The following is a 72,089-nucleotide window of genomic DNA, read 5'->3' as shown; positions in this document are numbered from 1 at the left end:
TACCTGTGCACAAGATTTAGCAACGCACAATTTTATTTTAAACATATGCTCCATACACACTTACAGGCCCAGTGCTATCTTCAACCTTCTCTTTAGGCATCTGCTTCTGTGATGGTAGCAAAGAAATTATCTCCTTTTTCATTTGTTGAAGTAACTTTTTCAGTTCAGCATTTTCAACTAGGAGCTGTTTCTGGCGCTGTTCATACTCATTTAAGAGAGTTTTGAACATTTCTTCTTCATTTCTGGAAAAAAAAACCTCTTAAAGTAACTTAATATGAAATACAGTAGCAAGCAAAAACGAACATTTTACTGGCTAACTCACTTAGCTTCAGTTTTCCCAGTTCTCCAGCCACCTCTCTTGCCATCAATTCTGCCGACATAATTTAAAATATCGATAGCTATAACAAGGAAAAGAATTTTAAAAAGCAATGTCTTAAAGATCTTTAATAAAAATTGACTTGTCACTTGAGGAAGAGCTGAGCCGATTTACTGCTAAATTTGTAATCCAAAATTAAACCAAAATCACATCTCCTCTCTAAATACTTTCATTTCTCGCCTTCTCAGAATCTTCCTCTATCTGTTTCATAGGATCAAACTTTTTTTAGTTTAAACAAAACCAATTTAGAAATATATTTCTACACACAGTGATAGTATGAGTAAATAGATGGATAAATAAGTAAATGTAAAAAGCCAGATCCCATTTTGTTTTAGATGGATTAGGTTTGGAATCAAGCTAACCTACAGCATCTAAGATGAACAATACTATAGGATCTACTCTTGGCTGGAATTTATCATGCATTTTGTTCTGTATATCTATTTGTCCTTAATGATAAATAACTTCTTTGGCACACATTCCCAAAAGTTGTTTCCCATCTTTTATCCACCAGTGTATTTTTGCTACTCTTTGCATGCTTCTACCAGATCACTCAACGTCACATTAAAATATGAAGCAGAAGCGAACATCCGTATCACCATTTTTACCATAATAAATGATTATACCTATTTTTTTATCCTTTTTACTCATCAGGAGTTGATGAAACCGCTCTTTTAGCTTGTTGTGTTCTCGTTCTTTCCTCTTCATATCATGATTATACTGGGATGCTCGACTTGCCACAATATTCTGTAGCTTCTGGGTCTAAAATGCATACATTTAAAGAAAAGTGCATGTTTTAGAAACCTCAAGCAATTCACATTTATATCAGAGGTCTAGCCACAAAAATATCCACTAAGAGATAATAATAATTCTTTAAGAATGTCATCAAGATAGGATAATTTCAGTAACTTCTGTAGGCTGCTTCAGATCAGGAAGCTATTTGTAATTATTGAGAATGCCTCCTTTCTCGTACTTTCAGAAGGATAACTACAAGGATTTTTCTGTTCTTGATTCTTTGAACTGTTGGTCCTGCTCTTTTCCCCAAAATAAAGACACATCAGTCTCAATGCTTCCATCTTGCCAATAACTGAACTCCTAAAGAACAACTATATAAAATTAAACAGGTGCAGGTTTTGCTAAAGGAAGTTGAGCATATATTTTGCCTAGGTAAGTCTGAGGACCATGGAAAGAACACTAGAATTCTTTTTATTTGTATGTTTGCTGCTATCCCTCTGCACTTCCACATAGATATCAGCTGCAACATTTCACAGACTACATTAGAGGCTAATGTCAGGGTTTTTTCCCTCTTGTTCTTGCCCGAACTGAAATAACAGTTTCTTATAGACTTGTGTAAAATCCCCCCAAAAGATGCTTTGAGGAATTTTGTGCAGGAAATAAAGCACTTCGCCTCAATTGTTGATGCTTTGAGGAATTTTGTGCAGGAAATAAAGCACTTCGCCTCAATTGTTGATGCTTTGAGGAATTTTGTGCAGGAAATAAAGCACTTCGCCTCAATTGTTGACGTTCCCTTGCTTTCTAAAGTCGGGGACAGTTTCTGAAACATCTGAGAGTGGCAAAGTACATAGCTGCTTCTCCATTTAACAGAAATATCTTGTCTCCATTCACATATGATGCCATACAACTCTTCTGAAGGTTTTGCACAGCACTGATTCTTGTATTTCTTTGGAAACACGCAAAGGATTAATTCTAGCACAGGAGTCACCAACCCCCGGGGCCATGGCCCACTACCGGGACTTGAGCAGTTTGGAACCAGACTGTGAAAGTGGCTAGTGAACCATGTGTATCCCCACTTGCATAAGCAGCAGGTGAGCACATGTGCTTCAGTTGCATAAGCAGGTGCACAAGTGGAACTCTGCACGCGTGCCCATGCTCACCACTCATGTGGAACCATCCCCTCTTCTCCCCCACCACTTGTCTGCAAAACCAGAAAGGTTGGGGAACTCTGTTCTAGCACAGAGACTGGGCTTACACATGGAGGTAAGCAATGGTTTGTTAAGCAAAGTTCACTAAATATATCATTTATAGTTTCTCAGTATCAGAGAATACAGAGAATATGAATCCGCTGGACAAAATAACTATGTAATCACAATGGGTGCTACAAACTAAAGTTCCATAGGATGACATAGTTCTAAAATGAACGATTAGGAATATTTACAAAACCCACCCAGTCCATCAATAAGTTCAATAATTTTGCCACAGACGTACATGTTAACTAACCTCATCTTTTTCATTCTTTAGTAACTGGTGAAGATTCCTGTTCTTACACTGAAGTTGCCTATCCCTTTCCTGAAGTCCAACAATTTCTCTTCTAGAGGATTCCAGCTGCTCCTAGTAAAAAGCAAAATTGTACCTAAAATTTACTACAGATGAAAAATGTCTTGAGATTTTAAACCAACAGGAAACAAAGGCTTTTCTATTTAAAAAAGATATTAGAGGAAAATTGAAATATATTGTGTACTATATTGAATCACTGTATTGCTTTATAGAATACCTTATGTACACAGGTACTTACGACTAGTCACTTTCAAAGTTATGACAGACCCATCCAAAAGATACTACCACCTGATTCCTGAGAGCTAGGCACACTCCTGTGACCACATTTTGGGTACTTGGCAACCAACCTGCATTTATAGCTGTCTGCAGTGTCCCAGAGTCATGTGATCACAATTTATGTTTTTGCTGAAAACTAGCCTTTCCTTCGGATTTTCAGCAAAAAGACCCCATAGCAAAGAATGTGTTCGCTTTATAACTTTTGCAAAAAAAGGCTGTTTACTAATGACCCGTTTTATAATTGTCACAATATCTGACTCTAATAGACAGGCTCTCCATTATAGTTATAAGTCAAGACTACCCATAACTATTTGGAGTATAAAACTGAAAGTACAGCTTACTCAATGACCACTATTTACTTTAAAATGTTTTTAACTTTTACTGCGGTTTGTTATTTCAGTTAGTTCAATTTGCATGCTGCATTTTCTTAAAGAGCTCAAGACAGCATATAGTACAATGTTCCCTCTAAACCAGTGGTTCTCAACCTTTTTAATGCCGCGACCACCCAACTGGTTGTAAGTCGAGGACTAAACCGGTCGTAAGTCGAGGACTACCCAACCGATCGTAAGTCGAGGACTTTCCCTGCCTGGGAGCGCCGGGCATGCGTGGTTTTGCCCCCTGCGCCGGCCGAGGCATAGCTGGCAAGCGGCAGAGACGGAGCAGGCCGACCACCAGCTGGCCCAGCTCAAGGGAGGTAAGGCACCCGCCGGAAAAGGGGGAAAAAAATGGTGGACAGCCTTGCTTGGCGACCCCCGTGAAATGGTCGATCGACCCCAAATGGGGTCGCGACCCATAGGTTGAGAACCGCTGCTCTAAACCAACATCAAACATCACTGCACAAGATTCAAGCTCCCAAAAAACTGACCCAGAACTTCACAAATGTGAACAGATGGTGGGGGGAGAGGGCAAGTCAATGAGGAAAGGGTCACTGCTGGAACAAGTGGTATTTAGGTTGTCAAAATGCACTGCAACACATCTCCACATTCTGTTAGAATTTAAATCTGAAGTTTTTCTTTTTCACTTGCAAGAGACTAACTCCCAGCTGAACAAGCCCTAGAGGAAGAATCTAATTTTGCCCGCAACTCCAGAAACATGAAGAGTGGAAGTCAATAACTGGGCTAAAGCTGTTCCAGGCAATGTTTCCTTTAAGCCACTTCCTAGCCCAGGGCTGCCGAGGCCAAGCCCAACAGCTGCTTAGAACAGATAATTGCACTAGCAATAGCACTTAGAGTTATATACCACTTCGTAGTGCTTTACAGCCCTCTCTAAGTGGTTTACAGAGTCAGCGTATTGCCCCCAACAATCTGGGTCCTCCTTTTACTGACCTCAGAAGGATGGAAGACTGAGTCAACCTTGAGCCGGTGAGAATCAAACTGCTGGCAGTCGGCAGAATTAGCCTGCAATACTGCATTCTAATCGCTGAGCCACCACAGTTCTTGACTTCCACATCTACTTCTCTGCCTTAGAAGGAACATTGACACCATTCCTTCCTCCCATTCTCCCCCCCCCCCCCAACATCTCTGTGAGATAGACTGGACTGAGCAAGAGTGTTCAGTCTCCCAGTGAGCTTCTATGGTGGTTAGGAGAATGGAATGCATCTCCCTCGTACCAGTCTAACCACTATACCCCATACCATGCTGGCTCTCTTCCAAGTAGAACTACAAGTTGCTTATATTTTTTTCTCTTTAGAAAAAAACAAGGAGCAAGAAAAAACACAATACTAATCAACACAGTGTTCAAAGAAAATCAAATCATCTGGTATTTGTTTTCCGTTCACAAGGCGAAAGAAAAGCAAGGGTCAGAATGCACATTCTGCCTCGTGAAAATTTTCCTCCTATTTCTGGATCTGTGTTGCTATCATAATCAGCAATGTCTACTACCTCTAATCTTTTTTAAAGAAATCATTCCATGGAATTTTGAAAACTAAGAGTTCGACATCTTGACCCTTTCACCTGTTCACAGTTTCTCTTCCTCGAACCCTGTCTATTCACCTTAGGGGATGCATTAGTAATTGGCTGAAATTAAGTTGCAATTAAACTAGCTCATTTAGAGTCAATCTTTGGCTATTAGTAAACCAAAAACTAGCTATTATATATTCATTATTATTATCATAATATATATTATTGAATATTATGCTTAATATTCCTATATTATTATATTAATACCGTATGAACATATATATTAATTTAATACTGTACATTCAATGAAGTGAGGTGGCTCATGTGATTAGGACGCTGGGTTGGAAGTTAGCAAGCTCCAGCTCCATGACGGGCACATGAAAGTAGCTCCCACGGGCAACAGTGATATCACTGGCTAATCCCTTCAACCCGGAAGTTTCTTAAATGGTGCCTCCAACACAAAAGGGATGGGATATATTCAATGTAATTATTCATCCAGAAAAAGAAACCAGGGAACATACACAAATGCAAACTTCAGCATTAAGTAGCAGTTTTGGAAGCACTATAGAATAAGCTATGGGATCGCCAGGAGTCAAACATGACTTGAGGGCCCATAATCAGTCAATATAATAATCGCACAAGTTACATTTTTCTACATATATCTAAGCAAGTGCTTATCAGTCTAGATGCGGTACACACTATTTTCTAAGTTTCTGCATTCATTAAACATTTTATACATCCTAATAAAATCAGACCTTCCCTCCCAAATAATTCTAATTATAGAAGTCAAAAGAGTACAGATAGTTTTTGAGTTATGTCTACACTTGAGACTAGCATTTCTGTTCCTAACAAAGTATTTGTTAAGTTTGTTGTGATCTTTTTATGAACAAAGCAGTTATTAAGTGAATCGTACAGTCATTAAGTAAATCTAGCTTCCCACATGGACTTTGTTAGACGGTAGCTGGGAAGGTCACAGATGACAGTCACATGACCTTAGGATGCTGCAACCATTATAAATGCCTGTTGGCTGCTAAGTACCCAAATTCTGATCATGTGACTATGGGGAAAATGTGACAGTCTTAAGTGTGAAGGTCGGTCACATATCCCTTTTTTCAGTGCCACAGCAATTCAAATCGCCACTAAATAAGTGGCCGTAAGTTGAGGACTACCTGTAAGAACATTTCTCCAACACTGCAAAAAGTTCACAGGCAAGTATTATTTCTGGAATCTTTCTAGAAATAATCTGATTTAAAACATTCAGCTGAGCTGCAGTTTTTAATTGTTGAACATTTTCAAAGACAATGAATGCCCTAGTCTAACTTCTGTGTACAAAAGATTGAATTGCACATGTTATAAAGGGTCAAAGATGATATAGTATTTATGTTCAAATATTTCTTCACAAATTCGATCTGTTAATACCTTTAGAAAATAAGATTAGAGCGTGTCCACATATTAAGAAGGGGTATCGTAACACAGAATGTTACCTTTAATTTAATGTAGCAGTTTTGCAGATGGTCCATATCGCTGCCCAGTTTCAGATGCTGGGTTTCTGTTTCTTCCTGAGCACGTAGACTTTTACGCTGCATCAGCAGGAGCTCATTCATACAGTTTAATACAGAAACTATGCTTACTTCTTTGCCTCTGGAATCAGCATAAAGTGATGGGAAGCCAAGCGTGGTCAATTCCTACCACAACAGATACAGTATTTTGAAATCAGTCTCGGACAGTGGTAAAATCTGAACTCTTATCATCAATTTCTGGGACTGAGGCTGCAAGGGTGGGTAGGAGAGCTTCTTGGTAATAAAATATTTTTTTTACCTTGTTAAGATAGGAGAGGCTTTGTTCAATATTTTCTTCTGTGCAGAGGACACTGAAAAAGCTGTGCATGCTTTTAGACGGAGGCAGTGCTGAGTTTTGCACTTGAGGCACACTTAAGCTTGAGGGAGACATATTTCTGGATGAGGTATACCAAGTAATATTATTATCTGGGGAAGGAAAAAGTCCAAGCAGTCATACACCAATAAAGAAGAGTCATGGCTTAGTGAGCAACAATTTGAGAGCTAGACTTGGCTCTCAAACCTGGCTTGAAGGTATTTTAAATAACCTTTAAGGTAAAAAAAAGGTTATTCAAAATACCTTCAAGCCAAGTTTGAGAGCCAAGTCTACCTCTCAAAGTGTTGCTCACTAGGCCATGATTGTTTAAATTACAGAAACATGAGGGAAGGGCTATATTATTAACATACCAATCTTTACTAAGAAAGCTATTATCGAAACAATTCTACAACCTCTGTGGCAATACTGCTTTGATAGAGAAATCTGCATCTGGTTAAATAACTATACTAGCATTCCAATTCATAGGTCAATGTGCTGTTTCTTCCAGTTATATGCTGTTCCAGATTGTAATACTTTAGCACAACACATGGAAAACATTAGATTCATCACTGGCTAGTAAATGAAAATATATGAAAATTTGTAACAGGCCTGCAAAGGCTGGTTTTACAGCAAAGCGAATTATAAGCCACCATATCATTCTGCATTCCCATTTGAAATGTTACATACGTTACGCACAAATGTCCAGAGTATTAGCTTAGGAATGGCAAAAATATGTGAATGCTATTAAGTCCTTTGCATTAAACCCAGGAGCTATGCGGTCCTTTGGATTCAATTCCAAAAAGATATTTTGGAGTTTAAGATTTAAAGGTGCCCCGTGCAGTTGTGACTAACTCCGATTTTCAGCCAAGGGAATCTGCATTTGTGAGAGATGTTTCCATCATCATGTGACCAACATGAAAATATGGAACACAGTAAACTGCCCAGTGAAATGGTATCTATTTAACTACTTGGATTTGCAGGCTTTCAAACTGCTAGATTGGCAGGAGCTGGGGCGAGTAATGGGAGCTCACCCCGTTGTGAGGCACTCGGGGCTCAAACCCGGCTTTCCAGCTGACAAGCTCAGCATCTTAACCACTAAGACATCACATCCCCTCATTTTGAAGGGCAGGTTGGCATTAACATAGATCAGTCAACAACTTCAAGTAGCTCATGGTTCTCCCGGGATTGTTTGTGACCCCACACACACCCGTTTTCTTCAGCAACTGAATTCATAACACTGCTCAGTCCTATTCTTTGTTTCACCCCATCTGATTCAGATGCCCTGAAAGAATCTGCTTGTGAAGAAGTACCACCCCTTTCGTGAGATAGGGAGCTGGATTGAGGCTCGTAGGCAGTAGTGGTGCTTGTCTTTATCGTCTTTTACTGCGGGCATTTTATTGCATCACTATTGTGAATTGCCAAGAATTTTTGAGTTTGGGGCAGAGTACAAATCAAATAAATAAATACCCTAAAATTTCCACTTATCTCTTGGTTTACCTGAAGACAGCTCTGCCACTGTTACACTGCTCCAATCTCCCATAGCAACTAACACATCTAGGAAGCCTCATTAATCAGCAGAGGACCATTATGATCACTGTGGGTTATGCTTCCTATGTCAGCATCGCCTAAAACAGCAAAAAAAGTTTTAAATTAATGAAACTATTTAAACCAAACCTGAGCACAAGCAGACCTAGAAGACATCCTGCTTGGTTAAAACACACTTTGCCTTTTCAGATTTAACATTTAGATGGTTATCCATCTGACAAAGAATTTGGATTCATACTCCCCAATGTTTACAAATACATAAATAAATTAGGACATTTTGTTCGGATGTGATAAGGCAAATGTGAGTTGGGTTGAATTAACTGGATAACATTTTTGCTGGGCTGCCAAGGATTATGAAGACTGATGTAATGATGTACCAATGTTCCCTGATGTAGGGAAGAAAACTTCAGAGACCTCTACCATAGCAAGAGCCTACTGATCACAGGATACCTAGCCCTGGATTGGATACATTGCCTTCCTGGCAGTGTTTCACAAGAAAGCTTCTGTAAGCAGTATAAGACCTTTTTAAGTTGAAAGTACAACAGTACTTTGTAATTTCATATTGTTCAACTATTGCAGTATCATGCAAGCATAAATATTTATATTAAATATCATAAAAATTTAATCTTGGAGGTACCACCAGATTCTTTGATATTTTACCTCACTTTTTATGCTCATTATACTTAAAGATAGTTTCAAAATATACATGGAGAGAAGAAAAACTGCTACAAATATTTCTGTGGATTATTTTTCTAACAAATTATCAAACTGTGTGTGTGTGTGTGTGTGTGTGTGTGTGTGTGTATGTATATATATATAACCTTGATTTTCAAAGCTGGAAAGAAAAACTTAACCACAGATTCTAAATTAGATTAAATAATGTTGTCCCAATCATTTCTGGTGCCTTAATTCATTCTGCTGCTGTCAAATGAATTTCACATGGAGATGGTTTACAATTCCATGCAGCAGCAATTCCATATGGCAAGAACATCAGGCACAAACTTCAGAACTCACTTCTTCATCTGGTTAAATACTCATCCAGATCAGGCTCAAAAGAACTAATATCACTAACTATAGCACAGCATTTCAATTCTTACATGCCAAAATTTGTTTCATTTTATCTCTGTATCTGTAATATTCTTAATATGATAAATTTCTTACTATCATAATATTTATATGATAAATGTAAGAGGCAGTGCTTGGCCTAGCTATATTAAATCAGTTCTCCATTCTTTGTCAATAGATAATGCAAAATTAATTCTAAGTTAGAAAACACCTGCTTCTCTACAACTGTTTAGTGGTGTCAAAAATTATCTATTCAACATAACTGCTTCATATGTCTTTTATCAATTTTTATACAGATTATAATTATAAAAAATTCTGTACAATCTGAAAAGTTGGTTTAATTACCATCTTGATTATATATTCTGATAGTGTTCCATGCCATTGAAATTTAATATATACGTAAGGCGCACTTTAAACAGCACATTCAGATTACACCATATGGCTGCATCACCAACCAAAAAGGGAGATATTTGTCCAAGATTTATATACACTGTTATCTTTTTGCAATAGAGTTAATCTGCTCTCCAAAAGACAGCAAAGTATTTTACCAATGATGAAACAAGGCATTCAAATAAAAATATCACTAGAAAATTGATACTGGACTCTTTTGTATTCACGTCTAATCTTCATATCTGACTTTAGTGCAAGAATGTCTATTTTACTAGTCTGTCAAAAGGTGCTACATAACAAGAAACATCAACTGCTGCAAGAAAAAGTCTTGCAACAAGAATTTATAGAAGTGTAAATCCTTCGGTAAGCAAGCAATCCACTGTAGAGAATGTTCTAAACCAGGTGGAACAAAATCAGTTTTGTGAATGGGAATTTAAAAGGCCCCAGAAGCCATTCAAGTGTATATAACTTTACATCTAATATTTAAGAATTCTAATATTTTACACTTGCTTTCTAAATATACTAAATAGGATATTTTTCATGCATGCTTAGGTGTAAACTAAGCACAGTGAAGGATGTAGAACACCTGCAAAAACCATTTTTTCCCAAATTGGAGGAAATTAACTTTTCCTAACTTGCGTACTCTAGAATGAATTAGCATGAAGCATCCTCAAAGGACTGCAGAAACATTTTCATTTATTTTCCAATACTGGAAACAATTTCTCCCATGGAGTTAAGAAGAATAGGTTCCCTCCATTAAGAGGCAACATTGCACAAGAAAAACAACAACTGGTTTTAAGAATTTTGCCACTGTTGTAGCAAGTTATTTTCAAAGCAATACGGATAACTTTGTAATAGACATTATACTGGGATGGAACAGCCAAAAATTATAGATGTCTGATGCCATTCCTTTTTGTAATGATTACAAGAAACCTGAACAGTACACTTTGGGGAGAGAGAAAAAAAACTATACTTCCTAACAAACACAATACAAGCTTGAAAAAAAGCAACCTGTAACTTCACTGAATGTCCTCATTAGTCACGAAAAAATAGTTTACTCAGCCTTCCCAAATCTCAGCCTTAGGGCGAATTAAACTGCTGATCTCAACAACGCATATCCGGGAGGCGGCGGATTGGGGAAAAGCTGATATAATACAAAGCAATATTATTATTATTTTTTAAAAAAATCAATTTGAATGGAGCAAATTCCAAACTGTCTATTCTCTGTGCATCAAGCAGAGAATCGATCCGGAGAGAGCACTTGGAAACTGGGCAGCTGGAGCAACTAGCTCTAAAAAGAAACACAACGGTTGGCAAGTGATCAAAGAGAGAAGCAATCTGGAATTAAGGAGAAACTTCCTAAACAGTGAGGACAATTAACCAGTGGGACGGCTTGCCCCCCCGAAATCGTGGGTGCTCCATCGCTGGGGATTTTTAAGAGGAGACTGGACAGTCACTTGTCTGAAATGGTTCTCCTGCTCGAGCAGGGGGCTGGACTAGAAGACCTCCAAGGTCCCTTCCAGCTCTATTCTATTCTATTCTATTCTATTCTATTCTATTCTATTCTATTCTATTCTATTACGTCGTCATCTTCTCAGGCGACTTCAAGTGATAAGGTATCACCCACAGAACATACATCACCAGTTGAGCTTCCGACGCCGCGGCTTATCAAAATCCCACCCCCCCGACCGGCAGGTTCACCGGCTGGTTGCAGGCAGCGGAGCTCCCAGAATGCGCACGCAACGCTCCGACCTGGCCGCGGGTCCCCCACCGCCTGCCTCCAAAGCTTCCCTGCCTTCATGCTCCCTTCACGTGGACCTTTTGCCTTTTGCACCCAGAAATAAATATGTGGGGGGGGAGAAGGAAAGCTGCCTTAAACGGAGAGGAGAACACCCCCTGCAAGGTTGTTTTTTTTTAAAAACAACTTATTCAGACGTAGGAAGCAGGCTGCGGTCCGCACGTGGGTCCCTCTCACCCCTCCCCATTTTGCTCGACTTCAACGCGAACGGCTCTCGCTCGCTCTGCAATACGACTACCCGCTTTCCCAGCCTGCACCAGCCCACCAGCATGCTTTCCCCACGGCGTGCCGCGGCAGCCAGCGGCCCCCCACGCCCTGACGCAAGCGCGCGCGCCCGGCTTCTTCCCTCCCTCCCTCCCTCTCTCTCTCTCTCTCTCTCTCTCTCTCTCCCCCCGCCCGCACCGCACCGCGGCGTGCAGAGCTCAAGCCCAGACCTGCTCCAGGAGAACCGGGAGGGTGGGACATTCCACCGCCTTCTCTCTCGGGGTTGGGCAGCGGCTGCCCGTCCTTTAGTGGACATGCCTCTGGCACTTCCCCACCTGCTGCACAGAAGGGCGGGGCCACCGGGCTCCGTCCGGACAGGCCAGCCGGCTTCGGGTTCCCGACTGCAGCTGCTCGCCCCGCTTCCGCCGCGGCCCCCACTCCGCCAACCGACCTGGCCCCTCCCGCTCGCGGCGTTGGGCGCAAAGCCCGCCTTCTCTTTTCCCCCACGCGGCACCCCGATTGGCCCAGCGGTTGCTAGGAGACCTTTCAACAAGGGGCCTGGGAGACGCTGCAGCTGCTCCCCTTCCCCAGGCAGAAGCGCCCTGGGCGCCTCACCTGTTGCGGGCCCCGCCGTCGTTTAAAGCTCGCTGGAGAGACACCGAAGTAGGACCGCGGTGTCTCAGGGCTTTTGACTGGCCTTGGCTTGTTATCCCCGAGGCAGTGATAAGAGTCGAAATGCTCGGATTTAAGTTGCCCCGGTACTTTCTCTTCTAGGTATTGCTTCCTCCTCTGAAGCTTGTTGCAGAGGTTATTGTTAGGTTTTGCTAAGACTCCTAAGGCGAGGAAGGTTCTTACTAAGAGGATTTGTGAGGGGCGGGGTTAGCTTTAGGAAAAGAGGATTAGAGTGGAGGAGGGAGGTGGTAGCTTTCCGGTTATTAAAAGTTCCCCCAAAGCAGTGTTTCTCAACCTTGACCATTTTAAGGCATGTGGACTTCAACTCCCAGAATTCCTCAGCCAGCGATGCTGGCTGTGGAATTCTGGGAGTTGAAGTCCACATGCCTTAAAATTGTCAAGGTTGAGAAACACTGCCCCAAAGGAAGATGCATATCGTTGGTTTGAAGAAGGGGGGGGGGAAGCCTTAATTTCCCAGGGAGCTTTTAAGAAGTTTTCAGAATTGCATTTTTGACAGTCACTCAGAGCTTAATTTGCTCCATACAGTGTGACTATTTTCCCATCATTTGTGCGTGGCAGTATTTGTCTCCCCTGCAGTGGATTGGGGAAAAAAAGGTGTTAGAAGTAAGTCTTCATCCTGGTTCATCCAAGCCGGGAATAAATAAACAAACATGGCGACTGCTTTGGGAAGAAGGTTACAGTTTATTGCAGAAGACAGATGGTCCTTGCAAGAAGCAGCAGAGGAGAAGAAAGAGAGGGAGCACATGGGCAGAAGGTCTTTTTATACCCTCTAGCCCTGCTTGGAATAGTTTCCTGTTCCTGTGGCATGAACTTTGAGGCTATTTCTGAGTGTTTTTCTAGGCCTTGATATCTGTGGTTTAATCCCATTATCATATCCTGCTTCCCAGGTGATGGGGCTAATGACTCTTAAAAGCTTCTTTTGTCTTGAGATCCCTGGCTCCAAACTTCCTGATGGTTCCACATCTGCATATGTATAAGACTAGCTACTGCTTTGGGCAAAGAGATGAGGCCAGGTTTGGTTTCTGCTTTTCAAAAAATGCTTTTAAATATCCTTTTGGTGAACAATATCTTTCTTTCTGCCTTTTTAATATTTCCTTCTCTGGGTTAACTTCCCACAAAGGTGATACTACTGTTGCCACTTCCTCTCTGCTCCCTGAAAAGATATTTTTACTTCCTAGAAAATATCTTATCTTTCTGTCTCTTACAAATGTGGCAAACTGCCAGGCATATCTAAATTAATTATCCAACTTTATTCCTTAGTCTGTTGCAACTCCTACCATCCCAAAGAGTGGACGTTACTGGCCAGGTGGCCGAGAATTACCAAAGTATATATAGTCAAGGCCATGGTTTTCCCAGTTGCAATGTATGGCTGTGAAAGTTGGACCATAAGAAAAGCTGAGCGCCAAAGAATTGAGGCCTTTGAACTATGGTGCTGGAGAAGACTCCTGCGAGTCCCCCTGGACTGCAAGGCGATCAAACCAGTCAGTCCTAGAGGAGATCGACCCTGACTGCTTTTTGGAAGGCCAGATCCTGAAGTTGAAACTCAAGTACTTTGGCCACCGAATGAGAAGGAAGGACTGGAGAAGAGCCTAATGCTGGGAAAGATTGAGGGCAATAGAAGAAGGGGACGACAGAGAATGAGGTGGCTGGATGGAGTCACTGAAGCAGTAGGCGTGAGCTTAAATGGTAGAGGACAGGAAGGCCTGGAGGAACGTTGTCCGTGGGGTCGCAATGGGTTGGACAAGACTTTGCAACTAACAACATCAAATGTTTCCATAAAATCAGAAAGGAATAGCATAGAAAGTTGTTTATCCATTGATTCTGTGCTCAGAGATGTTTCTATTGGTTTTGGGTTTCATAAAAGCTCAGCATGGTGTTTAATAAGTTTATCAGTTTTTGAGGTTAGGTAGCTTTTCTTAGGCCACAACTAAGCCCAAAATTTCTGTTGCTAAGTGAGCCAGTTGTTAAGTGAGTTTTGCTCCACTTTATGATCTTTCTTGCCACAGGTCTTAAGTGAACCACTGTAATTGTTAAGTTAGTAACAGTTGTTAAATGAATCTGGCTTCCCCATCAGCTTTGCTTGTCAAAAGGTCACAGAAGGTGATCACATGACCCCGGGACACTGCAACAATCATAAATACATGGCAGTTGCGAAGCATCTGAATTTCGATCACTTGACCATGGGGATGCTGCGATAGTCATAAGTGTGAAAAATGATCATGTCATTTTTTTCAGTGTCATTGTAATTCGAGGACTACCTGTACACAATTAGATAATGGCTACAGAGAGTGAACTCACCTTCTGGGCTTCTTTTGTAAACTACACTCCCTTTAAGGTTTTTGCCCCACAGTGTTTGGGGTGTAATGTCTTTTGATTTTCTTCCTCCTTAAATTATTAATTAAAGCATTTTGACATGCAGAATTTGGAGGATCATTACATAGCAATAAAGAAATCCCCTTGATTTTTGCATCCCAGATTTTTCAAGATATGCAAATGAGACAGTAGTAGTTATCACAAACTGCATAAAATTTAGATACCACAATCCAACATAATCCTAATAATTATGATACAGTTTATTACTGAAGAGGATTACTTTTATGAGCATTAATAGATCAGTGAAGGAACACAGAGCCAAATCCTATTCAGTTATAAATCCTTCTCATGTGATCTGTTAAATAACTGCAGCAGATTATAGGGCAGCAGCATTTGTAACTTTTACTTTCAGTACAATTTAATTCTGAGTAAATATTTAATAAAGTCTAAATTGTTGGCTTTGGATATTATAGCACACAATAATGGTAACTTCCCAGTTATTAAATTACAATTTTGCATATTCTTTACTGTTGCTTATCCTTTGTTTTAGGCTGGGATTTAAAACAGTAAAATCTGAAGAGCAATAGGTTTCCCACTCTGCATGAGGAATCATTTTATCACAGTAATTTTTTTTTATTTTATGTAGTAGAATGGCTAAGGTTTTGGACTAGGACCAAGAAAATCAAGGTTTACATTTGCACTGAGTCATTAGATAACTTCAAGGTTACTTTCAGCACAATTTACTTCAGAGAAATATTAAGGGATATGCCTATATACGGTAAATGTGAGAAGAAAATAAATTGGGATGATTTATTATCTAGCTTCTGTATAACTTTACACATTGCCCAACATTTATTTTATCTGAGGTTGTGGTTTTATTGATATGAACCATTTTGTAGGAGAGAGAAATTTTTGTTCAAAACCCCAAGTGAATAATTCTTCCCTATGAGACAGCAGGTGCAGAAATATTCAGGTAATCCACAGGTAATGATCCATCACTTAACAACTGTTCAAAGTTATTTTAAAAAGTTACTTACAACCTGTCCTCAAAGGTAGGACTGCTGCCCCTCTGATCTCATGATTGCAGTTTAGACGCTTGAAAATCAGCTTGCATTTACAACCAATTGCAGCACCCTGCATCACATGACCACAGTTTACTATGTTTTTGTTGTTTTCTGGCAGAAATCAGCAAAAAACACCCATTGAATATGCTGGATTTGCCTATTGACATGTGGGTTGCTTAACGACTACATGATTTACTTAACAACGGTTGTAAATGTTGTAAAATTGAGTCAAGTCACATGGTGACTTGCGTAATGACTGCAATGATTTATAAGTAAAATTCCAGGCTTAATTAGCTACCTATATATGCAGCAGATTTCAATGAAAAGTTGAATTAAAAAATAAAGATATAGTATGTATAAATAAAAAAAATAGTTATCTGTTGGAAGATTTCTGTTCTAGAACCAATCTACTAAACATGGGAATGCAATTTCCAAAATTAGAAAGTTTTTGCATATAAATTGTATGACGAAAATTAAGGGGAATTTCAGAAAGGTTCTGTACCTTCAGTATTATTGAATATAAGAGCTGCAATTTTTGATATAGTTTAATGATCTAACTTATACAGTACATGATTTGGATGTGTTTAATGCTATAATACCAATCTCCAAGAACAGTTGCTGGTTATTAAATGTTTTACTCTGAACTTATTCCCTCAGTTGCCCTTGTTTCATAGCACTTGTTTTATGGCAAAGACTTTGGACCAGCTATCTATTATGTTTCTATCAAGAAGTGTGCGCTAGCTGATTACTGTCACGTGCCATCATTTAAATGTGCTAATTGTGCACAAAGACTTAAAAAGAAATACTGCGATCAACTTCACCTGAAGTAGGTTTGGTTATCACTTCTATAGCTATTAGCAGAACAAGGAGTGTTCATATACTAGATTTTGGGAGTGCTATTTTGAATCTGAACAAATTATATATAGTTATAATATTCAATTGCTGCAGTATTTTTACACCGTTTACACAGATTTAGCTATGTGTTTGAAAAATATTTTGTAATTGTTTTCCAAAGCACTGTGTTTCCACAGTCTCTTTTGTGTATCAACATTATTTCAAATCATATATATCATCTGTCTCTAAAACTCTTGAGATTTTTTCCCCTTCTCTGCCTGACAGGTTCTTAGATGCCGGATGGAAAACGTAAAAGCTGGAAAAGAAACAACTCTCATACATCATCTCTCTTGCTCAGCCTCTCTGTGGCTATCCATTATTATAATTATATATATCTATATAGATAATCATTTATATACTACTAAAACTGCTGTGTCTATAACCTTTAACTGGGCCATAGGGTGCACCATAGGGCAAAACCTTTTGAGCCAAGATAACTCAAATGGCTAACTTATAGAATGCATCCAAAAAGACTCACATAAAATTTAAATGTTGGCAAATGTTATTAAACATTACAAGAAAGTAGTTTATGACATAATACAGAATATCATAAAACATTTCCTGTGCTGATGTTTGACTATGTTAGCTATACAGTTCAACATGGACTATTTTCAAGGCAAATACATACCTGAGTGTCTCCCAGCTTTTCCAGTGAATGCAAGTAGTCCTCAACGTATGACCACAGTTGAGCCCAAAATTTCCATTGCTAAGCAAGTCAGTTGTTAAGTGAGTTTTGCCCCATTTTACGACCTGTCTTGCCACAGTTGTTAAGTGAATCACTGCAGTTGTTAGTAACATGGTTGTTGAGTAGACCTGGCTTCCCCACTGATTTTGCAGGTCAGAAGGCCGCAAAAAGTGATCACATGATCCCAAGATACTGCAACTGTCATAAATACATGCCAGTTGCCAAACTTCCAAATTTTGATCATGTGACAATGGAGATGTTGCAATGGTCATAAATTTGAAAAACATACATTTGAATGTTACAAATGGTTGTAAGTTGAAGACCACCTGTAGAGGTTCTGTCATTGTTGAAGGCACTGAGGAATTTGTAAGGAAATATCTCTGAAGCGATGACCCAACAAGGCATGGGTTGTCTAACCTATATACTACTAAAATTTTCTTTCCTGTAATCTTTAGTTGGGCAAAACAGTACACCATAGATCAATAATTTTTGGACCAGCGTACCTCAAATAGGCTAATTTATAGAATGAATCCAAAATCTTAGGGTGGATTTTGGATTATGATTCCTATTCTTAATGTAAATGGCAAAAGTGTGGATACAACATACAATTCTAAACTCAATCCTTCAAAATTAATACGAAGGATTTGTGATAAATTTTACAAAACAGGAGTTGTTTACCAAATTAACCACAAATAAATTCTAGAGGATTCAGAAGTGACTACTGTAATCAAAGTCACAGATTAGTCATATGTACAAGTGTAATCCCTATTTGCACATAATACAGTTCACTGGAATGATTTCTGAGCTCATTAACTTTGTTATTGTTGTGAAGGTAATTGTTGAATGAGACCAACATGAAGTATTTATAATTGCTGTGGAAAATTAGCTTTTTCTGTTTTCCATTAGTTTTAATGTAAAAAAGCAAATTAACCCATTTATAGGTTTGTTTTAATTATGTTTTTAAAGAAAGCATTGATAGTTAATTTTTAAAATGGCTATGATTATTGCTGTGGAAATAATAGGTTTTTTTCTCATAGACATTACTTATTTTATAACCAAGCAATTAAATGCTTTCTAGTTTTCCCCCCAATATGCTTAAAAGAGAATATGAAAATTATTAGGAAACCAATTTTACTTACCTAACGTCTTAATGGAGTTCCTAAGATACAATTATTTTTTAAAAAATTAATAAAATAAAGTACATATTCTCATATATTCATGAGCTGTTAAGAATGTGTCTGTATCTGCATAAGTAGTTAGAAATCTTTTAACCGATTTTAATCATGTGGGAAAACCCTACGAATGAACATTTCCTAATAACTGTAGAACAAGGATATCTGAATAAATGCATAATATATTGAAACTAAAATACTTTGTGGTAGATTAATCATTCAACTTGGTTTGAATTGTAGTCTGTTATAGTATATCTATGATGAGCACCTGACAAGTACAGGGCAAGAGGTTGCATGCTGGTACATAAGAGTGATTTGTACTACATCAGACAACCCACTGCATTGACTGAACAAGTATTGGGGAAGTTGCACAATGGAATACTGTCTTCATCCCACTACAACTATCCCTCAATTTGCAGCCATTAGTTTAGTGACTCTTCCATTGCAGCATCCCCATGGTAACCAGCATGTACAGGCAGCCCTCGATTTAACAACAGTTCATTTAGTGGCCGTTCAAAGTTACAACGGCACTGAAAAAAGTGACTTAATGACCATTTTTCACGCTCACAACCATTGCAGCATCTCCACAGTCACGTGATCAACATTCAGATGCTTGATAACTGACCGACATTTATGACAGTTGCAGTGTCCCAGAGTCACGTGATCCCCTTTTGCGACCTTCGGACAAGCAAAGTCAGTGAGGAAACCAGATTCACTTAACAACCGTGTGACTAACTTAACAACTGCAGTGACTCACTTAACAAAAGTGGCAAGAAAAGTCATAAAATGGGGCAAAACTCATGTAACAAATTTCTCACTTAACAACATCAATTTTGGGCTCAACTGTGGTTGTAAATAGAGGACTACCTGCATTATATGCTTTCAGTGTCCTGGGATCATGTGATTGCCATTTGCAACCTTCCCACCTGTCTTCTGATTAGGAGAGTTAATAGGGAAAGCCAGATTCACTTAGCAACTGCATAATTCACTTAACTGCAATGGCAAAAAAGATCATAAAATCTGGTGCATCTTACTTAACGATCACCTGGATTAGCAATGGAAGTTCTGGTCCCAATTGTGGTTGTAAGCTGAGGACTACCTAGATAGCCTACGACCACCCATATCAGCTGATTGACCCACTCTTCTGAAAAAGCAATAAACTTTCCTTTAAAATAACCTGCTTAAATGTGTTATTCTAATTGCATCTTTCAACCCCTCCACCCACTGCCTGTCAGTTATTAGCCATACTAATCTCTCAGAGTTAAATGCACTTCTTCAAATAAATATGTAATTTTAATTATAGACAACCTTTTAGAAAAACCTTACAATCGAGCAGTACTATATAAAGGTTTTTAAATAAATTACAAAAGAAAAGATAAGCTTAACAATGACTTACAATTTTAAAAGGTTAACTATCAATACATAACTTAACCAAAATAAATTCGACTTTACTTTGGAATTTTGTATCAGTTTTCAAATTAAATTATTATATATTCATAACATCTTAAATTTATTAACATCTGCTTTATTTTATTATGCTAAACTGATAATCAAAATATAATTACAAATATATACCATAGCTTTAAGAAACCAGCACAAAGCCAATAAGCATAATACCATTATCATTAAAAGGATAGGAGAGGGGGGAGTCCTCAAAATTATATTATAAAGAGAACAATTCCAAAACTGTTGGTTATATTGCTGAAAAGTCTTCCTTGGAAAAAGAAAGTTGAAATGTTGACAACACAAACAAATGACAAAAACTAAACTTTTTTTTAATACCACAATTACCGTACTATTTTTTTTTAAATTACCACAGAGTTTTGTTTTGTTTTGTTTTAATTCAGTGCAGTGGGAATTGGAGAACTTTTAATTTGGTTCTGAAGAAAATAGTTCATTTAGAATCCAAATCTGCTGGAAATCCCAGGAAAGCAAATCTGATGGACGTTTTCTGCTGTCAGTTTTCTATTTCCATGTTTCATATAATCTCAGCAATTTACCTTTATGATATTTCTCCTGGCAATATACATTTCTTCTTGGCTGAAAACTAACTCAAATTTCCGCACAATTTTATTTCACTTTTCCTTGGAAATACTTGGCCAGTCTCAGAAATAGTACCCTGGCTTGAAATGGGCCCACCCTTTGATTTAGTAAGGTTTGTTTTAGTTGGTGCCAAGAACTTAAAGCCAGTTGTAGGTTGCGTTAATTGACATAGATAGAGGCTATTCTCTAAATGCAAATTATAATTTGTGGAAGACAGATTGAACCATGGGGAGGACAAAAGATAAAATTCCTCCTCTCAATCATGCATTCCTAATGCATTCACTGAGATGTTTGCCCAGTCCCTTTCTCCTCCGTGAATTTTCAGTTGCATTGATACAATTCACATTGTATCCAATTTTGTTTCAAATAATCAAGTATTTGATTATTCATTTTTATTTATTTTTAGTTTATTTTTAAGTAAGAAAAATCTTACATTTAGCTTATGCCATATTGTATTATATATATTTAGAGCAGCAGAATCGACACTTTTCATAGAATATCATTTTAAAAAATAGAAAATCATCACACCAAAACTTTAAGAACATATTAGCATTTGAGAAAAAAATGTTCAAACATACTGAGTAATTGATATTTTATTCTATGACTTTTTTGAGAATGTACAATGGTTTATATCTTGTCAAAAGTGGAAGAGAAGAACATGGGTAAACAGAGTGGCAATTGACTACTTTGTTTAACATGCCTTGCACATGTGAAATCAGAATATCACAGTTCTTCAGAAAGCCAAAATGGGGGCAGTAATACAGGGCCTAGTATTAGTCCCTAGTATAGCAGATCTGATGCCGATAACAGATTTGCTTACTCAAGGGATGGGTGGATAGCAATTTAACTCAGCAGTAGGGAAAAGCTCCAGGCTTGGGAGGAAGAAAATAAAGTTCAAATGTAGGTTATTGATTTTACTAGTGCAGAGCCAGAGTTTTGCTGAAGGATCATAGATAAACATGGTGATCCACAGAAATTTATGACAAACAGTGCGAACTGCCTCTTTTATGATGGCTCTTTGCTAGAGTTTAAAACCCCACCACTTCAAAAATGGCTTTCTTTTTTCTGATTCTGTGATGATTTATCTCAATCTGGAACAAAGTTGTTCCTGGCTGCAGCTCAGCAGAATTTGTGAACTTTTCCTGCCTCTATCTTTTGGCTCACCATCTGTAGCCTATTCTGGCTTCTGCATTGTTCAGGAGATATCTTCCCAGTTCAGCCTCTTCCAGCTGTCATAGTCGCACACAATCATGGTTAAAGATATTGGAAAAAACACCAGGTTCCAAAAATCCTAGCACAATGCCCTTTCATCTTTACAGCTTATTAGATAATATAAAATGCAGAGGAAAGAGAGTTTTACAGCTCAATAGCTGTTCTGTGAGGAATAAAAATATTTTTTCAAGGATCTATAATAGTTCAGGGGCAAGAAAAAAGATTAAAATGTTTTGCATCCTCTTCAAATGAAGATGACCAACTAAGTCATGGATTTCTAAGAATCCTCTCAGTATTTCAAGATAGAAATTTTTCAAAATGTTTTGTGAGGATTTGGAGAAAAGATAGTGATGTGGAAAAGCCTATTTTTGACAAAGGTTGTTACTCTTGATTATGACAATAATAAGAATATATTATCTTCTGCACAACAATGCCCATTCTATTTTGAGAGAAAGGAGCAAAACCATTTTTAAACTGTTTATTTTCCAGGAAATCTTTACTATAGGTTGAGCATTTCCTCAAAGAAAAAACAGTCCATTTGCCTTTTGAAGAAAAAAAAACACCTTTGAGACACTTCCTCCGTTATTTTTCTTCTAGAAGTACTTAGCTAGTCTTTTCAAAGAAACATAACATACATCCTGGTGAACTTCGGTAAGGATATTTTCAGACAGAGTTTCTCATATTCTTCAAAATACATTCTGTAGTTAATATATCTTTTTCTCCTTTGTAGTTTTTCTCTGGAAAAAAAACATGAAGTCTATCAGTTTCATAATACATTTTAAGATGCATTCATATTTCTTTCTTACATTTACCTTTGAGGCTTTGTTTTTTATTTGGTCAATAGAATTATGAATTATGACTTTGTAGCAGGAGTGATCTTGAGTATTCAAAACAGAACCCATCCCTACAAATGTACAGTGATCTTGTGAAACCATGGTCTGTTTAGGGAGGGAGAGAAAACAGTGACCAAATTAGATGTATATGTCTTACATATTCCTTCTTTGAGGAAAACCACATGAACCTAGATAATTCTATAGATATGAAATTGTACTTCTAGACCAGGGGTGTCAAACTGCCGGCCCGCGGGCCGAACGTGTCACGCGAAAGCCGCGCCCACCCCATTGGCGGCAATGACAAAACAGTACCGATACGTCATGCGATGTCACATGATGTCGCGAGTTTGACATGTCTGTTCTAGACTATTATGTATTTTGAAATTATTCTTGAGGGAATAGGGTAGATCAAAATATACAGATGGGCAATAATGTTAGAAGGGTCAATTTAAACTTTATCAAACTATATGCCAATTTCAGATCTCAGAAGATCCTTCATTTCAAAAGAGGGAAAAGCTGTCCAATTATGTAGATGAAGCAGTTGCTCCTACATAAGTAATTTCTGAGTATTTGTCCCTCTCTCTGCGTGACATCTTTTTAGAGGCAGGATGGGAGAAAAGCAAGCTAAAAAGGTCAACAGCTGCTCATACATCATCTCTCTTGCTCAACCTCTGTGTGGTTATTCATTGTTATGAATCATCTATATACTACTAAAAGTTTCATGTATAACCTTTAACTGGATGAAATGATTCATCATAGGGCAAAACCTTTTGAACCAAGGTACTACAAATGGGCTGGCTTACTTATTGTGTTCAAAATCTGGAACTCATGACTCCCGTGGAATTGAAATTTGCAAATTTAATAAAACATTTTATGATATAAACATTACCGTGAGGCATTTTCTGACATAATATAAAATTGCATAAAACATTTCCTGTGGTCAGTTCCTGATGTTGACTATACAGTTCAACATGAGCTATTATCAAGGCAGATATATCTCTACACATCTGAATTTTTAAGACCTTTCTAATGAAGACATGCATTAGAAGCTCTACCACTGAGGAATCTTGTAAGAAAATTATCCCTCCCCCAGCAAAGTGGAGGAGGACGAGGACGAGGGCTTCACCTAGGCTCACTTGAGTGTTGTAAAATGAGGGGAAATGGCAAAAGCCTACATTATATGTGGAAAAAAGAATGACCCCAAAGGTCATGGGTTGTCTATATATATCTATATACAGAAAGCCTAAACAAGCTGATATGAATGTTAACTCTTTTACAGGGCACATTATTTTATTAAATATATTACTTTTTAATGGAAAAAAGCATTCACACTTTATGAATTGCTCTTACTGAATTGTAGAACAGAGCAAAATATCCCAAATCCAAAAAGAAAAAAAATCCTGACACACAGTGTAAAAACACTGAGCATTGGTTAGATTTTAGCAAGGCAGAATCTAAATCTTAATTTGTTGTTGGATAATGTGGCAGGTATAGTATGCATGCAAGGACTAAGGACTTGGATGATTGGGGTCTGAGAGAATAGACAAGCAAGTTTTACTCCCCAGTTCTGAGAACCTACTGGGAGAAATCTTATATAATTTTCCAGTCTTTATTATCTTCTGTACAATCCTCTCCTTCCAAAACTTAATCTTTCCTCAAAGATACCTCTGAAGGTCTGTAGTTGATAATGTTGATTCATAATTAAAGGATAATCCGTGGACATGCTAGAACCCAAAACTTACTAATTTTACAAAAAATATGTGTCCGAAGTGTGTTAGACAACTTATGCTAGGCTGGTGGGGAAATTAGTCCTTTGTTCCTTTGATAAACAGGCTACTCTCTGTTTCATTCCTGCTACCATGAAGCAGGACCTTCGGCCTAGCAACCAGATGCCTTAAGCATTCTTTACGCAGTTTACAGAGTGTGACTCAAATAAATCTGCATTCTGATTTTTGATAAAGTACTGTATAAGGAAGTTACTATTGTTTCTATAGAGCAGTTGCTATAATAATGGAAATCTCAGATTACAATATCTTCAGTGAGCAGGTTCATTGTGGAATGGATGTATGCATTCATATGCAATCTCATCTCATCTCATCCTGAGAGCAATCAGGTAATAACGTAGTAAAACTATAACCAGATCACTGCAATCAATCTGATAATTATTTTTTTCTCAACTTTGTTCCCTATCGATATCAGTCAGTCTTTTTGAACTTAATACATTGCCTTTGATAAGAAAAAGATGGAAAACACAGGACTGGTATAACTGAAAGACTACAATAAAATTCCCAGTTTAAGGCAATTGCATAAAGTAGCTTCATTCTTGGGGGGAGGGGATCAGTGCAGCAAACTTTAAACGCAGCGAAGTGTGCATAAATTTCCTTTATAACCAGGTGCCATATGACTATTAACATTTCTTCTCTCTGCACGAGAATCAGAAAAAGATGTCTATCAGTAACCATTCACTGACTACAAAGGAGGGTCAAGGTTTAGTATAAGAATCAGATTTTTGCTGCTTCATTCACTAGATATATGATAATAATGTCACAAGGCTGTCAAGGAAACTCGGAATTCATTAGCAAAGAAGAACTGACAAGCATTATTTTTCTATTTTCATCATTGTAAGTTCCTATTGGATAAAAGCTAAATGATCATTACGGTGTATTAGTAAAAGTCTGTCCTTTAATTTTTTTTTATTAGAAAATGAAACATTTAAGGAAGATGTCTGGGACTATACAGGTAGTCCTCGACTTATACTACATTCATTTAACAACTATTCAAAATTACAATGGCACACTGAAAAAAAATAACTTACAATTGGTCTTTGCACTTATTGCAGCATCCCCATGATCAAAATTCAGGAGTCTGGCAACTGGCATGAATTTATGACTGTTGCAGTGTCCCAGGGTCATGTGATTACCATTTGCGACTTTCTGACAAGCAAAGTCAATCCGGATTTGCTTAACAACATGATTCACTTAACAGTTGCAATGATTCACTTAGCACAGCGGTTCACAACCTATGGGTCGCGACCCCATTTGGGGTCGATCGACCATTTCACGGGGTCGCCAAGCAAGGCTGTCCGCCATTTTTTCCCCTTTTCTGGCGGGTGCCTTACCTCCCTTGGGCTGGGCCAGCTGGTGGTCGGCCTGCTCCGTCTCTGCCGCTTGCCAGCTATGCCTCGGCCAGCGCAGGGGGCGGAACCACGCATGCGCGGCGCTCCCGGGCAGGGAAAGTCCTCAACTTACGACCGGTTGGGTAGTCCTCGACTTACGACCGGTTTAGTCCTCAACTTACGACCGGTTTAGTCCTCGACTTACGACCAGTTGGGGGTCGCGGCATTAAAAAGGTTGAGAACCACTGACTTAGCACCTGTAGCCCCCCCCCAAAAAAGATTACAAAATTGGACATGACTCACTTAATAAGTGCCTTGCTTAGCAATGAAAATTCTGCTCCCAATTATGACCGTACACCGAGAACTGTATCTATGGATTGGGGCTTGAGGGACAAGGAAGTATCAGTCTAGATCAGGAGTCTGCAACCTTGATAACTTTTAAGACTTTAAGACTCAGCATAGCTGGCTGAGGAATTCTGGGAGCTGAAGTCCACAAGTCTTAAAGTTGTCAAGGTTGCAGATCCCTGGCCTAATTTTTTTTTTCAAAGGTTTGATACATCTTGCCTGAACAACACATATTTGTGTATATCTGTCACACCGAACTACTATTATTACTTAAGCTCAAAGAGATGAAATTTTAAATAAGGCAACTGATTCGGAGAGAACCTATTTTCAAAACCATTCATTCAAAACACAGCCCAGAAATTCTCAGAAGCCTGCAGTGGGAATTCTCTCTGTTACCACTGATTTCTGTCTGTTCATTCTACAACAGATGCTAAGGAATAATTATACCATTCTTCCCACAGTGCTTATTTAAGCAACAAATGTCAAGCAAATATCCTGTTTTAGAAGTGAGGACATTTCAGTCTCACCATATTTTCCATCTTCATGATCTGGCTGCACCATCTGAGGATTATCTAGATATATCTTCCCCTTGTATTACTGAGCATCCATAAATCCAGTGCTTTTTTTGTCGTAGAACACAGCATCTTTTTTTTTAAGGGAAGAACCGGCTCCTTCTAAGCCGCCAGTGAGAATAAAGCTCTGCCCGGGGAAATCGGGGGCATCGAAGGTCAATCCGGAAACACTTCCACAGCCCTAAAAGCAGACCCTCTTCTCTGCCTTGGTTCACGGGGCTCACCCCGCCACCTGTCTTCACCCCCCGCGTTGGCCGCCAGGGATCAGGACTGACTTCTGGAGCAAATCTCTTTGAGGGACCAGGTGTGTTCCCAAAGCAGCAGCGCTGCTGCCATCTTGGTCACTTTGGCTCCGGAGGAAGCCTCTGTGTCATCAGAGACGGAGGAGGACAAGGTGGCAGAAGACATTTCGGCTCCAAACAAGCACCCTCTCAAAAGCCATGGCATTGGCATCCGTCAGCTGACGTTGCTCACGTGATCTGCATCTTGGAAGCTCCCTAAAGCGGGTCCCCCCTCCCTCCTGCTCCGTAAAGGGCTTTCAACTGGAGCTGGATGCAGCATGCTTGAGGCTTCCACCAGTCCATTGGAGCTATGCATGAATTCTGGCCCCTTTTTTTTTTTTTTACAAAAAAAAGCACTGCATAAATCTTTCTTCCATGAGCTATAAAACAACTAGATGTTGAAGCAGAAGAGACTAATATAATCAACAGCTTTTGAGGATTTGCAATCAAATAGCCCCAAATTAATGTCTATCAAGTTTACCTGAATATGCTTGCAAAGCCTGTGTGGCACAGTAGTTCCAGTATGAGACTAAAGAAGTGAGACCCAGACTCAAGTCTATCTTCAGTCATGGAAACTCACTAGGGAACTTTGGTCTGATCACTCTCTTCTAGTCCAACCTATCTCATAGAACTCCTGTGAGCATAAAAAGGAGCATAAAATGAGCCATATGAGAATTTGAAAGAAAAATTCTGGTGCTGAAGATATAACAGGTATAGCCTGTGGCTGTGTGAAAATGGCCTGAAATCATACAAGTCACATGTTTAAGAGCATACCTCATTGGTCATTACATGCTGAGGATATTCATTCCTTGACTTTTCCCCCACTTTTTGAATGGGGCTTTGCAGGTAACACAAGTAAAACAAGTATGATTTTTAAGAGGTTGTTTTTTTTAACTCCTGCAACTAACTTTGCAGGACATTGGCCTGAATTTGAATCACTTTGGTGCTATTGGAAGAAAGACTTATTCCTCTAAGTTTCTATCTTCTTTCCAACTCTCAATTGTCTAATCCAAAGCAAGATTAAAGCATTTCAAGACTGATTCTCATATTACTTTTTCCACAATTAAAGTAACCACAAAAGTGATTTTCATCCACCAATTACTTTAATAACACTTATATCAAATACGAGTGAGAATTGTGAATTGTGAACCTTTTAAAATTTTGTCACGTGGAACTGGTAAAAATATGCAGAATCTCCAGTGTCCCAATGCACAGGGATCAGGTGGCAGAAGATAATCCTTAGAGCTAATGCCTTCCTAGTCATCATTCTTGAGCTAATGGGCCTAATGCATCCAGTCCCCAAGCAGCTCCATTATAAATGGCCATTGATAACTAAACGGTTGTAACATGCATTGCTTGAAACAGTCACTACCAGATGGGAACAATAAGAATTGGAGAGGGGGGGGGCTATTTCTTTCAGGCAAAGAGAAAATTAAATGCAACTCACAAATAATCCCTCAACTGTCAAGTTTTCCCCACCGCCATCCCTTTGGTCTTCAGCATTGAAGGAGGGCAATCCCTTTTTCCATATTGGAGGGGAGAAAGCTTATCTCCAATCTGCAGGAGTCTTAGCTGAATAATTTGTTCAGCTTCTAATGTTTGTGGGTATTACATTGCATGATAGTTTTCTAGCATGAGAGATGGTGGTTTTTTTTTAACAGCAGTTCAAGAAAACCATAGAAGGAAATGGGGATATTGCCTTGCTGCATATCTTCCCAGATCTCCTTTTGGATACATTTGCAATAGTCATACACTGCAACAGATCAAATTTTAATTTAATTCTGTAGGGGCCTTGGTACATTATGAGAAACACATACAATAGATGTACACGCAAGGTTGTTGGGGTTTTTTTTTGCCAACCCTTTGTTTAAAAAATAGTCTAATGAAGGCATTGGATGAACCAATGAATTTAAGATTGAAAAAATAAAGGTGCATGGGGCTTGGACTGAAAAACTGACAAAGGTTACTGCAAGGAGTCAGAGGCACTAATCCACAATAGATCTTCCCAGGAAATTCTAGCTACTGGGAAGACTAAGAATATATATTAAAAAAGGAGCTTGTTACCACTTTTCAATTCAGATATACTGTTAAGTACTGAAGACAGGCATGAAAAATAGCTGACATGATACTGTGTTTCTGTTTTATTCAAGCTGATGGAGACATCTAGTGGCTACGATTGGAACAAAACGGAAAGCACTATAGTTATTGTAATAATTTTATTTTATAGCTGGCATTTTCATTTATATACTGTAATGTTTTCCTCAGCCCAAAGCATTCTAAATATTAGAAAACAATAATACTCTGTAAATAAAATTTGATATGATACGATGTGAAGATAATATTACTGAATTTACACTATTTAATATCCTTGCAGCAGCTATCGTATTGTAGAGCTCATTCAATATATTTTGAATGGATATATGGTTCAATGAATTTTAATAAAAATATTATATATTGAAATGTGAATTCAACTTTTTAAATAGTCTGTGTTTCAAGTCTTACAGACAGCAGTTTAATCTGTTTCCATGCTTTTGCCAAGATCCTGTTATATTGGCTACATTATGTTTATTCCTTACTTGCTCATTCAGGTTGCCCAATAAGAAAATTATAGAATCAGATGAGTTTTCATTATGAATAGCTGCTTCCAGTATAATGAAGTTTCATAACCAGCATTTAATATACACATTCCAAACTAAGGTGACATAATATTCCTTTCCACTGTGTTCATTTAAATACAAACAAAAAAAGCTATATTATTAGATGGGAGCTGGAGGGAGAAATCAGACTGCCTATCACAGAAAAGGGAAATCCTATCCTAACTAAATGGAGGAAATATCCATTTCTTTTCTCCTTCATGTGCATGGAACTATCCCTCCATCCACTCGGAGAGTCTCCAATCCAATGGAACAAAAGTGATGGTAGAGCAGGGTATAGGGGGGAGAGAATCTGATTCATCAGTTCTCTGTATTCTTTCAGAAGATAGGCACAATTAAGTGCCAACTAGTAGTTCCTCTTTTTTATTTGCTAAAATTCTCAGTGATCCTCAGAATTAGGAACAATTCATTAAGAAGACCCTTACCTCGGCCCTCTCACAGCAGTCTCTGTGGGGAGTTGCTGAAACTCTTAGGATTCTCAGATTAATTACAATGAGTTTTCCTAGATTTAAAAAAGCAACCACCCAAATCCATGATTATGCACTGAAAAAAACATAGGATTTGAATAAACATGTTTCAGTCTTAGTTTGTTAAGATCAAAGGTAGTAACAAATCTTCACAAAGTATCCATATGCCAGGAATTGCATCATACAAGGATAACAGAGTAAAATTGTGCATCTAAAAAATAAGCAACAGCAAGACTTTCATCAGGCAGTTTAATACCTTGTATATTGGATGGCTTGAACCCATTTTGACATCTCAAGTAGTAGCTAAGAGATAATGTGCACACCATGTAAACAGTTCAGATGCCAAGAGTTTCCAAGATGTTCTTTTGTTTGTTCTCCTATAAACTGAGAGGACCACACGCGGCTTTGCTAACTTAAAGAGCCTCCAGCCAGAATCCTTTGAAATATCCGCATCAGGAAACAGAGAAAATGTCCACTAGTTATTTATGATTTTAGGAAGTTTATGCTGTTGAATATGGTACCATGATTTTAAATGAGCATTTGTATAAACATTTGTAGTGGTGAATTGGGTCTTCTGTTCATTCCTAGTGTTTACCTCTCTTTTCTGTAACCTTCTATTGGCAGAAACTAAACTAAAAGTAGAAATTCAATTATGTTTACTCTTCCATCCTGATCTTGCTTTCCCTAAGAGAATACTTGCAACTAGTGTCTGATTACCTCATTTGGACTTTTTTCTTTAAAAACATTTTCATCATACTGATATAGAATAATATACAGCATCAGTAGAAATTAATAAAATAAAATGAATAAATAAAAATAAACCCAAATTTGAAATACCCAAATTCAACTTACAACCATTCATTTGGTGATCGTTCAACGTTACAATAGCAGTGAAAAAAGTGACAATCATTTTTCACTTTTATGTCCATTGCAGCATCCCCATGGTCACATGATCAAAATTTGGACTACTTGGCAACTGCTAGGTATTTACGACAGTATCTCGGTGTCATGTGATCACCTTTTGCCACATTCTGACAAGCAGTCAATAGAGAAGCCAGATTCACTTAACAATCATGTTATTAACAACTGAAGTAATTCACTTAACAGCTGTGGCAAGAAAGTAAAATGGAGCAAAACTCACATAACAACAGTCTTAGCAACAGAAATGTTGGGCTCTATTGTGATTGTATGTTAAGGACTATCTGTACTGCATAATTGTCTGGGACAAAATATCATAAATTTAGATCTACTTATTAAAACGATACAGTTGGTAACCAGTCTGATTTTAGTACTAATTCAAATGCTAGTAATGAAATCTGAAATATTACAAGTTCCCTTAGAAGTCTCTCTTGATCTCCAACATCTCTGGCAGATACTCTAATTTTAGTCCTCCCACCATCAGAGCTTTGAACTCTCTCAAAAGAAAGGTCTAACTTGCTGCCTCGCAATTATCTTTTCACTAGCAGACATTTTTGGTCAGGTAGCTATCACCACAGATGCTACTTTGCTAGAAGTTTATGCTTCATTATTGTTTTAAATATATCAATTGTTATTTTTTTAATATTTAACTAGTATGTATACCTATTTAACAGGAACTCTGGGCAACATACTAACAAATCAAAAACAACCATTAAAAGAACCATCTCAAAACAGAATAAATTGGCAATTGAAGTTGCTAACCAATATACAACTACAACACTTGCTAAAAATGAATTCATTCAACAACCTGGCCTATTGCCTCAGGGAACAACCAGGTCTTAGGAGCCTCATGAAAGGCCAATATAGTTAGGATTATCCAAATCTTGGGGACAAATTGTTCCAACGGAACCTGCATTTGTGTATTTAATTAAAACTGCCTCTCCCAGTTTGGAGGAGTGGTAAAGGCACTAGGCAAAAAACAGGAGACTTTGAGTTCTAGTCCTGCCTTTGGCCAGTCACTTTTTTCATCTTAGAAAGAAGGAACTAGCTAGCCACCTCTGAAAATGTTGCCAAGAAAACTGCACAGATTTGTCCAGGCAATTTCTAGAAGGCAAAATTGACTTGAAAATACAAATTTCCTTTTTTTTGTGTGTGTGTCTCTTCTCTCAGATCCCAGGCAGCTGACAAGAAAGAACAATGAATATTTAACACAATTTAAAAATTGTGTTTTTTAACTGGCAGTTAAAAAAACAAACAGAATTAGGATTTTTCAGTATTTCCTCTTTAGTGTTTAAGTATCTTCTAAAATCAAACCAACTAAAAAAAATCAAAATGGTGATGCCCAACAAGATCTTAAGTTTCACAGGTTCTATAAAGAGCCAGGTTTTTACAGCTCTCCAAAAGTATGAGTATGGAAGCACACAGATTTCAGAGATATCAATTAAAGAAAGAAATAAAGCACTTTCTAAAAGATGTCTTGATTTTTTGTCCTGTAAAGATAAACTAAATTGTCCCAGAGTTTTCTATAAGAAGGAAGGGAGGGAGGGAGGGAGGGAGGGAGGGAAAATATTGAGAGTTCTACAAAAAAGGGAATATTCTGTGACCACCTATTAAAAAGGAATGATATGTCCCACTGGGACTTCCCCCAACTACTCCTACTGGACATCCTTCTCATTCTCTCACACGTACCAAACAACACTGTACTGTATCTTTATTTTCAGCACTGTATTTTTTAATTTTCTTACCAATTTTTAACATACCGTTAATCACTCAAAATCTGCTATGCTATCAGGCCTGAAAATCACAGTGGACCGAGGAGATCTTGTTATGGATCCCTTACATGGTTAACATCATCCTCTCTTGTATTATAGTTTTAAATAATGATTCTTTTATATGTATTTATTGGTTACCTTTTTGAATTGTGTATGCCGCCAAGACTCACTGTCTTGTGAGATGGATGGCTATACAAATATGATACATAGATGGCAGAACACAAAATTTTCCTCCCAGAGTCTCCCTGGATAGGCCAAACTATATCAGAACAGAAATTAGGCTTAGTAAGTACAATATGTACTGTATAAGAGATGGTTTAGTCTATCTACAGGATGAACACTCCCTAGTAATTAGTTTTGTAGGACATCACCCCATTACATAGTCTTTGTTTCAACTCCAGCACTCCACAGAAGCAGCTTTAAAATAGTGTTTTCCCTTTCTTCCCAATAACATGTATGCAGTGATTATTATCTCCTTGCTTCAAGAATAAGTAAAGTAGTTGATAATGTACTCAGGGATCACTCAACTAATACAAGCAGAAAGAATGGAATAGGTTGCAAAACTACACCTAGTTAACGATCAAATACTTTCAAGCATGAGCAAGCCTGTTGCTTTCAAAGCATTAGATCACTCATAAGTAAATATTTACTTTTGGTCATTTATTTTCACTTAATGAAGGCAGGGAAATCATCCATGTACAGAGAATGAAGCATATGCAAGAAATGGGAAAGATATATCAGATCAATAATATGTGTGAACCATCTGAAGCAGTGCATCTTTCAGTGTGGAGGCATATTCCAAAAAAATATGCACTCCTAAAAAGAAAATAAAGAGGGTCAAAGCTGCACACAAAAAAAACAGTAGATAGAGTTGTAAAGCAAAGTATACAGTACCTCAGTACAGATAGAGAACAGATCAAGACAATGCAATGTAGCAGAATAAAAATGTTTGCCCAAAATGCTTCATATTATTGTTTTAGAAGGATGAGTGATATATTTTTGTGGGAATGAAATCCAAGGAAGAACATTTGGGATATTAGCAGAGACTATGTATGCCATGTATGCCATTTTCTGTATCCTTCTGTATTCTATCACAGTCTCTAGAAATACAGAACTGAACAAAACCCCTACTTTCTTAATGCTTAATTTCTTAACTAATGATTGGTATGTATTGATAACTGTAAACTTCCTTGAATTTTTTTAATTTCTCTCTAAAGTTACTGTAGTTCATGGGCATTGTTGCAACTTACAGTCAGCAACTTCTACCAGTGGTTAACACTTTATTTGTTGGACCTAATGGCCTTAGAATAGTCTCACTCAAGAGGCAATGGTCTTATGATGGTCTTATGAAGGTTGTTTAAATGGCCATGTGTATTTCTTCACATACTTCAAAAGATTAATTTTATGTATCACTTAAAATGTGGTCAGTCAGTTTTGTTGCTTTTGGTGGATCCCTCCTGCTCAATCTGCTCTACAGAAAACTGGAGTTCTGCCCTGAAATCCTCCCTGGTGACACCACTGAAGTCTACACTGAGTTTTGTTTTGTGTAAAAATATGCTTCCTTTGATCTGTCTCAGATATTCTATCATTCTTCTTTTGCCTAACAGCTGAGAACATTCAACTACAATGCTGCAAAAGGAGATTCAGAGAAACTACTAAACTATCTAATCATAAAGCAGTGATGACAAGCCTATGACACGCATGTCAAAGGTGAAACACCACATTTTGGGTGACACGCCAGTGTCCACCAACACACAATAAGTAGTCTTGAAAGCATGCCTCATTCACATGTGATTTTCAGAGGTTGCGGAGGCCGTACAAGAGGGCTGTGCTCTCACACAGACTGCAGAGTCTCCAAAAATGACACCAGAACAGGGCATGGTTTTCAGTGCTGCAGAGACTGTGGAAGAGCATTCTCCAAAGCTGTTTCAAGAACAGAGGCCTTGTGTGACCCAGAGCAGCCTCGGGTAAGCCACAGGGGCCTGTCAACAGAAAGAGCCCTATCTGAAGGTAAGCAGAACACAGCAAATCCTGGGAAGTACTTGGCTGCAGAGGCAATTTCTCTGTTCTCCAAGGGTCAGGTACCTTGGGGAACACTGGCCATTTTGAGTGCTTGAGCTGATGTCCAGGCCGAGGCCTCAACTTCAGGCCCAGCCTCAGTGCTGCTACTTAGTGTTGTTGTTCTGAGTGGCCTTGTTTGTGTGTGTGTGGGGGGGGGCAGAGACTTGTTTCTATTGTTTGGGATGTGTATATGTGTGATATACCAGTGGAGTCAAGTTAGGCATTTTTTGAATTTTTAACGCACCGAACCCAAAAGGTTAGGGTTTGGGTATGCTCAAGACAGATAATGTTTCCATTTTGTGAGTAACTCTTGATATAAATGACAATATAAATATGAATCCTATTTAAAAATACAGAATGGGGTGGTCTTCTGAGTAATCCCTTGAACTGGGTTTACTAAATATCTCAATCAGTGATGTTATGCATTCAAGGAGTATGTGTGGTACTACTAAGTTATGGAATCTGTTTCAAAGGTTACATTATCTGTAGTTTGGGAAAGACCTACATTTTTGACTTTGACAGTTCCCAGTTGGGCTATTGAAATGTGCTCTACATGGAGAACCAGTTGGGTCTAGTGGTTAAGGCACCAGGTTAGGAAGCAGGAGACCATGAGTTCTTGTCCTGCCTTAGGCATGAAAGCCAGCTGAGTGTCCTTAGGTCAGTCATTCTCTCTCAGCCAAACTCACCTCACAGGATTGTCATTGTGGAAAAAATAGGAAGAGGAAAAAGTATTAGGTTGTTTGCTGCCTTGAGTTATTTATAAAAAATACTAAATGTGGGAATAAAACAAATGGGAAAAAAACCACCTGGAACTTACAACAGCAAGTAGAGAATGCAGCAGTATGTGCAGCCTGTAGTGTCTCTTAGTTTGTCTTCATTACACTGCTGTTTTGCAAGCTGCAGTAGGTCCCAGTTTCTTAATGGATGCAATTCAAGATGCTGGCCATCAACTTGAAATGTTCCACTGGGCATGGGCTAGGTCAGGGGTGTCAAACTCAATTTCATTGAGGGCCGCATCAGCATTGCGGTTGCCCTCGGGGGGGCGGGGGGGTGTAGCCAGGGTGGGTGTGGCCTACTGGGTGGGTGTGGATGGAGTGGGTGTGGCCTACTGGGTGGACGTGGCCCGCTCTACATCAAGCCGGATATGTGAAGTAGGTGAGGGCCATTTGCTGGCCACTTCCAGGCGATGGTGCATTTCTTCATTCCTCACAAAGGGTGACACCTCCCCAGCATGCACCCAGGGGGCGGGGCCGACGTGGCAGGGGCTGGTTCCTCGCTGTTTCCAGATGGCCTTGTTTCCAGACTGAATGCATTTCAGCATAGATGGCCACCACAAAATTGTATATTGGCTCCCGGCTGGCCTGGGCCAGAGCCAAGGCAGCGGGGGCCGTTCCCTCACTGTTTCCAGGATGGCTTCGCGGGCCACATGAAACCACTTTGCGGGCCGCATCCGGCCCCCGGGCCTTGTGTTTGACATGTCTGGGCTAGGTTATTTGCAGGACCATCTGGTCCTGAGGACACGTTGCCCATCCCACTAGGTCAGATTGAGTAGGCCTCTTCCCTTAAATCTTGCCATCTATTGGAATCCTGAAAATGTGGCTTTTTCATAGTAGTCCATGCCCTGGGGAGCACCCCCTCCACTCTAGATTCTGCAGGGCCCCCCCCCCACTCTTTTATCTTTTCTGGAAGGCCATAAAGAGCTGGCTCTTCTCCCAGGTAGGGCAAGCTGTGAGATTGAAGCCCATGAATGGTTTGTTGGAGGCATCCAAAGTTAGCTAAGGTGCCAGGTTTTTGTTGTTATGGTTTCTTGGTTTTATTATTGTGAGCTGCCCAGAATTGACCAGTATGATATACTAAAAACTAAAGACTATTAATAGGACTTTTAACTGCAGTGAACAAAACAAAGTCTTCATGGGATTTAAGAACAGGAGGAGCAGGTTCTGATTAAGACAGAAGACAAAAGGACTGAGTATATTCAGTAGTTTATGATGGAAGCAGTAAAACAGAGGGAGCCCAAGCCTTGCATACTGAGAAGAAATACTCAGTGAAATCAGGAATCTATGTCCTGAGGTCAGTATACCATGTATACTCCTCAACAATCCCGAGAGCATGTAATATTACACAGATATTTATCTACCCAATCTAGTTTTCTCTGAAAAAAGTAATTTAGTGCAAAGTTTTTCACCATTAAAGCAACTTAACCCCTGCATGTCAAAAAAAACCAACCCAAACATTTTTAGCCCATCCAGCTAACAATAGGCTTGGTCAAAGAAATATTTGATTATATTTTTTTATTGAATAAATTATTCCAGATTATAGTTTCAAAGGGAAGGCATGATTTGTTCTCAACCACTTGATTAAACATTTTCCAATTCTTTATAAGCCTCCTTAAAAATATTGCTTAAAATTAGTTGTCATTCCTTAAAAAATGCAGGCTCATTTCTCTTAAAGGAGCAATGGGAACTTTCCTCATCAGGCTTTTCCACCAATCTGGCACTGGTACTGTTTTCTTTCCAGGTGGTGCTTCTTCTTGATAGCAGAGTTCATTTTTCCCCCACTTTGGATATGCTCAGGATGGATAATACTTCCATTCTGTGATTTGTCACACATTAAAAGTTCATAGGATTGTTGGTGTTCTTACCTTCTTACCTCTCATATTCTCTAGAAAACAGTATTCGCTCAACGATACTAATGATTTTAATTCATTTCATATATGATGCATGTGAAAAAACACAGGGTTTTGTTCCTGCAGTTGTGGCTGCCATCTTGACCCCCATCCAGATTTATTTATTTATTAAACGTATATGCCGCCCATCTCACCAAGAGGTGATTCTAGGTGGCTTACAATACTGCCCAACTTAATATTACCTATTTATACAGGCAGTTGTCCTCAAAATCTTGTCTTGCCTTGTCTCTGATTATCATGAATCAATTACTCCACCCACTTAAAAGCTGTAGGCAGCAGTCAGAATTCCTGGTTGCAATTGTTGAAGAAAGCACATTAAAAAAATGTGGGATAATTTAAAAAAAAAAGTTACCAGAATTTGTCATGGCCATTGCTTTCAATGGGTGTTTATTCATGAGACTGTAACATAACTAAATGACAATGTTTGAATTCTCATGAAGGTTGATGTGAGTAGATTACCATTAGAGTACAGCCCTGAGTCTCAGAAGGTGCTTTGTAGCACTTTTCTGATTAACATCTTAAAAGGCATAAGCTTTGGTGAGTTGCAGCTCACTTCATCAAATGCCCAGAGTGACTAGACTGATAAAGGGAAGGATTGGTGGTGGAAGAATTCCAAATAGGATGGGAAGCCATTTTAGATGAATCATAGCAAGTGCCATAAGATTGGAATGATAGGAAAGGTGAATAGCTTTGGCTGTAGTTCTGAGGGGAAATGAAGGGAATTGAGTATAAAAGAAAAATGTCAGAGAGATGATTACAATAGATAAAGCAATAAGTTACTATTTGAATCACATTTTTTACTTGTGAGAAGAGGAAGCAGGTTTTTCAAGGTTGCACGGGGAGAAGCAGAACCACTTATATATACTAATTGGCACACATTTACCTTCTATTTCAAGTGCCTCCATTCAACCATCGGGAGGAGTTTTTAATCTATTAGGAAAGTTATGTTCTCCAGAGGGCAGTACTGTGCAAAAGACCATCTCAGAAATTATGGGGGTGTCCCTTCTTCTGTGGAAGTAGTACCTTTTAGAAATATAGCTTTATTCTGCATTGTGGGGTTGGGGTTTTTTTGCATTAATTAAAGAATTGAAGTAGATCAACGATAGGAAATCTTTGGTCCCCTGGATGTGGTTAGTCCCAACATCTCCAACAATGGTCATATATTAGGTGACTGCAGCTGCTGGAAATGTTTGTTCAAAAATGCCTGTGCACATGTCTGGACTAGATGAAGGCCAAAATGTCTTCCAACTCTTTATTTCTATAAAATAAATTAACTGTGCTGTGGTGCTGCAGTAGTACAATTTTGCATGCAAAAGTCTTCATATTCAGGGCTATTCCCACAGCAGTCTAAATGCTGTTATCCTGTATAGGAATTGGCAGAAAAGTATGCTGGGTCAGAGAAGAATTAGAGGTTCCATCCACATTGAAAGCCCTGGGCAAAAGGGACAGTGTCTCGTTTGGTACTACTTATAAGAGGTATCAGTCCTGTGGGACCTGGGCTGTCAGTTTTCCAACTGCACACGTTGGGTCATAGAACTGGCACAAAAGGAGCCATCTTGCTCCCAGGTTGTCCAGAGCGAGAAGACACCCAGTTCCCCATTGCTCCCTCCTCTTGCTGTGGGTGGCAGTCAATGTGGGGAGGAAAAGGAAGGGTCCTTGCCGTCTTGGTCTTTCTCACAAGAACACCGGCAGCAGAGTTACTTCTTCCAACTTAAAACACTACCTCAAGGTGAGTGGGTTGGGGCGAATTAGGAATAACATGCAGTTATGTTGTCACGGGGTTAGTAATATATCTTCAAGCTGGGCAAACAGGAGATAGATGAATCTTCAGTACTTAACTTTAGCACAGTCAAAATACAAGCTTCTAGCTAAACTGTGGCTTATAGAAGCCAGTTGATAAGCCTCTTCTTTTTTTAGATTTGGTTTCTGTATTTTAAGTTTTTTTACTTGTACTTTTGTACTTGTGTTTTATTGCTCTGGAATTATAAATACTGTACATTATTATTATTATTATTATTTATTATTATTATTTATTGAATTTATATACCGCCCTATCTCCCTTACGGGACTCAGGGCGGTGAACGGGACTATATATTGCTCTGGGACTATAATTTAAATCAGAATTAGAATAGACCTGGTTAATTGTTCTCATTGGTTAATTGTTCTCACTGTCAGGAAGTTTCTCCCTAATTCCAGGTTGCTTTTCTACTTGATTAGTTTCCATCCATTGTTTCTTGTCCTGCCCTCTGGTGCTTTGGAAAATAAGTTGACCCACTCCTCTTTGTAGCAGCCTCTCCAATACTGGAATTCTGGTATCACCCCTCATCCTTCTTTTTTTTAGACTAGCCAAACCCAAATCCTGCAATCTTTCTTCATGTTTTTGTCTCCAGGCCTTTAATCATCTTAGTTGCTTAGTGCTTCTTTGCACTTTTTCCGAAAGTCTTAACATCTTTTTCTGTAATGTGGTGACCAAAACTGGAAGCAGTATTCCAGGTGTGGCCTTACTAAGGCTTTACAAAGCGGCACTAACATGTCACATATACAACCAAGGATTGTATTAGCTTTTTTGGCTGTTGCCGCAAACTGCTGCTCATGTTTAAGTGATCGTCCACTAGGGCTCCAAGGTCCCTCTGATAGTTACTGTACCTTTGGTTTTTCCTGCCTAAGTGTAAAACCTTGTTTTTCTCCACATTAAATTTCATTTTGTTGGATAGGGCCCATTGTTCAAGTCTGTTAAGATCTTTTTGGATCCAGAGCTTGTCTTCTGGGGTGTTGGCTATTCCTGCCAGCTTACTGTCATCTGCAAATTTGATGACCTCCCCTTCTACAAAGGATACAAAAATGGAGAATTGGAGTTAGTTGTTTTTTTTAAGGGGGAAGGGAAGAGTGTGCTATATTGGAAAAGAGATAATGTTGTTATTTATTTATACTATTTATATATATGCTGCCCCTCTCACCGATAAGACTTACAGACAGTAACAATATATAGAAACAATTAAAAATTTTAAATGTTATATAACAACTAGGAGATGGAGGGCATAGGGATGAGAGTTTGTTCTCATGGAATGCGTCTAATGAAGGATACAGTAGGAAACAAAAAAAACTATATACAGGCAGTCTTCATTTAGCAACTGACTTGTTTAGTGACTGTTACAGTTACAGTGTTAAGAAAAAGTAACTTTGCAACAAGTTCCTACATTTATGACTCTTCAGATCTGTAAAAGCAAAGGAAAGTTGACATAAGTTCTTAAGTACAGTCAGTTTCACTGAGTGACCACTTCACTTAATGACTAAGATGCTGGTCCCAATTGTGCTCACAAACCTGTATAACCTGTATATTTTTATTTCTAGGGTGGCCCATATTTTTTAACTGTCTTAAATGTGAAAACATAAAAGTATGTAGGTGTATAATAATGTTTCATCATTATCCATTCTTAGCCCTTCTAGGAGATCTAAAAACAAATTCCCTCATATGCCTCTGCAGGTTGCAACAGCAGAAAATCCAGAATACAATGTTTCCTTTCATTCTTAAAACTAAATTCTTTTAGAAGAAAAAAAAAACTTTTTTTAAAAAAAGAATGAGGCTTATTTTTGAGTTAGTCTATCAAGTTAGATTAATCTGGGCTCCTTTGATTGCTTTTCATGCCAGGAACACACAGGAAGAGAAAATGCACCTCTTTCTTTCAATACTGTACATGGTTATTTTCAAACTGAGGCCAAAACATTCATGTTTCAGAATAAATGAGTACATACTGTATAAATACCAAGTAGTATTTCCCCCTCACCTTGGAAAGCAGATATTCCTTGTCCTTTTTTTATGGGAACAATTCAGTCAACTTTTTGGAACTTAACCATACATAATCTTAGTGATTGTATTTTATTTGTTAGTTGCAGGCAGGATTTTTTAAAAAAATAATTGCCGCATGAAAAAAAAGGATAAACCGCCCCTCAATAGAAACTATCCACCATTACTCATTCATCACATATAATTAAATAAACATGACTGCAATAATGAGATTAACATCATGTGTGATTAGACCTTTAGTATTTCTTCTAAAAAAAAACCGCAGTAACTTGAGGTGCTCAAACTCAGATACAAAGCATTTATTTAAAACACTGGATAATCCTTTTTTCATACTTTCCACAGGCATTAAACCATTTAAAAAATAACATAGGAAAAGCAATCTGTACATATTAAGATTTTTAAAAAAATGAAAATATCGTAATAAAAGTATGTACAAATTCATGCTTTTGCAGAAATATTTTCAGGATCTTATACTAACCTGAAAAGATTACTGCTATCAAATACAGCTGATAAATATTGTTGCCTTTTTCTCTTTTTCTTCTGGTTATAACATATTACCTTGACTATACTGATAATTGACATGCATTCAAGAAATTGTTTACTAACAAAATGTCTAATGATCTTCTGTTAGCAATACCCTGGGATTTATGTACATAAATGACTATGAGGCAACATCCTTTATATTTTTAATGATATACCACAATCAGTCCACTCCTTCAATTAAAACAGATGCTGCTAATTTGGAAACCCAGCCAATCTAGACCTATTAATATAGTATTGGGAGTTACATGTGCATGGAATAACTTGTTATTAGGAGGATTTTAGCATGCTGTAATTTTTTTGGGGAATGCTACTAAATATTGTCCCTCTGGAACAGAAAATGCCATGCGTAGAAACTACTACTTTACACAGATTGGGGGTGGATGGGGTGGAGTTAAATAGCAGATAAAGGCCAAATGTTGATTCTACAGCTCACATTTACAGCCTGAAAAATCTTTATTAAAATGCTTAATTGCAGAACACGTACAATGTTCCACTTATAAAACTAAACAGCCGACTATGTTTACTCAGAAGCAAGTCTCAGAGTTCAGAGCAGCTGTAGGCTGCTACCTAAAGCAAACAATTTAAAAGCTACTCCGAATAACCAAACTAATTCTGGCCTAACTCCTTCCCAAAAAAAGAAATCGGTATCTGGGCTGTACCAGAAGAGAGGTAGCAAAAGTGATCGAATACTCTCCGTTACAAAAATGATAATCACAAAAGAAAAAGCCCTTCATGTAAAGAACTGGAACATTGTGGAGAGGTTTGCCTACATTATTCCCTAATATCCTGGTTACTTGTGTGGTTTTTTTTATTAAAAGGGAACAACCCCAATTCTGCAATGGTGGTGCAATCTATCTTGCCACCTGAGGGTGAAGAATGTCTTCTGCTTACTGGGCCACTAAAATGCCCTACTTGGCACCACAGAACTAACCAGCTGTTTTGTTGGGGTGGCAGAAAAGCACTCATTGCTTTGGAGTATTTGCTTAATGCCCAATTCTGAACAAATGTTTGTCAGAAGGAAGTGCTAAGCACTGAGAATCCAAAGTTTGGCAACTGAGGTACTTTTGTGCCAGGCACAAAAAACGTAACTGGGGATGGCAGCCTTCAAAAGATGTAAAAATAAAACCACACCAGAGGATGAGGACCTCTCCCCTCCCCATCTCCTGAGAAGCTGACCCTGCCACCTTGCCACAATTGGCTGTTAAGGTGCAGCCCTGGCACAGTGACATCTCACCACTGCCTAGACCTCTGAGGAAGGAGACTCCATAATGCTGCTTGTACTGTTTCCAGACTTAAAAGGAACACTGCAGAATTGAAACCACTCCTTCTATTCTTTCACATCCCTTCAAGTACATTTTTTTCCCATCCAGTAATTATTTACAAAGATGTCAGGTAACCCTGGGATCTGGGTTTTGGTACAGAGAACATATTCTTCTGTGGTTTCAGGGTTGAGTGATCTCCGGTGGCTCAGAGATCATTTGGATTGTGGCCTACCCCTGCTGCAGTCCCCATTCGGAGGAGAAGAATTCATGTATTTTCTTTGCCACTGATAGTCACTTGACTAATGCCATTCTCCAAGTACTGGCTTGAGGAATCTATGCTCCTGCCGAGCACCGCAGAGGGGATCCTCGAAGACCGGCGCTCCTGGCTTCTCTCCTCAAATGAGCAACAAATCATGCGCCTCATAGTATTCGACATCTCGTCGTCTTTGCAAGAGTAAATTATTGGATTCATGAGAGAGTTCAGCAGAGCTAGGAGAAGGAACCACCTTTTCACATTCTGAACCTCACAATGGGTGCAATTCAAACCATCAAGGAGTAGTACAACAAGTCCAGGAGTCCAGCACACAATAAAAGCACCTACGAGGGAAAACAGAGGGAAAGGTTTAAAAGGATTCTTGAAGAACAAATTTACATTTTCTAAAAAAAATGCTACTCATCCTAAAATGTACAGGCATAAAACAGTACTACACTTGCACAATTCATCTACAGATTGTGATGGACAAGATTCCATTATTTAACCTTCCAAATTATTTTTTTAATACTTGCTTCAAAGGAAAGTATACTATAGCCACCAATGCTCATTGGAAGTCTTACATTAGATAATCTGCAGAAGAAGGCTCAACTTATTCTTCCTCCAAAATTCTCTGTTATTGTTGCCTAAAATGTTTTGAAACTTCAAGATAGCATGGAATGCTACAAGAGATATTTTATGAACTGATATAAATCAAGTGGTTGACCTTTGTTTCACAAAGCACTGAGTAAGAGCATCACGTGAATTACAAAGACTTAAACTTTCTCTCATTGCTGCGATACCCTATACTGTAAATTTTTGTTATAACATCATTCTTTTTTTTAAAAAAAAAAAATCCAGGCTGGGATAGAAGTGGAGGAATTTTCAAATGGCAACAGCTAGAAAGATTATGTCTCCTTAATTTACATAACAGTTTTTAAAATCCAGTTTTTACACATTTCATCTGTTATGAAAAAGAGGGGCTCTGATGGATTAGGAGTTGGTCATATGATTCCACAGGATCTTTTCTAATCCAATCCTGGAGTAAAATTTGAGAGTATAAATTCATCAGTACTTTTTCCTTGAGGTAATGTTCCTTAGGAATTGATAGGAGGCTGTTGATGGTTAGTAACATTCTGGTGGTGTATTACAGTGGGAGTAAGGAAGCAGCAGTAATGGACAGAAATGAATAATCTTTCTCTCTACTCCCACTCTATACCTTTCTCTTTGAGAATAAGTTAGTCTAGCCTCTCAGTATAAAAAGAAGGTCCCCATCTTATGTTCAGTTTTTATCACCTTCTAAAGATATTAAGTCTGAGTGAATGCTGGCATTCCTGAAACATCGTATTGCTTAGAAGGTACAATACAGAAGAAAAAAAATAAAGAACAGCTTAAACATATGTACAAAAAAAATGCAAGAACATAATTGTGGAGTCACCGGGAATCAAGCTTGATTTCCAGGCTCTAGGCAACACAAAATCATCATTGAATTCGTTCAAGTAGCACAAGTTTGCAATTAGAGTTTGGCGAGTTTAAATCAGGCAATTTCTTTCAAGATCTCTTATGGTATCTCATTGAAAACCATGGTTAATGACTTACTTCCTGCTTAGACCTTTTGGGGTCTGCCACTTTCTTTAATGTCCAAAATTCAAAATAGACAACCATTGACTCCCCTATTCTCACTAAAGAATTAAGTGGGAGACTAGTATAGCTATTTTGGACTCATTAGTCCTCATCACTAGCCACCTGTAATAATTGCACCACCCACTAAAAGATGGGTTGAAGGGGCTTCACAATAGAATGATTACTAAAGTGTAGATGAGCAACTTAGAAAAGCTTAGGCAGTACATTTTTTTATTTACATCCCCGTTATTAAATTCCCAGTTAGCAGAAAGTCTATTAAATTAAAAATTAAAACTACAATATTTAAAAATCCTTCTAATACATTAAATAATTATAAAGCAGTTCAAATGTATTATGTCTTCATATCTAGTGCCAACACTGCAAGTTTGTACTCTAGGATTTCACTGCAAACAAGAGAGGGAAAGAAAGAAAACGGCTACTCATAAACCAACTGTGTGCTTAGCTGAAGCCACAATTGCAGCCCAGCTTATAAAAATAGAAAAATTACAGCTCTGCACAAAAGGCAGGCCGTAGAAATCATACAGAGGAAAATCTGCTTTTTTTTAAAGTCACAGTTTATATTTGAAGTAGTCTTTCCCCTCTTTTCTAAAGTTTACAAATATTTTTGTAAAGTGTTCTTGTGGCAACAAGGAAGTATTCTTCAAGTGGTCTGGATATCTTTTGACCAGGGAAACGTGGAAATAATTGATTCAACTACGTGCCTAGAGTTCAACTTACCAGTATACCATTCAACTAATATCCAGCTCAGTAACTCTTAGGACATAGGCAAAGGAGCTAAGTTCAGTTCCTACTTTTGTGCCGGACTTGCTGTGCAACTTTAAGGAAAACCTTCATTTTTCTAACTGCAACATGTGAGTAAAGATTATATGGTCAAGATTGCATCTGTATCTTACATGCTTCCATTCTGTACCACATGAGCATGAATTGTAGCTAACAGAATGCTAAAGTCTGGAAATCACGCTTGATTCCTGGTGACTCCACAAATATGTTCTTGCATTTTTTTTAGGAACAGTAGAAAGTAGTTTGGCATTTTTTCTTACAGAATGTTTTTCAAATAACAACAACAACAACAACAACAAAGTTGGAAGGGACCTTGGAGGTCATCTAGTCCAACCCCCTGCTCAGGCAGGAAACCCTATACCATTTCAGACAAATGGCTGTCTAGTCTCTTCTTAAAAACTTCCAGTGTTGGAGCATTCACAGCTTCTGGAGGCAGGTTGTTCCACTGATTAATTGTTCTAAATGTCAGGAAATTTGTCCTTAGTTCTAGGTTGCTTCTCTCTTTAGTTACTTTCCATCCGTTGCTTCTTGTCCTGCCCTCAGGTGCTTTGGAGAATAGCTTGACCCTCTCTTCTTTGTGGCAGCCCGAGATATTGGAACGGTGGTATCATGTCACCCCTCGTCCTTCTGTTCATTAGACTAGACATACCCAATTCCAGCAACCATTCCTTATGTTTTAGCCTCCAGTCCCTGATCATCTTTGTTGCTCTTCTTTGTACTCTTTCTAAAGTCCCAACTTCCTAATCTAATTTACAGCCCCAAATAATTTAACATCCAAAACATATTCAAGACAGAGGGTTTAATATGGAACATTTTCAGATGTTGAAAAAAGTTCTTATAAGTAATAATTATAGTAAAGCATTGTCAGGACAGATGATCTTAAGCAACATTCCCCAATCTGCTGCTCTCTGATGTATTGGACTACAACTTACATAATTCCTATTGATGTCACCATCATCATAGGAGTTGTAATTCCACCATATCTAGACAGTACCAAATTGGGGAAAATTCAATTTTTAAACATACTCACATTCAATTTTGTTTAATTCTTTTTCTGAAATTGCAGTTACAACTGGCATGCAGATGGCTAGTCCTTTTATGTTTTACAAATATATGAATATTAGTATATTTGGAACAACATTAAACGGGACAAGTAAATAAAGTGTAATGAAGCTTTTTTATGATTTTTTTTATCCTGCCTCTATTAGTTACCTAAGTAACTCAAGGTGACCAACTACATAATGTTCTTTCCTCCTTCCATTTTCCCAACAACCGTTTGAGCTGGATTGGGCTGAAAGAGAGAGTGACTGAGCCAAAGTCACCCAGCTGGCAATCATGCCTAAGAGGAGACTAGAACTCAGAGTCTCCTGTTTCTGGACTAGCACCTTAATCATTACACCAAACTTTCAAACATTTGTAACCCATCAAGGCATAAGATTTACTCTAAGTCAGGGGTCTTCAAACTTGGCCCTTTTATGACTTGTGGACTTCAACTCCCAGAATTCCTCAGCCAATGTGCCTGGCTGAGAAATTCTGGGAGTTGAAGTCCACAAGTCATAAAAGGGCCAAGTTTGAAGACTCCCTGCTCTAAGTGGTACCCATTTCTTTCATATATGTTACTAAAAATGCAAGTACGTTTGGTCTGCAAGCCTTGTTTTCTTCAAATCAGAATATTTTTTTTGTTACTTTCTCAGAATTTGGATGATTTTGAGACTTGGAAGATTATCTGTAACACTGCTACAATATTAGCCACATTCACCAGTCTATTGAAAGAGTTTACAACCTAAATCTATTTTCTCTTAAAGTCTTTCCTTAAAACTGCATTGATAAATCCTCTAGCTCCAATTATTACTTCCTTCATTCCACCTTCTGGAAAGTACAGTTTTAACCAACCACTCAAAATGTTTGTGTACTGTCAATGTAAGCAATATATGTTTATATGAGGAGAGACTTAAGGGAAATAATAGCATTTCTTCTCAAATATAGGCATGTCACAACAACGGCCAAGGACACTTCAAATTAGCAAACCAAAAGTCTTGTGCTGGCTTGCCTGGAATGCCATATTCTTTCTTTTCAAAAAAGTTGTTTTGAATTTTTAGCCAAGATGCTTTTGTAAAAGTAATCTGCAAACTGAGAAGTTTCTAGAGCACTGTCTCCCAACCCAGCAGCTTCTATAGACTTTGAACTGCAATCCCATCATGACACATAAGCACAATGACTTGAAATTGAAATTGTCCAAAGTCAGGAAACACGGATCTGAGACATGAAAAAGTATAATATTCAACAAAAGTTTATGTAGTATTGTTCAAAGGTTTGTACATTTTTTGCTTGATGCATCATGAATTCAGGACAGTAATGACTGGCTTTACTTTTTTCCTAGCTCTTGGTATACATTATATATTATACAATACATACTACATATAACATATAATTTGTACATATTTTGACCATAATTCCAATGTTTTTATACAGATTGCTTAATCATTCTTTTAGCCATTTCTTTCTAGTTATGGTTAACTACTTAAAGATTCATTTCAGAGGAAAGCAGAGAATATTAAATGAACTATATTATCTGACGCAGTTACTAAACAACAGTGTATAAATCTGGATGACAAATGTATACACTTCTGGTTTCTAGTCTTCTATTCCAAAGGAATATGAAGAAGTGAATAAACCGGCCAAAATCAAAACTCTTTTGTCTTCTTTAAAAAAAAGATCTTAAGTAGAAACAGGGAGTAAATTTTTTATACAGGTTTCCTCCCTAGCTACAGATAACAGTTTTTAGTCTGTGAATGTGAAGGTCAAATGTATCAGGCAGAGCCTATTATGTAAGATGAAGTGAGAATTAATAGCAAGAGATCAGAAAGAAAGAAAACAGTCCAATTTTAAGCATCAAGAGCTTGGAGAACAGATGCAGAAATATAAACCCTCATACACTATTGTCACTTCAAACACTGGTTTACAGCAAACTGAATCTTACTGTAGCTAAAGCAGTCAGCATACAATCCTGCTAGTCTACAAGGTTTTTTATTCTAAAGAATCTATGCCTTGTGTTTCCAGTGATGACGGCAGCCATGCTAGCTAGTTCAATATAGTGGCTGTTCAATCCTCTACCCTCTTTCTAAAAAAAGTTGTCCAGAGACTCTGATGGCAAAAGAATTTTCAGTAGGGGCTCCCTGACACTTACTGTTAGGCTCTAGCCAAGAGTTCAAATTCAGAAATTACAACATTAGCCATTGGCTCTTTGCCACAAATCAATATCTAAGAAATGGAGAACTAGTTTTGGGGAATAAAACAAGACATTGGACAACTTAGAAAAAATGAAAGCAGCATAGTAATTTTTCAACCACTAAAATACGCAGATACAGGGAGTGGAAACAGTCATTTTAAAATTTAGGTAGATTGTTATCTCTAAACATAATAGGAGAAAGAATTAGAAACTTCTGAAAAGCAATTCCAATGACGTGCAACTTTAAAGAAAATACTTCTGTTCTCCTGAGCAAATTAATCAGTTATAACTTACTGCAAACAGAGCCTTTATCTGATTTCTGAAAATGTTTCCATCAGTTTAGAATGGCTAGATGCTTTATTTTATAAGTAGTTCATACTAGAAACCCCCTTTTTTTCCCCGCCCAAAGGCAATGAAACATACTTGAAACATTGCAAGTATGTGCATTAAGTGCACATATTTGCATTAAGTCTTTTGAGGCATCTTTAATTCTTGTTAACTGTACTTAATTAGAGCAAGAGTTGCGTGTCAGATGCTCATTTCATTTGCAATTCTGATCATGTATATTAAAAGCTGGCTCATTAATGCAAACTGATCTTATTTGAAATCAAAATTTCAGAATTAGTGTTGTAAGTTCTAGGGTTGCCAGGTGTCCACTATTTGAGTGGATAGTCCGCTTTTTTCACATTATGTTCACTATTTTTTTTCACAAAATAGTGGACATTTTTTTTATTCAAAAGCTTTATGATGAAATGGTACGTAATCTAAAGCTGTACAGTCTACTTTTTTTACTACTTAACCCGCCCCCCCGCTTGTCCGCTATTTTTTGGAAGCAGACCTGGCAACCCTAGTTATAACTCCTAACTAGGGTTGTAAATTTTTCCCTTGAAATGTTCCTTCAATCTAATGACTGCAGGAACTCATCAACTGAGCTTCTGTATGAATCTTCCAGAGAGAGAGAAAAAGTTGCCTGAATTTCTGCTGACACACAGGTTTGAAGAATAAAAAAGCTATGACAAAGAGACAGGGTGTAATCCTATTCGGATTTCAAGGCCTTCCGGCTGAAGATTTTTAATCTTTTAGGTTGCTAAATATCTGCTACGCTTTGGAAATCAATCCACAATCTTAAGACCTGTCCTAGAGATGCGGTTTACAGGCCTGAATTCTATGAAAAACAAAAAAAGCATTAGGAGGTTATGAGTCACCATAAAGGCTGATCAGAATTCCAGAAATTGAAGTAATTAATGGCAGATTGAATCTTGACATCAAAATGGTGTCCACCAAATATATATTTTTGTTTTCTTCTGTACAAAGGATTGACAGCATTCTCCTATGGAAGAAAACAACTAAGCACAGGGTTTTGTAGGTTTAAATGGATCTAGCATTTAGAATTGAAAGATAAAGTGCAGTTTTATATACGCAAACATGTGTGGCAGAGCCCTTCCCAAAAAATGCAATGCCCAGAAACATGTATATGTGACAGAGCCAGTTCCTCTATTCAAATCTAGCTCTCAAGACTTTAATTTCACTTATGTACTAAAAGGAGAAGCTTAAAGCCACATGTAAGGCCACATGAAACTGCTGGGAGAGGACATCTGAAGCTTTAGATGGCATCAAGATATATCACTCCTTGCCCTCCAACTTCAAAGAAGTAGCTCTCGAACACTGATTAAGTTTAACACTGGGCTGGAGTGGGTAGTAGTAGTAGAAGACTGAGGTTCTGCTAATAAACAGGGATCTGGACTTGGGGCAGTGATTCTGTCTTACATGGAGAGGAATGTTCTTCCCCTGAAAGAGGACGTTCTCTGTCAGTGCTCCCTGGTTTTGAATCACAGGATTTGAAAGTACAGGGAGTCCTCAACTTACGACCACAACTGAGCCCAAAATTTCTGTTGCTAAGTGAGACATTTGTTAAGTGGGTTTTGCCCTATTTTGCTATCTTTCTTGCCATACTGGTTAAGTGAATTGCTACAGTTAAGTGAGTGACACGGTTGTTAAGTGAATCTGGTTTCCCTCCATTGACTTTGCTTGTCAGACAGTGGCAAAAGGTAATCATATGAACCTGGGACACTGCAACCGTCATAAGTATGAGCCAGTTGCCAAGCGTCTGAATTTTGATCACGTGACCATGAGGAGGCTGCAATGGTTGTGTGAAAAGTGGTCGTAAGTCACTTTTTTTAGTGCCGCGTTGTAACTTCGAACGGTCACTAAATGAACTGTTGTAAATTAAGGACTACTTGTAGTACCTGCTGCAGTGAGTGTATTGCATAATGATGGCTACTAAGCAGCTGAGATTCTTTCTAAGTTGCTTAGATTTGGCAAGGTAACTTTTTAATTATTTTAATTGATCTGTCTGGGTACCCATCTCACTATCATGACTGTGGGTGGCTAATACAGGTTAGAACTGCAGTATAAAAATACATATCCTGACAAACTAAAAAAAAATAAATCAAAGTGCCTTCTGGAAAAAAAAACATGTATCAACAATCTCAAAGGTGCTTTTCAAAAGGACAACCATGGCCTGGATGATTGAGAATCTCCACAGGCATATACCAACAATGTGGGCTAAATTACTAAATTAAATCTATGCAATGGTTGTCTCAAAAGTGCTTTTTTCTTCAAAAGGCAATTGGACTAGGTTTTTTTTTTCTCTTTTGAGAAAGAAAATATTTCACTTCTCATCAAGAAGCTTCATCAGTTCTGATGGCAGTGCGTGTGTGTGTGTGTGTGTGTGTGTATGCAGTGATAGAAGGATAGCTCCTGACTGTTGAAACTGGGAAGTGGGGGGATGGAAGGATAGGTGGGTAGTGGTGGAAGGACTGTATTTTTTTTTTGCAGTCATCTGGTTGTTAGCACTCTCTGTGAGAACTGTTGAGGCCACTTGAAGGTTTATCTGTGCCATCAGAGTCACCTGAATCAGGGTGCAATTGGTTGTGGAATCTTCTTGGAACTGCTGCCAGGGCTGCATTGTAAACTGGAGATAGGGGGTGTCTTATTCCCCCCCCCCTCTGTTCAAACCAATGGTCCTCTCTATCCAAAATGTGGTTGCAACTATGCAATGGTTACACCCTGGCGTGATTACTACAATGCAATACATCCTACACAGGATTTCTCTTGAAAAGTTTCTGGAAGTTGCAATTAGTGATATGCCCAAATCTATTAATTGCTGCAAGATATAGGGATCATGCTATGCTTGTACTGAAAGATCTGTTCTGGATGTCAATTGCTTAGTAGACAAAATTTAACATTAAAGCCCTTAATGGCTCTAGGAGGACTACCTCCGTTGTTACAAACTCGTCCTGGTGTTATCTACAGAAGAGGCCCTTTTAAAGATACTCTCACTGTCAGAGGTTTGTTTATCTGCCACATAGAAGTTAGCGTTTTCCCTGTATCGCTCCCAAGCTATGGAATGCATTAGTGCGGAACTGCATTTGACCCCCACTCTTGATGTCTCAAAAATCTGTAAAGATGCATCTCCTATGCCATGCTTTTAAGTATTATTGTTAACTGATGTTTACGTTTTAAATTTTTGCATAAGTTCCCTTTTTAAAATTTTGCTAGCGACCACGAATATTCATCTCAGCAAAAAGCTATATTAAACAGGAATTAAATGCCCCAGTAAATATCACCTGTGCTGAAAAACTGTGTTCAGAAGCCATACTCTACCAACAATGTGCTGGGCTGTGAGAGAAAAGATTTGCAGTCAAATTTCTGGAGAGCACTAAATTGCAGGTGTGTGTGTATGGGTGTTTCTTATTTAATAGCTTTCCTTTTATAAATACAGCAATACAGTGGGTATTTGTTTTGGCTTTACTCATAGTAAAGGAAATGTAATGCTGACATTTTGGATTTCAACCAATTACTACTGGGAAATTCTGCAAACGTTTGTGAACTATGGTTTAATTTAATCTTCACTTTATGAAAGCTTTATGTTTGATCTAGCACCACCTTTAGAGAGACTGTCTTGGTTGTGCCATCCCATAACATCTATCTCAGATGCTCTGATAGGCAACGAAAATAAGAAGAAATGTATAAGCATCTAAAGAAGAAAGAAAAAGTCTGGAAGAAGTTTCACATCACAGAGCATTATGACTATAATTAAGCATAATTTATTGCTTAGGGCAAGAGATTACATCAACACCGAACAATTTATAAACATACAAAATATCTGTATAATAGTGATAGCATTGATTTACTTGGTTTAGCACCGATTTCAAGCCCCTGCCAAATGATATATTCCAATTTCAGAAATGGACTATAGTTTTCTACCTGCTAAATAAAATCAGAGAGAGGTGCCAACAGATTTGGATAAGTAAAACAGTTAGCTTTTTTTTTTTAACAATAGAAGACTGCACTCTAGGTGCAGAACTCTTATCCTGAATTGGGCTATTATTGATGTTTATTAATAAGTATACCACTTTTTATTTAGGTTATATAGATAGGGTTTTTTTCCCATCCCTCTAAATTCTCGTCAGATGAGAAGCAAGCCATCTGCCAGACTGAATTCCCTTGCCAGACTATGTCCTTGAGTCTAGCACAGATAAGAATGTTAAACTGGCCTTCTGCATGTTACGTCTATCTCATAGTGTTATAATATGGATGTCCCCAGCAAGACAGAGCAATGCTTTTTTTTTGTTATCTTCTGTCAGGAAGGCAACTCTAAGAAGATTAACATGGCATATTCAACTTATGACCAAAAGGAGAAAAATCTAGAAGCAGCCACCCCCAGGCTTCTGAAGGCTACTTCATCTTCCTTTTCTGAACACCTGCTCAACAGCTTGAATCCAAGATGTTTCTTTGCAACATAACAACTTTTCTATCAAGTGACAATGAATTTGCGGGAAGAAATTATCCTTGTGAAAGTATCTTACATAAGAAAGGAAGCCTAACTAAGTTGCTAACCATTAGGAAATATGACACGAGCTAAGGAAAGTAACACTTTTAATTAGCCTTTCCTAATCTGATAACCTTCAAATATGCTAAATTACAGCCAGCACCGTCATAACTGAGAATGATGAGAACTGTCCTCCATTACATCTGATGGAATCCAGATTGTCAAAAAAGAAGTAAAAATAAATATGTCAGAAGGCAAGCGATTTTAAGGGGGACAAATTCCCTAAATCCTCTATAATTTGAGTTTTCAGATCATGCCAGTATCTGAAACTAGTTTTGTAAAACACCAAGTTACCCCAATTTGTAAGAATCCATATTAGACATTCAAGCAACTAACCAAGCTGTTTTTTAAAAAATTGTTAACTAATTAAATAATTAGATATGACTTATTTATGCCTAAAGTACAGAATACACCAATTCTCCTCTAAATTAGACAGGTAATTGAGCATGTGTGATAACTATCAATTCAAACCAAACTTCTCCCCATTTTTCACTTCAGTGCTTCTATTACTTATTAACAGACTCATACATTGCCTTTTGATATTTGTCGTCCTTTGATGGATTCTATCTTTTAACCAAATAGTTCTGATACAGCACCTTAACAAGATATCCTATGTACAGTATTTATTTGTTTTGCTGCAATTCTCACATGCCAAGTGTATTGCATGATTTTTGATGATCCTTAAGCAACTCCCCCAGTACTCGCATGGATAGGAACTGGACCAAATTAAGCTATTATCATAAATATCAAGAATCTCACAGTGAATGCTGAAACTACCATATGAATTAGTCATTTGAGGGGAGACTTCTCTTTTTGCACTAAGACACCAACCTGGGAATTTAAGTGACTCTGAAGTGAATCAGTTTTTTAACTGCAATTGGAATGTTTTCCACTAATAAAACAATCCATGCATTAAAACTCTAAAGAGGAGGAATTTAAGCCTTAGCAGTGAGTCAGCAGCTACATAGCTCCCCCACAACATTACACGACAACCATATGTAAATAAGCTGAGTATATTTTTCTGAAGAATGGGACCAAGATTGTATAATACATCAGAAGAACACAGGCTGAGTCCTAATTACTTGAAGGATGGAACAACAAATAGAAATATATATATCCAGGTGCAGAAAAAAACACTTTTTAAAACTAGATCAGTGTTTCTCAACCTCAACAACTTTAGGATTTGTGAACTTCAAGTCCCAGAATTCCTCAGCCAGCATGCTGGCTGGAGAATTCTGGGAGTTGAAGTCCACACATCTTAAAATTGCTGAAGTTGAGAAACACTGAACTAGATAATAATAGCACAGCTCACCATATCTTACCTAACACTGCCATGACGGTCTTCATAAGTTTCATTGGAGTCTTCTTGCGGCTGATGGATCCACTAGTATGCGGAGACAAAACATTTGTTTTTCTCTGGACATACATGTAGATTCTTATGTATACAACAACCATGATGAAGAAAACTCCCAGATTGGAGACTGTCCAGAATATCAAATAACTCCTGCTATAAATAGGAGCTAGAGAAGAGCAGGTGGAAATGTCACACAGGCAGTTCCAGCCTAACGTGGGCACCGCGCCCATGAAAATCGCTATGGCCCAGATCAACAAAATTAAAAATGTGACCCTCTTCTTTGTGAGATTACTGTGAACCCGCATCTTCACAATAGATATGTGCCGCTCAACGGCAATTACCAGTAAGTTGGCCAGAGAAGCTGTCAAACTTGTGTCCAAAAGTCCCTGGCGCAAAAACCACCTATTTACACTTAATGTCCTTGACACTGGGCCAGTGTTGAACATCAAAAACACATAAGCGATGCCTGCAAAAAAATCTGCAGCAGCGAGATTGGCTAGCAAATAATAAAAGGGGTAGTGAAACTTCTTGTTTTTTACCACAGCAGCTATGACCAATGAATTTGAGAGGAAAATAAATAAGCAAAAAAAGGTGCCAAAGCACAAAACAATTACAAGAGTTGTCCCTGACCACTCTTCTGCCGTATCAGCATTACTCCTATTATAAAAGAAGTCCATGCGTTTATCATAGTGGCATTCATTCATCCTGGACTTGGGAATTGCATTCTAGAGGGGGGGAAAGATAAAAAAAATGTAGTTAAAGTTTTGCTTCATTATGCTTTTACAATTGCTGTAACTATTACATTTTTGCTCCAAAATGATATTCACATTAATACCATTAAATCAACATTTCTAATGACTGTATGTTGCCCAAAATATAGCTCTGCGTACATTGCAACATAAGCTAGCTACAGAATCGAGATATTTTCTTCCACTTTCTGCATTTTTCATGCAGGAATGAAACATTCTAAATAAACAAATACAGGACTGTAAACTCCATTGACTGAAATATTACATTCTTTCTAATGAAATGTTAAACATAATAATGTGCCAAACTTCAAATCCAGTCTTAATATATAAGCCGTAACTTTAATACAATAGCTATGATATACTTTGAGAATGCGCAATAATACACATAAATAAATATTCCTTATTCAATATCTTCAGGAGCATATACCATCAGTGAATTTAAGCACCCCTTGTGTTTACTGAAACCTTTTAAACATAGTACTTATTTTGACAAACAACGATAACATTTAAATAACGGCAGAAAGATATATCAAAATTTAGACGGCAAAAGAATAAAAACCACAAATGAAATGTAAACCGTTAAAAGATGCAAAGGAAAGAGAAGGATTTCTCTTTCATATCTGTCTCACAGAGATTGAAATCCCTTGATCATAGATCACAAAACAGATTAGTTGTGGGTTCTAAGATAAAGCAGACAAAGATGATTGGGTCACATATTTTGCCTAAGTTATAATACCAAAGCTTGGCTTCGTTTACGGGCAAAGTGTAACTGCAAGCATTCTGTGCTCATGGTTTATGGCTTGGTGTTTTTACAATCCAAGCCATTCTGGGCTCTTCTTTTAAGTGTTTTACTGAACCAGATGTAGAACAAAGGGATGCTTTCAAAGGCATTTGAGTCTGTCCTAGCAATTGTCCAAAAGTCTACCATGAACTGCAGCCTCATGCTCTTGATTTAATGTTAAATTCCTCTTGGTGGTTTTCCATTATATCAACTACAGATACTCCTCGACGTACGACCACATTTGAGCCCAACATTTATGTTGAGAAATTTGTCAAGTGAGTTTTGCCCCATTTTAACTATTTTTCTTGCCACTTTCTTGTTAAATGAATCACTTCAATTGTTAAGTTAGTCACCTGGTTGTTAAGTGAATCTGGCCTCCCCATTGACCTTGCTTGTCAGAAGGTCACCAAAAGCTCATTACATGACCCCCGGACAATGCAATTGTCATAAATATGAACCAATTGCCAAGCATCCGAATGTAAATCATATGGCCATGGGGATGCTGCAATGGTCGGAAGTGTGAAAAATGGTCATAAGTCACTTTTTCCAGTGCGGTTGTTACTTTGAACGGTCACTAAATGAACTGTTGTAAGTCAAGGACTACCTGTATTTGTCTTTGTCTGCTGTTTCTCTTCTATTATATGCTTCTTGAGCCAACATCCATAAAGGTGTTTTCAGGCACAGCCTGGGTTTATATCTATTCCATATTCTCAATAGGGAACATCTAATAAAATGATTTTTGAAATCCATGTTAATTTTAACATCATCATACCATAAATATCCATGCTATCAAACCTCGGGTCATGATCTTTTAGCTCTAAAAATACCTTGTTTCTCAGCAACATCCATCCAGATAGAACAAGTAAGAAAATACAATTTCAAATTTGGTAAACCCAGTCTTTCTCTTTTCTTTGCATCTTGAACAGTTTACATTTAATTTGTGGGGTTTTTTTATTCCTTTGCCGTCTAAATTTAGATATATCTTTCTGCCATTATTTAAATGGTATCGTTGTTTGTCAAAATAGGTATTGTCTGAAAAACATTCTTGGCAAAACATTCATTTTGTTTCATAGAAATTCTCCCCAACAGTGTCTCCCTTAATTTCTCTCATCTTAACATATCCATCTTTACATAATTTTTCTGAAATAACATACAATTAATATTTGTCATATTTTATGTATTTTACTTTTTCTCAATCTTAAAAACAGTTTTATACATTAGTTCTATTAAATCTTATAATTTCATATTATTTGCTAACATCTTTGGTTTCTGATTATTAATATTAAACCCTGCTGTGCAGCCTCATACTCTTTAGTTTCTCAGAATGTCAGTAGAGGAATGTCTTCAAATCAGAAAACAACAGCACAGAAAATCTTCAACTTTCTTAGTATATATTATTAAATGTTATAATTTAAAGACGGCTATTACAAATTTAGGACGCAAAGCTGAATTTTCCATTTGTATCAGTGGTAGGAGAAAGAAAAAAGGCCTTCTGTCTATACGGATATATACAGGTACATTTCGTCTCATAGCTCAAATTTCGTAGGAGAGAGACATCCAGAATGGTAGGAAACCAAAACAGAATACGTGAGTGGAAATGACTAGTATCTCCCTAACTTTTTAGAAGATGAAGTGTGGTAGGAAATGTTTCCTTTTATCCAATTGGTCAATCATATTCAAGCTGAAAATGCAAAAAGCCAGAGCTGTTGATAAAACAATGAAGAGGGACTGGGAAAAGTGCCAAAAAGAAAAGCTCCAGTTCAGATTTGTTTTGTAAGAGAAAGCATTTGCAGAAGTATTTGTAAATATAAATGTACTTTAAAAATGGTTAATTTTTTTTTGATTGATGGAATCTGCCCAAATTTCAAAAAGAATCATTTTTATTATGTACCGGTATTTTGTTTTGGTTTTTTTTAAAAAAAACTTATACAGTATGCCCAGGGAATAATAACTAGTTTTCAGTTCTTAATTACATAGACACATGGATATCACTGAGAATATTGATTTAAAATGCATCTTTTGTGTGCTAATTAGAGTAAAATAGTCCTTTCCTTTGGCTTGTAATGAATCAGAAAGACATATTTTACTTCAGAAACGTACATCCATAAAGAAAGTCAAATGAAATGTAATTCCACGAGTCTTAGGTTCAAATAACATGTAACAACTTGCATTTATAAAACAATAGTTGAGTCTGAAGATAACACCTCGAGTAAGTTGTACTACAGCTTTGGGAAACAGTAGCAAATCTGTTACAATTAGTGCAAAGAAAATCACTTGAGTATAACAACATCAAACCACACCTATAAACCATAGAACTCTCAGTTTTTCTACTTGATTGCTATAGTGTTACTCCTTCCTACCAGTCCAGTCCTGTCCTCTACTTGTTCCTATCAACAATACACTGGCAAACACAGGAAGATTGAAGTTCCTTGTTAGGAAATCTTAGACTCTGAAGATTAAAGCTAGACATATCTTTGCAGCCAATTACATAAACAGTAGAGTATGGAATCCTTAAGGAACAAAACACTCAACCCCAGATTAAGCAACCTCTGTTTCAAAGTTCTACCAAAGGAAAAGCAAAAATGTACCAAATGTGGAGAGGACTAAGGACCAAGAATTATGAAAATGCAATCTCAGCAACTTATTCTATATGAATTAACTTCCCTTTTGGCAATGAACACCCAATTTTAGGTCAACAAAGAGGGGGATTTCAGCTCATTATATTCCACTTACCAATGTAGCCATCTGATAAAATAGTGAATATTTGATTATGGAATTATTTGATTATAGAATTCACATAGCTCTCTGACACTGATTAGCATTCATTGAAAATTTCAGCCCTCTTCCCATTACCCAGATAGACCAACACTCTGCTCATCCTTGCCCAGCACCACTTCATGTTTGGGTATAAGAAATCATGGGTGATAGGATGCTGCTGCATTTGAACCAGCATCACTATCCATCTGTGAGTTTGCATCTTGAAACAACCCACACAATCTTCAGTTTGTTATCAGTTTGACAAATGTGATTTTTGTTTCTTTCTCTGTGCTTCAAGAGAGTTAGGAGGTTAGGTTAGGATGATAAATTAGTTACTGAACAGCTATATTGGTAAGTGCTGTGATTTCTGAGGAAGAGTATATGATGTGTGGCTGTTAACATCAACAAAAACTTAACCAGACAGCCAGTTTGGTGTAGTAGTTAAGGCACCAGGCTAGAAACTGGGAGATGGTGAGTTCCAGTCCTGTCTTAGGCACAAAGCCAGCTGGGTGACTTTGGGCCAGTCACTCTCCCTCAACCTAACTCATGTCACAAGTTTGTTGTTGTGGGATAAATAGGAGGATATATTTGCCACCTTCACTTATTTATTATAATAATAATAAAGGCAGGATTAAAAAATCTAAAATAAGTCAAGACTGACTTGAAGGAACCAAAAATATATATTTTTAAATTAGCCTATTATTATACTGGAGACTATTAGCAATTGTCCCATTTTATTTTCAGTCCTCCACATAATTCTGAAAGTAACCATTAAGGAGATTCTTCCCATGACAAAAACAGTTTGCTTACATTGTTATCCCCAAAGAATAAGAACAGGCTGCTTGTTCCATATAGACACAGTGTACTTGCCTTCCTCAAGTGATGGCCTAACAAAAGGCATAATAGAATTTCTGCTGAAGAGTGTGGGTTTTCCCCCCTTCTCCTTTAAATCCTCAAGTCCAGATATTCAAAAGATCTCAGGAATCCACTGCACAAAGTTGTAAACTGGTTAAAAATCACTGCACTTGACTCATGGCTTGGGACAAATAAGTCCCTCCCTGTTTCAGGTACCCTCCAAGATGCATAATGACACAAGGAAAGATCATCTTGTCTATTTGGCAAGCCACTAAAATTTAGAGCAGGAGTGTCCAGCCTTGGCAATTTTAAGACTTGTGAACTTCAACTCCCAGAATTCCCTAGCCAATCCAATCCCTGATTTAGAGAAAGGTAAGCCACTTCTAAACACTGCATAGACTAGCAGTGGCCATGAGAATCCAGGAAGCAACTTGTTGAAAGACCATCAATGAAACCAGCTTTATGAGTGACAATTGCAGTTGCAGTATATTTGGTGCCAGACTATTTAGATTAATAGGGATAAAAATGGCTATTGCCCTTCTGAACAAGTTCCTTGTGCATGGTTACTCAATGCACTTTTTCAGACATGAGCATTAGGGAACATGCCCAAGTTTTGAAACCATGAAGTGGGCTGCAGAGAAGCAACTTTGTAGATTAACAAATACACATTTTCAATAAGCTTTCAAAATAGCATGGATTAGCTTTTCCAACTTGACAGTGTCCCTATTTAGAAGCATGGAAGGGAATTCTTGGCGTTTAATACCTATGGAAGCTATTTATGTTTGCATCCCACCTTTTATTATTTTTACAAATAACTCAAGGCGGTGAACATATTCAATACAATTTCCTCCCCTTATTTTCCCCACAACAACAATACTGTGGGATGGATTGTGCTGAGAGTGTGTGACTGGCCCAAAATGGACTCATTGAGAAAAGCTAGCATGATATAAGTGCACCTACCATCAAAAGGTTAACTCTAAACAAAGCAGCCGCTTGAGGTTATAGGAGAGAAGAGTACTGAGAAACAACTGTGTAAATGTGAAGCGTAAAAACAAACACTGTGATTAGGCTTTGATTATATACTTGTTAAATTAATACTTGCTTTATACACATAACCATGAATCATTAACTTTGCACATTGTGTAACATTATGCAGGGCAATTTGATTTGCAGAGAAAAGGCTTGCTACCAGATTTCCATCACCAAGTGCGGGTTTGCAAAACTAATGGCCCAGTATTTTGGCAGAGTAACAAACAAGCTTACTTAAGAATATTTCAAGAGTGAAAAGAAAACAAAAGCTTTCATGTAATAGAATTGGCAAGAGGAATGTATTTCTGATTAGTACTGAAGACAAAACATTTCTGATCATCTATATTTTATTGTAATATTTCTTAATGTTTATGAGCATGTAAATTTATCCATTAATATATGGAAGGCATTTGAAATAATTTAGTTCATATGTAAAACAATAAATGAAAGGAATGAATTAGCAGTTATAAAGCATTTGGCATTTAGGGTTTCAGCACTTCTGATTCATAAATAAATTGGGGCCTGGATTTGCACATCATGCAACATTTTATTAACAATTACTTTTGAATGAGTCACACTTAGCTAAGTTCACAATCTGTATTAAGGCAAAAACTATATTTTTCAAACCATAATAGCTGCATTCAGATATCAGAGTAAATCAACAGTAAAACAAAGCACATTATGCCTTATATGAATCCATCAATTATTTCACTCCATCCTAAGAGGATGAGAAGGGAGAAGCAAAGGAGGGAGATGGCAATTATCTCTCAAGAAAGCTTGGTGTGACCATACTGCTGACTTGACAGACTGGCCTTGTATCAGGCTATAATGACAGGGCAGAAATATTACTTGTGTACTGCCCATCTTTCTTTACGGCAGGATGTTTTCAGGATCTCTTGAAAGGACTGATGTTGGAATCTCCTAGGATGCTGGTGGACCTCCATGCCCTAGCCTAGGAGAAGATTCTAGGAAGGTTTAGGAATTCACACTCAGTTGTGGTAAACAGGGCTTGTCCCAAATAATATCAGGGCTGACCTGTGCACGTAGTCCTACACTATCTCTGGTCTTCATATCCTGAGTTCCCCAGTAATTTGGCAGGCAGTTCATCCAAGTACGTTGACCAACTTTTCCAGATTACTCCCAATGAGTCTCTCTCTGAGATGCCTGGAGTTCCAGCAGAAGACAAGAATAAAACTGCTTGTGCCAAGGCTAGACTGTGGGTATAAGAATGGGAAAGTGGTCCTTTGATCTTATTGTACCAACAAAGCATACCCATGTGGCTGTATTTCTTTTACCCAATCCTTTTCAGTGGGGAGGCACAAGATTTACCTGAGGATAGCTACAAGATGTTTGGACAGATGTACATCCGACATGTTTGGCTGATAACATTTCTTAATTCACTCATGTCTAGATACTGTACAATATCTAAGGAGGTAACTGGTCTTCTGAGATTACCTAAGATACCTTGGGGTTCCTGATTCTGAGGAATTGCATAGGGTGATTTGTAGAATGAGCTCCGTCATTTAGCTGTGGGCTAAATGCATATTCAACATGGCTTCTACAAGAGGCCAGGGCGAGGTGAATGGCTGGATAAGGGAGGTGTCAGTCACCTTTCAGAGAAATAAGGTTATACCAGAGGCTTTAAGAAGCTTACATGGGATCCAGCCAATTCAAACAGCTGTTGCTCAGGCTTAAATGTTTTCTTTCAAAGAAAGTTTGTTGAGACAGTGGTAAAGCTTCAACAGAGCACTCTAGGAGAAATTTGGGACTTGTTCTAAATAAGCAGGTTGAAATTGTGACTAGGCAGGGCCTTTTTCTAGTTTCTGCTTCTGCACCTATTGTGGTCCTCCTTGAAGGCTGGTTGTGATGAGAGTTACCCATGACTACACTACTGTAATATGCTCTCTATCACGCTGCCTTCAGAAACTACAGTATTTCAAAGCCACAAATGATACAGAATGTAAGCAACCAGCATTCTGGCAAATCAGAGTTGCCAGAAACACAAAACTCTGGCATTGTGAACACTGCATTTATGCAATCAAATATTAAATCCAGTATCATCACATTCTTTTTTTTAAAAAATGTATTTTGTTGGTATAAGTCAACCACCACAACAAAACATTATATAATACAACTGAGTTTAGTTGGACTTACTTCAACAAAAGTATGTACTGTAGAGAACTACCTCTTTTAAGATAATTATGGAACATATTACAGGGCACTCTCTATTTGAAGTTAAACTAGCATTGAATTGTGTTTCATATCCCCTAAGAAGTATATATATAATTCCAGCCTCAGTCAACTAATCTGAGAAACAGTTAAAAAACTTCTTAAAAAGTGCAGTTAATCTAGTAATGGTTATTAGAAGACTTGAATTAGGTAGGGGTATATTAAAACCTCTATTTAAAAGAAAGAAAGATTTGAATGGAATTGAAAGGAATGCTATAACTTTTTTTAAAGACAGATATTTAAAATGTTTAATAAATGAACAGAAGAATTCTAGAAGCATCATCAATTTATTTAAAAATATAGTCAAAGAACAAGTAATTGTCAATATCTGATGGGTTCTTGACTGACATGCATCCCAGTGCAATTTACACAACATTGCTATAAATACTAAATATTTTTTATTCTATATTTAGTCTAAGGAAAATATATTTAAACCAGATATTCAAATGTATTGGAATTCCAGCTGCCAATGACTGTTAACTAAGCTACAAAAAGAATCTTAGTCAAAAAGATCCACAACAAAACAATTAACAGTTGGCAGCACTTTCTTTCAGTGATGACCTAACCATGAAAAACAAATATAGAAAGAAGCCACATTTAAAAAAAAGTGTTGTGCAATCCTGTATGATATTATAGGCCACTTTATACTACAGTATATTCTTCCAGTTAAAGTTATTACTTCAAACGTTCTGAAACTTGTTAAAGGCAGACACCCAGTATATCTCTAGTTACCACAAATTTAGGCTATAGAGTCTTTCGTAATTTAAGATCTTCTGAAATTATGGTTTAGGAAGTCTATACATGGAGTCTAAACTAAAAAGGTCATGGCTAAGCTTTCATTTAGAAATTCCCAGAGTAGGGCTCTAAAGGAAGATTTGGCAATTCAGCCTATAATGTGGAAATAATCTCTTAGCTTAGGATATCGCAAAGCCTTTTGCATGATACTTTATTTTCCTACAAATGCTAACCATGGAGGAATATTCCGTTTCCGTTCATTGCTATCAAATCCTAGTGCATATAAAAATATGCTAGTGCATATAAAAATATGATAAATTCAATTATTTCTTGGTATTTCCAAATATGCTTCATTTTTAATTTTTCTAATTGTTATAATAAAACACAGGTTTTTTTCCCTACCCTCAAGAAAGGATAGGACAGGATCTCAAAAAAGATACTACAACTTGAGAAATAGCATTTGATATTTGGAACTTCTCAAAGAAATAAGTAACTACTATGTACATAGCAACTGAGATTACTTGCATTGGTCCTAAAGTAAAATACTATCTTTCTATAATATTCAGACAACTCTCATTATCTGTTGGAAGGAACATACTGTATAGGTATCCTCGTTTAGCGACTACATTCGGGACCAGCAACTAAGTCATTAAGTGAAGCAGTCATTATGTGAAATCATGACTGTGCTTATGATCTTAAGTAAGCTTTCCTTTGTTTTACAGGCCTGCAAAGGTCATAAATGTGAAGATTGTAAAGTACTTTTTTAATCACCACTGTAACAATAAAATGTTTGTCAAATCAGAAGTCGCAAAACAAAGACTCCCTATATATGTAAAAAAATTGGGGTCATATTCACACCAACATACCTCGCCCATTCATATAGTACCATTCAGTTTTTGTTTCTTTTGGCTTTTTTGCATGGTCAATAGAATAAAAGATTAAAAAAATAGTCACACTTCTCTTTGTATATTGGAGAATATTGGTCCATATACTATGTCTGAAACCTTAAAGACTAGCTGGCAGATATACATATTTTCCAACTGTGGACCCCTAAAATACATTGATTGGAAACCTCATGAATTTGGGATTTCCTGTGCACAAAAGATATGTGTTTTACTGGATACAATTCTTGACTCACTTTAAAGAAACTAAATCAGGAAACTAATTGTATTTTACTAAATCTACATTGCAGAAATCTGATTTTATATATATATGGGACAGTATTCAAAGCTGAATTAACAATGTCAACAGGCACTGTTTATATTCTTGAGCAGGAGAAGATCCAAGCAATTTTTGATTTTAGAGAGCTATAAAGAGACACCCTCAAGGTTCTTAAAATGTCTTGATTACAGTGGGCTGAAAATAAAATAAGAGTCCAAACTAGGCAAATCTAGGATTTGCATCCTACTACAAGGTATATTTTTGTTACAGTTTCCGGTGTTCTTCCAAAACTCAAAGAAAGCAAAGTTAAAAATGCCCAAGTTGCTATCAATAGCCAGCAAACCATAAACAGTATATTTTTCTCATTTCATGCTTTGTATTGAATACAAAAAAATGAGAGGGATAGCACAATCAGAATATTGTTCATTTTATCTCCCAAGGCACTTGGGAATATAACATCTGGCACAGAATGGAAAGATAAAACATTCTTTATTTACTTGTATACAGTACCTAGTTGAACGGAGAGTGATTTCCCCCCCAAAAATCTGATGCAAAATAACAGTCCAATCATTCAGCTATGCTATAGCATACATAAGTCCTTTTTGACAGATAATTTACTTACAGGACACTATTTTTATATGCATATAAAAGCATATTAATACAACCAGATGGTTATCTGACTGTAGCTGACAGTAAAAGTAAATCCATATTTTAGAAGTCTTATCTTCTAGCATTGAAAAATAACATGTTGCTATGCAACATAATAAAAATTAGAGGGGCATCTTTAAATAATCTTTTTTTAATGTAAATGTTTAATCTGTAAAATGCCTACTGTAAATGAAATAAACTTATGTTAGTCACTTAATCTATCACCTCCTTCTGAATAGGGTGATTTAACTGATGCTTGTGGGAACAGCATTTGCTCTATCCTGGATCCTCTGAGGCATATCTGAGTCAAACTACACATCCCTAGTTACACTGAAAAATAAAGTGAATTGGTTAGTCAGCAGAAGGAAGACACAAGATCTACTACCCTGGGTATAAACTGAAAAATTTCCCCCTTCTCCAAGGAGAGAGATGGAAATCATGTAAATGAAGACATGACATAATGTAACACCTGTATCTCTCAATTCTGAGAACTTAAGGGGAGTGCATGTACCATTCTGATAGATTCTTATTTACTCTCTCTTCCTCAGTACAGTCGTTCACTCACCAAGCACTTTAATCCCACGTAGGCTATAGGCTACAAGTAATCCTCGGCTTACAACCTTTCATTTAGCCACTGTTGAAAGTTACAACACTACTGGAAAAAAAAGTGACTTACAACTGGTCCTTGCACTTACGACCACTGCAGCATCCCCTTGATCACATGATCAAAACTCTGGGGCTTGGCAACTGGCATGTATTATAGCATTCCCTGATGATGTGATCCCCATTTGCAACCTTCCCAGGCAGCTTCCAACAAGCAAAGTCCATGGAGGAATCCAGATTCACTTAATGAGGGTATGATTCACTTAACAGCTAGAGTGATTCGCTTAACAACGGTGCAAAGAGTCCTAAAATTGGGCATGGTTCATTTAACAATCACCTTGCTTAGTAACAGAAATTCTAGTTCCAATTGTGGTAATAAACTGAGGATTACTTGTACAAAACGGCAAACTATTGCAGCAAGACAATTTTGTGTGCTTTTTTTTAATCATTCCAAAATCCATCTTAATGTAATGGCTTTATAAATGCATATTTACTAAGATTAGACTATAGAGACCTTTTGAAGAATTTCAGATATTTTCCTCTGGCACCACATTCCAGCAAACAAGTTGGAGTGGGGTAACGAAATTTTGTGTGGAGAGCTAATTTCATATTTAAAAGTACATAGTCAGAATTTAAGTAACACGTGACTATGAAAATGTTTCTCAAATTCATATTCAGGTCCATCTGGAGCCATGATAGTTAGGTTGCATCTGAGACAGTCCTTAAGGGAACTGCTGAGATGAAAAAACAAGCAATCAATTATTGTTCTACTACCTTTTTGAAACAGCCTTTACCAAATACTTGCATGTACATTAGGGACAACTCAAGAAACATATTCAAATCTTAGTATTAAACACTTGGGTGTATCTGTGTTGAAGTCCCAGCTATAGTACTTAATAACCAGTAATGTACTGTTACCACCCATTTAGTAGCATTTAATCTCTGTGGTGCAATTCTATTTTATGCATAATTTGCCCTCTAAAAGCTATTTGTCTACCAGACTCTGTGACTCTGACTTATAAGCTATGCCTTCTGTTGACCATGACCTTTCCATAAACAGTAAATGGAACGTATTATTCTGAATTGTAGTTAGTACCCTTTAAAAAAAGCCATTCACTTGTGTCTCAATTCCAAATGAATACAGATGTTAATTAGTACAATTGCTTAACCCCGTTTTTCATAACTGAGTGAAACACTCATCCTATGAAAACTCGTTCTTAAAAAAAAAAAAAGCACTCCTTTTGTCAGCAGGGAGATTCCATCCTTTATATCTTATCTATGTTCTGGCAATACATAAAAAGCTCCAGCTAATTTGCAGACTATAAATCTTACCAGTTTATGGCTGAATCCAGATTTAAAATAAATCAGTTTTCTGCCTATCTAATCACTGTTGCAAACTCACATCTCACTTTTAATATAAGGTAATAACATTTTCATGGCTATACAATGTTACCTGCCATGACTGGAAGAAGTATTGTTTCAAATACTGTTCTCACCTTTGAATAATCAGACTTCATTATTATTTTTTTTTCAACACCAGTGCTTACACATAAAACTTCAAGAGTGCCCAAGTCTGTGTGTGATCAGAGTACCAAGGAACAAAAGGAGACTGGGACAAAACAAAAGAATATGCACGTCCCCAAAAAGCAGCACAGCCAAATTTATTTTTTTTTCAAAAAAACCTGCTTTTTTTTTTATAAACAGCAAAGAAAAAGAAACACTTCAAGTGTGTTCTCCAAACAGCTGAGCAAATAAAATGAAGCTAAGAGTTTACTCCACTGTAGTTTTATTTGATTCATGCACATTTCACAAAATGAGCAAAATAACAATTTAATGAAGCATGAAATGTGAATTAGGATTAAGCTTTCCTATAAAGTGATTGACACTCAAGTAGGAACTACAAATCCAAATATTGCCCTTTGTGAGACAGAATCTGAATCGGTTACAGCTACAGATAGGAAGCAAATATGATACCAGCATCAGAATTCCAGTGATTGATTCTTATTTGAAAATTACAGACTGTGACTATCAAGTACATTTTTTTAAAAAAAAAAATCATACTTGAGGTTTCCACTTTTATTTTACAGATGAAACACAAATGATGGCTCTGTCCAGGAGAGCTCATGTCCTGGTGACTTCATGAACATGAGTATGATGTGGGTGTGTGCAATTTTTATAATAAGAATATTTCTGAATTAAAGAAAATGAAGAAAAGAAATAAAGAAAAAGTCGAAAGTGCAAAAAGAAAGAATAAAAATAGAAGTAACTTTCAATTTTCTTTGCAGCAATTATAGGTAGAAATAGAGACTTATTTCTTACTCTATAGTTACAACCCTCCCTCTTTTTTCTATCTATTTTTTCTACTGATTGAAATCATAACTCATAAGTTCATTTTTTTGTTTCACCCAAAAAATCCATAAGGGGAACATGTCAGTGTAGTTTTGTTGGTAAGAGTACAACTATTATTTACCATTTTCTTCTTCTAGATTCTTCCCCCCTTTGTCCCCCCCCCCCCGCTCCCAACCTAGTTTACAATCCTGGGATTTCCTGGTATCCCATCCAAGTATTAATCACATCCAGCCCTGCTTAGCCAAAGCTAAGAACTGTATGTAGAAAGTCTCAGAGATATAGTTTCCTCCGCTTCATTATGCTGGGTCTGAGTGGGAGCTTGGAAGACCAACTGAATTTGCCCCAGATATAAGCATGAATTGGTCCCAAAATATTCCACAAGAGAAAAACGAACCAACCATCACATTCAACCTTCCACCTGGGCAAAGTATCCTAGACAGCTGGCCGTGAAAAGTGGACCCACCACACCTGCAGTCTCTTTGACTGATACAGCCATGAGTTTAGGACCAATTGTATACACAAAGACTGCATTTCCATGACACACAAAACTGCCAAAGTCACTATTTTAAACTGATATCCTTTGGAAACCCAGCCACTGTGGAAAAATGGCCTTCTGAACAAAACCTTTACCAAACATGAAAAGACAGGCAATAGGAGAAGGAAAAAGAAACTTGGGTAGCACTGACTAATCCCAACTTCTTTTTCCTCTGGGAAGTTGAGGCAAGAAAAGGCTGCTGCCACTTCTGTTTATTTTGCGGTTGTTACCCCCTCCAGCAATACTCTACTCGCTTTCTGCCTGCACTGGCTGACACTTATGTATTTGCCCAGCCATGCCATGCCATCCAGAGAGAGAGAAGGGGGAGGGAATAGAGCAGAAAACAGGGCTGCATCTTTGAAGTCAATTTAGACGTTCAACAGGAACAGCACCTGCTCCCTATCCCTTTTTTTTGCTCCCCTCTCAGGGACCTTGAGGATGGAGGCCCCGAGATTCCTTTCATCTTTGCCCTCCGATTTGGGAAGGCTGTGTCCGCACTAGAAGCAAGCCCGGGTTAAAAGCAGAACCGTATCCTCGAAGTTAGAGAGAGAGAGTCGTGCGAACACAGCCAAACGGATAACCCGACCTTATAATTCGGCAAGGAAACGGACGCCACCTCCCTGCAGAGTGAAAGGCTCGAAGGGGGGGGGGGAAGTCAGAGCCAAACAGCCAAACGCACACCTTACAATCCCACACCCTCCGCGTTAGCAAAGGCGCCGTTGGAAAAGTCGGCGCAGGCATGTCCATGTGCCGGGACGTTGTCCCTATCGGCCCCTTCTGTCTCTGGGGCAGGCAGACTCAGAGGGCGCCAGCCAGCCAGCCACTCACTCACCGCGCTCAGATGCCTGACATCTGCCCGCTGCTCTCCGGCGATGCGTCCCCAACCCGGACCGCAGGCAGCCCAAAGCCGGCGGCCAAGGCAACGCCACCAGCTAAATCAGCGGCGGGGGCGGGGGCGGGCTCCTCCGGCGCCGGGGGCGGGGCGTGGGGAAGGGAGGTTAACCTTTGCAGAACCGGGGGTGCCTTCCCCTCGGTAGCCAGCCCCTGCCCGTCTCTTGCCTCGTTCCGATGGCCTCCCCGGGACGAGGACCGGTTTTCTTCCGTTCCTACAAAAGTGAGCGCTCTGCTAAGTTGGGACTGGGGATTCGGTGCTGCATTCTTCCTGCTCCGGGCGGGACAAGCCCAAGACAGAGAGACGGGACCCGGCGGGCGGCGCTGGCTGCGTTTCAAAGGCCCTCGCCGTCGGGGTTCCCTCTCGCTCGCTCCTCTGGGTTACGCACGCTTCGGGGGGAAAACCGTGCGGAGAGATACTAGCCTCTTCCTCCTTCTCCTAATCAGCCGGGCACCCCTTCCTCTTATTGCCGCGGTTTGTCCCGTTCTAAAACCTCCTCGTGTTAACCCGGAGCACAATGGACTGTACTCCCGGGCTTGGGTAGTCATTGCAATAAAAGTTTTTGGTATTCGTTATCGCCTCCAAACCCCAAACGTCACGTAATCAGTCGGTGCAAGGCAGGCTGATGCCGTAACGAATTAGATCTGGCAAATACCGCGCTCATTCCAGATAATAATCCATGATAGGTAATATGACCGCGTTAAATGAAGGGCGATAGTTAAACAGAGGTCATTTCTTTAAAAGAAAAAAAAAAGTTTAAACAGGTAATTTAGTCCTAGAGCAACTGTATATTGGAAATAAAAATAGACTACCTGGCGCCAGGGGGAAGAAATCTTCCACATGTTCCTGGCGCACACACGCCCAGCAGCCCCAGTAATATGGGTGAGAGATGCTGGGAGATATAATTCTGCCCCATCTGAAAGGTTACACATTTCCCACCCGCTGATTCAGTGTAAGTCATCAGAAAACGAACTATATTATTCTTTAAAAAGGCTCTTAAACATTCGATTCCAAATAGACTGATTCTTTTCCATCTTGGTGCCATCCAAAAGTATTAGAACTATGAAATTCCGGAGAAAATTGGAGATTCTAGTCCCTACACATCTGAAAACTTAAGATTTGGGGAAAGCTGGAGTGTTTAAAAAAATGGCTTATGAGAATAAGTCTTTGAACTAAGCATATTCTTGTTCCTATTTCCTCAAATCAATTGTTTTTTTAAATGATGACTTTGTTTTCTTTATGTTGAGTAAGAGTTTAGATTAGAATAACCTGTTTTAGAATTTAAGGCAATACATTTTATTACCTACATGTGCCTTGACAATGGGCCTTTTCCCATTGCTGATCCCTGATCCCTGAAATTGCCAAAAAACATACTGCATCAAATTTGCTGCCCACTTTGTTGATACGTCAGTAGGCTGCCTTTACTGAATCTGTTTTGACTCATTGCCAAATGATTCTAGTGATAAACAAAGCAATTAGTCAATACTTCTGACTTTACCTGCTTCCCAC

At 38.0% G+C, this 72,089-nt stretch overlaps 2 protein-coding genes across 2 annotated transcripts in view; both read right to left on the bottom strand.

Annotated features, from left to right (window-relative positions):
* The window catches only part of SSX2IP (SSX family member 2 interacting protein), a 29,087-nt gene extending 17,035 nt beyond the window's left edge, over positions 1 to 12,052 (bottom strand). The window contains exons 1-8 of the mRNA XM_015813421.1: positions 11,947 to 12,052; positions 8,212 to 8,339; positions 6,661 to 6,827; positions 6,327 to 6,527; positions 2,612 to 2,722; positions 1,000 to 1,135; positions 323 to 398; positions 65 to 242 (exon numbers count right to left, since the gene is read on the bottom strand). Of these exons, the coding sequence (XP_015668907.1) occupies positions 65 to 242; positions 323 to 398; positions 1,000 to 1,135; positions 2,612 to 2,722; positions 6,327 to 6,527; positions 6,661 to 6,827; positions 8,212 to 8,254 (912 nt within the window). The 5' untranslated portion in view covers positions 8,255 to 8,339; positions 11,947 to 12,052. The remainder of the gene's footprint in view (positions 1 to 64; positions 243 to 322; positions 399 to 999; positions 1,136 to 2,611; positions 2,723 to 6,326; positions 6,528 to 6,660; positions 6,828 to 8,211; positions 8,340 to 11,946) is intronic.
* A 29,131-nt stretch (positions 12,053 to 41,183) lies between these two features.
* LPAR3 (lysophosphatidic acid receptor 3) lies at positions 41,184 to 70,591 on the bottom strand. The gene is made up of 3 exons (XM_015813420.1): positions 70,521 to 70,591; positions 55,226 to 55,982; positions 41,184 to 43,703 (listed from the first exon to the last, which is right to left on the bottom strand). The coding sequence occupies exons 2-3, from the start codon at positions 55,959 to 55,961 to the stop codon at positions 43,372 to 43,374; spliced, it is 1,068 nt and encodes a 355-aa protein (XP_015668906.1). The 5' UTR covers positions 55,962 to 55,982; positions 70,521 to 70,591; the 3' UTR covers positions 41,184 to 43,371.
* Between the last annotated feature and the right edge of the window lie 1,498 nt (positions 70,592 to 72,089).

Source organism: Protobothrops mucrosquamatus, unplaced genomic scaffold, assembly GCF_001527695.2.
Source record: "Protobothrops mucrosquamatus isolate PMUCROS unplaced genomic scaffold, P.Mucros_1.0 scaffold155, whole genome shotgun sequence".
NCBI classification, from domain to species: domain Eukaryota; kingdom Metazoa; phylum Chordata; class Lepidosauria; order Squamata; family Viperidae; genus Protobothrops; species Protobothrops mucrosquamatus.
Note: the sequence above shows the minus strand (reverse complement) of the source record. Positions and strands in the feature narration are given on the sequence as shown.

What these genes read in the sequence shown, in the direction of transcription:
- LPAR3 (XM_015813420.1), bottom strand. Translation starts at nt 55,961, where the DNA reads ATGAATGAATGCCACTATGATAAACGCATGGACTTCTTTTATAATAGG. An exon ending in GACCGTCATGGCAGTGTTAG is followed by an intron (nt 43,704 to 55,225) that starts GTAAGATATGGT and finishes TTTCCCTCGTAG; the next exon opens with GTGCTTTTATTGTGTGCTGG.